Consider the following 72,089-nt stretch of genomic DNA (forward strand, 5'->3'; position numbering starts at 1 on the left):
CAGGACATCCCTCCAGCCTTGGCCTGTTTCTTGAACCTCTCTTCTTTGCCTCCTACACTCAGATAACAGTGGGGCTTCCTTCTGCTCCTCCAGGGTACAAGGGCACATGCTGGGAGAGGGCAAGAAGTGTCACCTCCTTGTTCTCACTTCTGCTGTGCCAGTGTGCTGCAGAACTTTTAAGGGCAGATGGGAGGAGGTGTCAGTTTTTCTCTGTAGTTTTAGGCTGGGGCTGTGTCAGGGTCTGCAGACTGGACCTGTTCAGTGCTAGGGCTGAGGCTAGAATTGTAAAGGTCCATAAAGGGTGAGCTTCTCTTCTGCTTTTGGGGTGCTTACATTTTGGTCAATTCCTGTGAAGTTCCATCACTCTCTGGGAGCAGGTTTTCTGTACTTTTTTCCCCCAGGGTCATCCTTAACACACCTCTTTTTTTTTTTTTCCTATCAGCAGAAGTCTGAGCAGCTGAAATGTAATCACAGTTTGAGCCTGCTTGGTCTGTAACTCACACCTGATTCCATTTCTTTTACCTTGGGCAGCACATCAGGCCGTCTTCTTTTCTGTAGCTTGCCTTGCCAGTCCCTCTTCTCTGCCTTCACTTGTTTCTTTTGGTTGTTTGTTTCTCTTTTTTCCCTTTTAATGCTATGTGCTTTCCAGAAGAGCTGCATCCATGTGTGTCACCAGCACGGGGAGAGGAGTATAACTGTGATAAGGCAGAAAGAAACAGAAAAGCAGAGTGGTTCTATAGGAGATCTTGGTGTTTATTGCACAGCAATGATAGTTGTCAAGATAAAGGGTAAATGAGAGCCAGGCAAAGAGAGGGAGTGATCTGGGCAGCCAGGGCTCTGCAGTGCCATTGGTGCCACAGAAGGCTGCAATACCCAGTGCACAGCCTGAGGCAGGACTGATCCTTCTGATGAGGAAGTGGAGACCTCTGTGAGATGTGCAGAACAGATCTCAGGTTTTCTACCATGTGTAAGGAGTTGCTGTGGCTTCCTGCACCCTCCTGGTTAGCCAGGGCTCAGGAGAGTGCTCCATTCTGGATGAAAGGCTGTGAAAGAGCTTTGAAAACCTTGCCACAAGTTGGTACAGGAATTGACACCACAACAAATGACACCAAATGACTTTTTCAGAGCTGATAATGGGCTGCCTGTTCAGCCTGAGGTACAAGTCCTTGTCTTCCTGGAACCTTTGGGATGACAGTGAGCTTCACCAAAAATAGTTTGCCAGGAATCCAAGATATTTGGATTTTACAGGTTTGCTTTTTTTATTGTGCCAGATTTCAGGCTAAAGTAGGGATAAATGTTATGTAAACAGGAAAGCTTGACTGCATACTTTGTACTTGTTTTAGGTTCCTACCTCACCCTCTTTAAGCCAATCTATTTTACCTGAAATTCAGTCTATCAGATATGAGAAAAAGTAGAAGTGTGGTATTTGGACTTCAGCATTTTTGATTCCTTCTCAACTGACTGGTACACATCAGCCAGCTTGGTCAGCATGTTTGCCCAGGAGCAGCCTTTAATTTGCAAATTCATGGCTGTCAACATGTCCTTCCCTTATTGCAGGACTGAATGTAGATGCAGCAGGCTGCCTGGGTTATGATGATGCTCACACCCACCCGAGTTGTACTCAAGTGCAGGATCACCAGCAGCTGGAATCTGCTGCAGCTGGGGGACCGTGGGCTCTTTCAGGCTTTGTCTATGAACTGGGCACCAAGGGGTGGAGGTGGAACAAAGCTCAGAGGCTCCCAGCCTGTTTCCCTGCTGCTGCAGGACAGAGCTTGGTGTGCCACAGGAGCACCGGGTGTATTTCCCCCGCTCACCAGGCACTGTGCGCGGCTCTGGGCAGGTTACAGAGTTTGTGGCACAGCGGTTTGATACAAATTCTGCTTGTACCTTCTGCTGCCTGCTCTATTCCAGCGGTCTGTGAGCACTGGCAAAACCTCCTTGCAGGAAAGGGAGGGGACTTAGAGAGTTCTAGATCTGGAGTTTTTCAAAGCGTTGCCACGCGAAGGCGAGCGATGGTTTCGTCGGCGCTTTGCACATAACCTGGTTTATGGCTCTCAAATTGCTTTCTGCAGGGCTTAGGATAAAAGGCCGGAAGAGCTTTTCAGCAAGGGTTCCTGAGCTTGATGTGCAGGGCTGACTAGAAAAAAGAACAGAATTTTGTGTTTGAAATGGTTGACAGAAAAAAAAATAAAGCCCTTGCAAACCTCTCTGCTGCAAAGAGAAATACGGCATGTGGCGATTGACAGATTTACGTATCCAGATAAAATCTTCCACTTTTCCAAAAGCAGAACTTTCTCTTTATGCAATGTTAGTTTCAAAGCTCCCAGCTCCTGCTGTGCCTAATGGCAGGTATGTTTCCAGCGACTTCCTTTTCATGCCTGAAAATGGGATCATTCTCAGGTCTCCTCATTGTCATCTGGTAGCTATTCCCTTTCACTAATTTCCCCAAATGAGTTGTGGCCCACTCCGAAGGCTACAGGATTCATTAGAGTGAAGAATAATAAGAATGTCCTTGGTGTTTGAACAGGAAGAAAAGATCCCAAAGGCTGCCAGAGATAAAGATCACCCACTGAAAGGATAAAAATGAACAATGCTTCTTGCAGGGAACCTAAAAATACAATACTCAAGTCTCACACAGGGTTTAGTTACTGAAATAACAACTGGATTGTACAGTCTCAGGATTATTTTGGTCTCAAGGAAGTATTAAGTCTTACCAGTTAAAACACAATGCATATCAGAGAAAACACAGGTTCGAGTCTAAACCTTACCCAGCGTTCTGGGGTTAGCCCAGGTTTATGCATGTCAAGGTACGAGGCTGGAATTTAGAAAATCCTTTTTCAGTGCTTAACTCTTCAGCAAACTTCTTGAGTAGCTTTGGGTTGGTTGGTTGATGTTTTTTTGTTGTTTGCTGTTGGCAGGTTTTTTGGAAGCCAAATGGAAGTGACCATGAGTTTCTGCCTGAGGAAGTGGGCTATGGGTGGGCTTGGCTGCTGTGCTGGTTTGAGTTCTCTGTTGTCAGTGAGACACAGCAAACCAAGTTGAGTACATTGGGAGGTTTGTGACATTTGGCAGGCCGATTACTGTTGCCTTTAAGCAGAGTATTTATTATGTGAATCTCTGCTCCAGTCCCTTGCTGAGTGGTAGTTCTGCATTAATAATTAAATTTTCCTTTCTCTACTGTAACATGGGTATGTATGCAGAGTCTATGTACACATATGTAGACATGACATTTAGCAAGTGGATCCTGCCTAACATAGTCCAGTTTTGAAGACCCTATAAAGAGGCACAGCTCTGCATTTATTTTTCTGTGTATAGAAACACACAATTTCCTGTTGGCCAATGTTTCTGAGTCCTGCTTCAGATCATAGAGCTGGAGGAGAAAGAAGAAAAGAGGCAGCTTTTACAACTGCAGTCACTGCAACTAATTGTTCCTACTAGGTAAGGATGCATTCCTTTTGCTGGCTCTCTGATGATGGCTTTTTGTTTCTAGCTACAAGCAAATCTAATTTGCAAATGAAAAATTTCATTATAGCAGAAGTTGCCTGCAAGGGAATTAAAGGAGGCACATTCAAAAGAATTCAGCAGATTGTAAAAATGCTTCTTAAAGAATGGATTTACGACCCCAATTCACAATTAAAGTGGCAATTGCTTTTAAGTGGTGCCTATTACTTTTAAAAGGTTAAATATACTGACAATAGAGTTTTAAGGGAATAAGGCAGCTTAAGTGAGCAAAACCTGGTGTAGGTAATTGGCAAAGCTCTCTTAATATTTTTTGTTTGCTATCCAAGAGCTATTCACGATGCCACTGTAACAGTATGTTGTTGCTACAACAGAGCTGACAGTTTTCTGAGATGAAAAGGAAGAGAATGGAATTAATCACACAAAACTTCATCATCCAGTCTGGCATAACTGAAAGTGAGTTCTGCTACACTTGGACTATTTTAAATAACTTCATGTTTTATTAATACAGGTTTTTTTTTCCTGTTAACCTCTTCAGCGCTTTCTGTCCAGAGTTCCTCTGTCATTTCTTGTCCTTTGCAAGGCTGGGCCCTGATCTCTGGCCAGCCTTTGGCTTTGTGCACATAAAGAGCAGTGCTGGCAGAAATGGATTGGGGAGTGTCAGAGCTGGGTGCTCCTGGCTGGGCTAGAGGTGCTGCTGCTGCCCCTCTGGGAGCTCCCCTCCCTGCTGTGCAGCCTGCAGAATGAGCGGTGTTCTAGTGTTGCCCACCAGGAGCTGGAATGTTTGCACACTTCAGAATGGTTGCACACTTCTTGTCTTTTGCCCACAGAATGGCTAAGAGAAACAGCAAATTGTAACTGCTTTGTGTTGTGGTGTCTGTTTTAACCTTCATTCCAGAAAATCTAAGACACATGCAGAAGAGCCAGATGATTGAGAAACATGTAACATCTTAAAAATACCATATGTTTTAGCCATTTCTTACATTTGAGGTAAATGTGACTAGGTAGAAATAAGCTTGTGGTTGTGTTTGAAGACACTGGCAGCATTCTTGTTCAGAAGAGACAAAATAATTTTCAAAATATTTTTCTCTTGCTTAGTATCCAAGTGTTCTGATGCTGTCTGCTTTGTTTGACGTTGTGCAGAAAGTGCCTAGCAGATCTCATGAGTCCTGTGTCCCTTGAGAGGGAAGAAAAGAGAGAGAGTACAAGGGATAAAAACTTTCTTGGATTTTAACTTGGACATTCATTATGGTTTTTCACTATTTTTTACCTCTTCTGTTACATACTTAGAGGCTTTTTTTGTGTCCATTGTTGGCATAAGGTTTTCTGAGGTAAGGAAGGGTGTCCTCTTTTTCTTTTTTAATTCAGTGAGTTATCATTTGACCTGTAAATGCTACAGTTTGGCAATATTTTGATGTGTTGGCCTCTTTGAGAGTGAAGGCAAAGTGTTTGCAGAGAGATAGCATTGGTAGCTTCCAAGGAAATTGCCCAAGCTCTAATCTTGTACATTTTTAATGTCAAGCCATGGATGTCTTTGTGCAGAGACACAAAATGCTGGTTTTGCATTAGCTTGTACATCACACTTTCCTCAAAGGATCACTTTGATTCCTTTCACTGTCTCGCCATTGGAGTTGCAAATTGCATCCACTGTGATGTAACCTTGGCATGCTGGATATTTGCCCTGAACCTATTATGAATTTATATTTCCATCTGGAGTTTGGGTTTGCATTAGGAGACAGTGAAGGCTGGATCGGTTCACTCAGGGAGAAGTGGGGGCACCCCAAAACCCTGAGCTCTTGGCTTGGGGTGTGTGAGGTGCACCTTGAACCAAGGAACCTCTCACAGCTGTGCATTGCTGGCTCAGGAACACAAAATACATGCAGAAAGAGGAGGAAATGGGTGTTTGAAATATTTGATTGAGAAAGTCAAATGTTCAGCTGCTGCACTTCTTGCAAACAGATGCACATCTGTTCCTCTACCTGCGAGATCAAGTCTGTAATGAAATGATGATTTTTGTCTGATTACAATGTGTGAAGTTGTATAGTTGTATCGTTGTTCTGAGAAGCTTTTACCTTTAGTTCATCTTTTACAGGTTAAGAAAAGACTCATTTTAGAAAGGATTCAGATTTACACTAAGTTTAGTTTGGTTTAAGATCCTATCCCATGTTTTAGATAGTATATTCCTTTAAAGAAGAGAATGTGGAGCTGTGATTAATTGCTTTAAGCTAGAAACTACTTTTATACACACTGCATTTCTATAGCCTGATACAGAGCTTTCTGTAAAGACTGAGAGCAAAGTGCTGGTGCTTGGCACTGTCCTAGAACAGTCAGGAGGAACAGATCTGGTTGCTCCTCTTGAAAAATCCCAGTTTTACAAGAGCTGTGTTCCAGGCTAACGTTGTACCTTATTTCATGTGAAATTGCAGTAGCAAAGGCTTAAGAGCCTACAAGGAGAGTGCAGTGGAATTGCTTGCTCTTACAGTTACTGTGCTGGCACTGCCTTCTAGGACCTGTTTTAATGAAAACAAGTCTTCTTTATTCACAGATTATATTTCAAGAACTGTGGTTTGGGTTTTGGCAATGAGATTTCATGGTGTGTATGTGGTCTGAGGGAGCTCACTTATGAGAAACCAGGGAAGATATTTAACCTGACCTTATGTAAACTGCTGTCACGTGCCATAGGTGTGACCATCCGAGGTGGGACAGCAAGCACTTTACATGAATATGTAGAAAAACCCAGCTGATTTCCAGACAGTGAAATCTGCTGGATTTCAGCACTGGCATGTTCATTTGCTGCAAAGCTGAACCTGACCTTCTCTCTCCTCTTGCCTTTGAGCTGCACTTCTCCAGCCAGTGTTTGTTCCTAGTGCCACTGTCGCTTTGGTTTTTCTTGACTGTCTTTTTGCTCATTTATCTTATTATAGTGCTTTAAGTATGACTAGTCAATTTGCTTCTTTATGTGATGTGGAAATGTTTCATCTCTGCTTTACAAACACTGACAGTGCTTTTTGGCACAGGGATTGCCAGCCAGGCTATTTTTTTTCAGACTCTTAGAGGCAGTGAAGTTTTGAAACAAAAGTTTTCTTTTTTTCATAGGCTCTGAACTTTCATATTACAAATCACTTTCTCCATGCTAATAAGCTTAGATAAGCAGAGTGCATGTTAACACTGTTGTACAGATGGGGGAACTGAGATACAGGAACATTAAGAAACTTGCTTGAGGAAGTCTGTGGGAGCTGACCTTATTCTGCGAGAGACCCACGCACCATCCTTTTCCTTGTCAGATTGTTTCTTTTTACTCAAGCCCCTCCCTCCAAGAAGTGGTTGGTCCCTAGAAAGCTCTTTTGGATTCTATGTGTCTATATTTACCTACAGCTATGATAATTTATTACACCACGGCTCGCATTCCGTGTGGGGCTGCAGTGCTCCGTCAGTCACAGAGTGTTTGCCAGTTTTAGCAGGCAGGGGCTGCTTTGCTGGTGATCTGGCAGGCTGCAGTTGGAGGCAACTGCACCAGGAAGAGAGTTCTGCAAAAAAGTACAGTGGCTGTGTGCTGGGGAGCTGACTTGCATAAAGAAAGTGTTCCTTCACCTCAAGTACCCTGCAGGTCGTGAGCCTGCCTGTGCTGAGCTGCACACTCTGTCCTCTTCTTTAAATAAGAATCTCCAGTGTTTGGTTCGGAGGAGAAATGGGTGTTATTCCTCTCCTGCAGGAGTGCATGTATGGAGTTAAGCAGTATAGGGAACTAGACATTTACTATTACCATGGCAACTTCAGATGATGATTTATTAAGCCATATTTTTTTCCACAGTGGAGACTATGCATTTTTGTTGGTTTGAGCTCTCCAGAGACTGTGCCTTGCCACTCCCTAACATGTCCTTTTCTCCCATCCGATTCTTTGCCTCCCCTTGCTGAAAATAAAGAATAATGGAAATGTGTTTGCAGCAACCTTTTTGTCAGTCAGCAAAAGCTTGGTACAGTTTATGGCTTTATTAATAAATACACTACTGGTTACCACCTTGGACTGGGACACAATTCCAGTGCTGGCAGAGCAGAGGCAGCAGAAGGGAGAGGGCTTCTCAAGTGGTAATGGAGCACAGGATCCTGCAGGAGTGGGGGAGGGCTTTTGGCCTGGCTAGGCTCTGTGTTGCCCTTTAACTCTCCCTGTTGCTTTCATTCCTCTGTGAGTGTCTCTTCCTGCTCTTCACCCTCCCTGGTTGTTTCCATAGCCACCCCCAGTGGTGCCAGTTCTGTGCCATGTCTGCTACCAGCGTGCCAGGGCTCTTGGAGCTGCGCTGCCTCTTTGGCACCCGTGACCTGCTCTGCTGACGCAGCTCAGTGGGACTCAGCAAGTTTGGCTAAATCTGCCACTTTTGTACTTTTTAAGGTGTTTGCAGAGCGAGGGCCTCAGTGACTTCTGTGGCCCTGGTGGCATTTGCCAGCCCTGAGGTGTGTCTGTAGTGGAGCAGGGACACGGGGGGCTCTCTGTGCCCAGGGCACTGCAGGACTCCAGGACTGCTCTGCTTTGTTCAGCCTTTGGAGTGCCAGCTCCACATAGCCCTGAGTAAGGCTCCAGATGCAAATCCAGGGAACTTGATAAATTATTCATTTCTGAGCTGCATAAACATAGTTTGAAAATCTTGAGGATGGTGGTAACCAGTCCAAGCAAACAAAATGAATGGAGCTGTTTCTGAGTATAGAATCACAAAATGAATCTTTGGAGCAGAAAAGCTCTCTCAAAAAATCTGTCATCTTATCATGCATCTGTCTTTATGAGCAACTAGTGATTTTTATGGCTCTAGCCTCTAACAACATTAATCCACACGTATTCACTTCTTATTTGAAGTCCCTGTGTCAATGGGCTGGGTTTTTATTTGTTTTCATTCTTTGAAGTACAGAAATGTCCTCAGGATTCTTAAATATTATAGTTTTGATACATCTTGATGTGTAAGTAGTTGTCCCCTACCAGTTTCCGCTGGGTACTTGCCTCTTCCCAGTCAGATTTATTCATGTGGTGCAGTTTCATTATCATTTGGCCATATTTATGATATTCTTTTTTAACTTGATTAAATCATTCATTATGGACTTCCTAATGTGATAATTATGTAATTATATGTTCATGTATTTCAGTATTGATTGCATAAGTGTATAAATAGCTAATGCATAGCTTTGTTCTTCAATTAATACACCCCTGAGTTAACTCCACCAGAAAGAGAATACATCCCTCCACACCTGTGTAGCATGCAACTTGTATTCTTTCTGTAACTACTTTCAAGTTCTTTAAGCTGGTTTTATGATAGCAGGGCCCCCAGCCCTTCTCTGGGGCAATATTTTTGCCTAGTTTTGTCTTTTTCTCCAGGGAAATCTGGACTGCACTCTTCAAGGCAGGGTTATTTTCCTGAATTTTTCTAAAGCATATTATAAAGTACTGGAACATAAATCATCAGAGCATTGATGGTCAACGTGCTCTAAGCATGTGGATCAAAGTCTTGCAAATATTTCTTATTTTAGCAACATAAGGATGTCTGTATATAGGGGGTTTCTTGAAGTTTACACATCTGATTACAGCTCCACGAGTGATTTTAGGTGTGAAGGAGTGTCTGAGGTACAATGCTGCTTCAGCTGTGATAACATCCCCTTGTATCCTGCAAGTGTTATTCCATACTGGTGTTTGAAATTGAAGACTTAGGTGTGGAGGAGGAAAATTCCATCTTTTCCAAGTCTTAACTGTGTCATAGAAAAAGGGTTTCTAAACAACATATAAATTTCACCCTCACATCTCCCCCCAAAAAATCATTTTATCATGCTGGACAGTTTTTAGGAAACATTTTTCAGTTTCAGCTAAACTGTGCTCCTTGCTATTGTGTGTGCTTGCAGCTGTCATGCAGTTCTATTGTTTGACCTGTGCTGCTAAAATAATTCATCACTTGGTGTTCATTGCCAAAAGACAGTCATATATCTCCCAGCAGCACTCATAAATTTGCCTGTCTTTTGGATTTTCACATAAAACACAAGTAGAAAGTGTGTTTGTTAGCTCTTGCTGTTACCCCATAGAAATGAGGTGCAGTAGAGGAGCTCAAATCTGATCACAGACCAAAGGTGAAAACTCCTGTTGTTGTTGTTTTTAGAAAAGTCAGCACAGTATATTGCAGTGATGATACAAAACCCACTCTGCCCAACTCACCAGCTGCTGCAGGGACACTTTCTGTAATTCAGTGCCTGTTGGGCACATCAGAGATTTGATTCTGGCTCCTATTATACTTCAGTATATATGCCTGATGAAAAAAAAAAATCTGTGCTAAAAGCATCTAGGAAGAGAGAGAAGCAGGAAAAGGGACAATTCATTGGCTGCCTTTGCATTTTAAAATCCTTTTCTGCTTTGCAACCTGAATGAACTCCCTGGGTAAAAAAGTATCTTTAACAATAACAAAGAGAAATTATAAAAAAAATTTAAAATCTTTATTAATAAAAATAAAAGATTAAGGAAAACCCAAATACCCCAGCCCACAGAGGAGCCCCAGAGAATCACTGGCTGGACTTCACAGCAGGGTAGCTGCAGTCTGGATGTTATTATCATGTCAGAGCAGTCTCCTGGGAATTGCTGCTGCAAACTCAGAGGTGCCTGGGGATACTTCAGGTAGCCAGGAAGGGAGAGGGGAGGAGGAAAAAGGAAAAAACTGAAACAAACCCCAGTCCCATAAACAGCTTGTTAGAACTCGTGGCAGAAAATAAACCCGCAAAGCAAACACAAAAGGCTGTATTTGACCATCCTGCATCTCTGATAGATTTCAGAAGGGAACTTTTATATTTATCCTATCTGACTTTGGTTAACACCAGCCAGAAACTTTTGTTCTGTTGGTCTATAGATTTTTCTCTCCAGCTCTGGGACTTCCATGGGATTTGGTGGTGCTGAAACTCTCACTGTAAGCAGCACCTCTGCCCCTGTGCTGCAGGTGCTGAACACAAAGTTGAATTCTTGGAAAGATGGGTTGCTTTAGCAATATTTCCATGAAACTGGAAAACCACTGGAAGGATTGAGTCTAATAAAGCAAATTCACTGCAAAACTGGGAAGCCTGTGCCCTAGTGCAGAACTTGCAGGCAGCTGGCTTGGGGAGCATCCTCAGTTCTCTGCAACAAGTCCAGTTCTCCATGTGGAACATCATGTTTGCAGCAGGTAATGAACAGGTTAACTCTTGCAATACCTTTTGTGTTCCATGAGTGCCCCAGCAGCCTCATGGCACAAAGCCTCATGGCACAAAGGAAGTGAGGGTGAAAAGAATCATTCAGGGGTGGAAGAAATTTTGCTTTGCATTGGTGACATAATGTGAGATTAATGAACAAACCCTGGGGACAGCTCAGTGCTGTTCTCCATGAAGGCATTCAGAGTATGCTTATATATTAGTATATATTATGTTTAATATAATTAATATTTATTAATTAAATATTAATTATAATTATTTATGTTAATTTTATCTATTATTCCTGGTTTGGAATGTGGCTTATCTGGCCATCATGAGGAACTGCCCCCTTGGGGACACTGGGGAATGTCAGCACCTGAAGAGGGAGGAATGTTCTGGAGCACAGCAGGTCTTCAGTCACTTCCAGGAATGCAGGAATAGAAAGTGGCTTGGCAAGTACCTGTTAGTAATGGGCACTTTCTCCAGTGTCAGGAGCCCAGCTGAATTAGTTGCAGGGATGCTTTGGAATCCTGCAGATGAAATTATGAAATGCACCACAAAGATATTTTCCAGTGTTTGAAGGGGGACAAGAATTTTTCCCCTAATATTTTTACTTTTTGTTCCAATGAGAACTTTTTTAAGAAGTTAGATCAAACTCAGTCATATTAGCATGAGAGCAATTCATGTGAGGTAGGAAAGGTTGATTATAACAAAAGAGAATTATTAATAGGAGAATAATTTACATCAAGGAGATAGTGGGAGTGAAGTGAATTTTGATGTTTTGAAGGTTGATTGGGTAGGTGGGTGTGTTGACAAAAACAAGACAATCATGTCTTCTTCAGGAACTTAACAGCCTTCAAGGATTTAAAATAAAATCTGTGAGCTCTGTGGAAAGCACAGGATCCTCTTTTGTAAAAGTCCACAATATAAATTCAGTTACATGCTGACCTTTCTGATCATGCTGTCACCAAAGCATTTGCTTTTAAATAATTTTTTTCTTTTAACATTTCTAGAGTTAAGCACCACAGTTCAATTTTATTCATCTTTATAACTTTTCTATAGCTTCTAGAAACCTTCAGGATGATATTCCAAATTTCCAGGGAACATTTTCCCTCTTGCAGAGGCAGGTGTTATGGGACAATCTTTGGTGTGAGTGATGGTGTGTTTCAGTAATAGAAAAATGCAGACAGACTCCTTCACTTTGGTTTTGTTTGGGTTTTAGCAAGTAAATCTTAAAATGTATTTTTAATTTAGCTTAACTGAAAGTCTTGGTATGAAAGCAACTTGTAAAATGATATCTGGGGAAAAACAGATAAATCAGTGTGGTTGTTTTCTTGTGCAATTAAATGTAAGTTCAGATCTTGAGGTGTTTTTCACCTATTGTATAATATGGACAAGTCCTCAAGTGGATTCTGGGTTCTTCCTCTTTTCTCAGCCCATACACTAGAAAAGCTGTGTCTGTACTGGGCATAGTTCATACTGAAATGTAACAGGAGAAGTTGGCCTGCTTGGAAGGCTCAGCAAACCATCAGATCCTTCTCCACTCAAACAGATGGTTTGGTATTTTGCACTTCAACCTTGGTTCATAAAATTAGTGACTTGAAGAGATAAAGGAATAAGAGCAAAGGCACTTTGAGCCTGTCTGTGAGAAAACAGCAAAAGATGATTTAATAATGAGCCAGGAGGGTTGGAAGGTGGCACCTGGGGAGGCATTGAGGGTCTGAAGGTCCTTCCTCCCAAACTTTCCCCCCTGGTTCTGCCATTCTGCCTTGTGCTGAGGCTGAGGGAGCTTTGGGCTCCCTTTTAACCTGCTCACCCATGAGCTGGGCCATGGAGCTCAGAGCACATCCTGCTCTCTGCTCTCACTGCACCCAGGTCTGGATCAGCAGCTGTTTGTGCCATGTCCATGGGTGATGGTGGAGGCTGCATAAGATGCAGGCAGGGCAGTCATAACTCTGTGCACAGAAAAGAGAATAAAGTTTTCATAGTGTTAAATCCAAACTGATTGAATCCTGCATGGCTTCTACATCTGAGTGTTGTATTAAATTGCTAGATACTTCTTAAAGGTTTAGAGGGGGAAAAAAAAGGGCAGCTGAAGGTCTTGATGACTTTTTTTGGCACCTTTCTCTGTTAGCAAATTTCTAGTCTCTAGACCCTTTTGTAGAGTACTAAAAAAAATTAGTTTGCTATTTGCACAGCATTTTGGGTTTTGGTGATTTCAGTGCCAAATTTAGCAGCGATCAAACAGAAATTTGAAGAGAGGGAAGCTTAATTGACACGTGTGTCTTTTGCTCTGACCCAGTCCATGGTGTCCCAGGGCAGAGGCTAAAGAGGCATAAAATCAGGTCACTTCAGGGTACCTGCACTCCCTTATTTCTTATCCAATATGCCTCTGTGGGGTTTGGGGGATTTTTTTTTTTCTCAATATGTAGTTAAAGGAAGCAGAAGATGATTTTCTAGAACAAGAAAGGAAGGGTGTTTATTCAGATTGACTCTTTCATTGTATCTTGTACTTTCACTGCATCAAAAATGATCTTTTGAATATATCTCAGTACTCTAACCTGCTGTATTTCTTGCTGGGGGATTAGGCCATCTGAAGAACTGATATGTCAGCCAGTTGTTTTGGTTTTTAGTATTATTACTTCTATATTACCCTGGTTTTGGGTACATAGGTATGGTTTTAGGTGTTTCTGGGCACTCTCCTGAAAGATATTGAAGATCAAGCCTGCAGACATATTTTTAAAGGTATGTATTATGGACATAGAGGTGTTATCCATATTTCTTTTTACAAAAATATGCAAACACAAGGCAGCCCAGTGACTGTTGTGCCTGGGGAAACCTGCTGGGGTCTCTGAGGTCAGAGAATTGTCACCATTCCCCAGCTGGGGACAGCTGATCTGCAGGGGAAGGTCCCTGTCAGCATTGGAGGCAAATAGTGCAAAATGCCCTTTGGTAATGGCCCCTGCAAGGATAAATGGAACAGTCAGGCTTTCAAAAGCTCAAATAAATAACTGCTGGCACTTGCAGAACACCAGTCCTCCATTTGGGAAATACCACTTGATGACAGAGTTGGTGAAAGGTCCTCAGACATCAAACACAGCTAAAAAAAGCCATGCTATATATGGTCATTCCTCTCTTTAGGAAGACATTCCTTCTGTTGTTCTCCTTTGCTTATTTTAGTCACCCATTTCATACCTCCTCTTCAACACTTGACCCTTTAAGATAACCAATCTGGGGTGATGATCCATATTTTCTTCAGAAAACTGGGAACCAAGAAGACTCTTAGTGGCTGTGCTAGGAATTCCTGATTGTTTTAATTGCTGCTTTGCATCAGAGCATCTTCACCTTCAGGTGATTCCTGGGTTTAAGAACTTCTGTAAAGTCATTTGTAGCATTTGTTTCTGACAGAGAAGTCCATGCAGAGGCAGGGTGTGCTCAGTGCTCTCTGGAGGTTGATCTGAAGCCCTTCTTGCTTCTTCCTGCAAGTTCTTTCTTTGTTGCAGCAGTCTGTGCACTAAATGCAGCTCTGGCTGAACTGCCTCCTCTCAGACACACATTCATGGAGAGTCACTGTGAGGTGCTACAGCAATTTGACAGGGATCAGAACTAGTTTCAACACTGTTCAATATTTTTGTCAATTACTTGGAATAATCTTTATTAATTACTGCTGCTTCATTTCCAGGTAGCACAGAGAGGCAGAATGTGAGATAAGAGGCTAGTAGGCACTTGACACAAAGCTCTGACTTGTTTTGCCTCTTTAAGTAGAGGACCTAAAGTAAAGAAATGAACTTGCCTTTGAAAAAGAAATATCCCAGTGGGAGAAGAGTCTGTCAGGCAGAGCAGAGATGGTCCTGTTGGCTAACAGCTGGCAGCAGGCTGCTGGTGAGAGCTGTGAGGCAATACTTGTTTGTGAAAATGGGAATGGGAGCTGGGAGAGAAGCTTTGTCTGCTGGTATGCCTGTGTACCTTGGCAAGACAATCCTAAAATAGTTTCTGTCACTCTGATATCCGTGTCTTAGGAGGGATGTTGAGGGTCAAGTTCAGGAAGTCAGCCCAGAATACTTGGGGTAGGAACAAATGGTTGGTCTTCCATCACTTAGAGCATCATCTCTTCCATTTGTCAGTGAGAAAAGTGGGTGTCTGTGGGGTAGCAGTGTTTAAGAGTCTTCAGAGAAAGCAAATACTGGGTGCTAAAGGAAATGGGAACCAGTGGCTGAAATAGATGAGTTCAAATCAAGAGTAGGTAAAAATATTCATTTCTAAATCTGGTTAAATATGGGAAGGGATTACTGGGAGGAAGAGCTGCTGCACCATTTCCTGACATCTGCAGCTTCAGCTTGGATGCTTTTCTGTAAGAAAAGTTTTGATCAAAGCCTGTGGGCCCAGTGCTGGGGTTAATGATGGGAAATGCAATGACCTGGGATATGCACAATGTCTTAGGATATGCAAGAATAGATCATCCCACTTGTCTTTTTATAACTTTAGATTCTGTGAATTGATGGATGTCTGCTAGTGATACAGCTTGAATCTCTTTGTACTTTGCCCTAATTCTACAAGTCTTTGTACAAATTTTTCTCATTATAACCTTAAGAATACCTTACACATTATTCTCTCAGTCTGTTAGCTACTATTAGCAGCCCATGTGAATCCAGTCATTGGTGTTGTAAGAATTACTTGGGAAATTCACTTTCTCATGCTGGATTTTGATAAGATGGAGGTAATGTTGACTTTTAATTCTACATTCTTGAAGAGAAATGTCGAGACATTCAACTTTTTACATGAGAAAATTATAATAAGTCTCAGTGTTCAGAAAATATAACTCAATGCTTGCATGTTCAGCAGCACAGAGTGCTAGAATGCTGTACCTGGCAACTCTTGAATTTTCTGTTCTTTGAAGATCAGGTATTGGCCCCTCTAAAAAGCCTGGCTACTGCAGGGGAACCATCTGTCTGAATTTGGGGTTGCTGTGGTCTCACAATTTTCTGGCTCGTATTTAATGCCATTGTCTGTTCATGTTGCAGAATATGAAATATTAGATCCAGTGGCTATTTTTTTTATATCCAACATTTATGGGAAGTAAGGACAGCTTGTCAATGTCTTCACAGAATTTCTAATGTGTGAAATAGTATTTTCCTTTTGTTATTTTTTGTTTGATGCAGCGTAACTTATTACTGGCGTGCTTAACACTGTGTTTTTGTAAAGAGTTAAAAGGTAATTTGCTCTCTCAAATTTGGCAATTTATTTGCCTTCCTGAATATACATTCTTTCAACACTGTCTCCACACAAATAACCATTCCAGCATAACTTATTTTCTGAGTAATGAGTTGATAAAATTGATTGTGTTTATCTTCTGTGTTTGATTTTGAAACGGTAATGAAATACCGGAGTTTGAACAGTGTGGGTTTTTGATCTGTGACAAGTCCTTAGAAATATAAAAAAAAGAGGACTGAGTGAAGGAAGGGATAAGCCAAAAGATACTCTGATAAAATTATTGTCCTCTCAAACAGCTTCTCTAAAGAGGGGAAGTATTTCTCTATAGCCCAGGATAAAGGAGTGTGTTAATCCAGTGATGTTGGCTTTATTAATTTCAAGGCTGGTACAGGCTGTGCAGTCATGCTGGAGACTCCTTGTGTGTCAGTGTTTGAATGCATGATCTCTTGCAAAAGCTGCACTATGAATGAGTTCCATGTACCCAACGCTCACTGGAAGTGGAATTGGCACTTCACCAATGGCTTGAAATCATACAAGAGCAAAATGATTTGTGTGCTTTTGTTTCTGTGCACCTTTGCACTGGTGTTTACCTTTTTGGTCTGACTAGTCCTTGCTGTCAAGTTGAGAAATGAAAATGTAAGTGCAGGATGGAATTTCTCTTGATGTGGCACAGTGACAGCAGTTTTTGCTGATAGAATTGCAGGAAGAATATTGCAGGTCCAAATGCAAGGTCTCTTGATCTTTGATTCTAGCTGGTGGAGCATTCCTGTTTCTCTAAACTTTATTTTAGAATAGCTGATAAAATAATTATATATATCTGGAGAAAAACCCACTAAAAAATAACTTATTTTAGAAAAGTATTCTATTAACATGTAATCAAGAAAAAGCTTCTTTTGACCCACAGCTTTCAACTGGAAGTTGTAGAAATTGAAAATCTTTCCATGCCCTCGTTGTTTCTTTTGATTTTATTTATGCAGGCTTCTATTCCCATCTTGCATAGATTTTGGTTAGCTTGGAAGTGTTCTGTAGACGGAGAATAAATTTGTCTGATCCTCTCCTGGGGGTGGGGACACAAATGGTGCCTGTGTGGCCAGTCAGGAGCTGGGAGGGGCAGCACAGGTGGGTGCTGCTCACAGGGACAGAGGGGGAATTTGGCCAGGAGCTGGTGGTGCTTGGCCCGTGGAGATGGCAGCAGTGCAGCTCCTCAGCCCATAGAGATCCTCCCAGAGCAGGCACCTCCTCAGAGGAGGGTGAGCAGGGGAGCTCTGCAAGAGTGAGAGGGGTGGGAGGTGACCCAAGGCTGGGTGAGTGGAGCAGCTGAGCCTCATCCATGCTCAGGCAGCCTGGCAAGGTCAGGGGATGCCTTCTGCAGAGCTGCTCTGCCTGCAAGGATCATTGCAGGGCATTTGGAGTGGGGACAGAACCCTTCCATCCCTCAGGAGCTAAACTGGGATTCCCCAGGGGCTGCAAAGGAGAGGAGGAGGCATCTTCAGGAGTGAGTTATTTGTAAGGCAGGTGCTTTGTCTGGGGGGGTCAGGAGGGCTGTGCTGCCAGCCTGTTCTCTCAGCAGCCACGGCAGTGCAGGGAGAGCAGGGGGCAGACGTGTTTGCTGGGAGTGGTAGGAGCAGGTATGTGATCTGTAAATCACAAAGATGGTATTAAAGAGCGTGCATGGTAGTTTTTTGGTGGTTTGGTGGGTTTTTTTGGTTGTTTTTTTTTTCAATCAAATGCTATTTCTGAGCTCCAAGGGCTGACAGCTGTTCTAGTTTTGCTTGGGGATGTTTTCGCAATGTGGATTAATCAATGTTATGAACTGGGTCCATGGGGTTTTGGGAATGTAATTGGTTTCAGATGACACTTTGCTAGTCAATCTGTGAAACAGCCCAATGTTGACACAGCTGAACAATTCCAGCTGTTTCCACTCACCCCTTCTTCTCTCCCTGGATGCACCAGCCTTTTCCCTCTCTCATGTCTCCCTTTTTTTTATTGTGACTTTGTAAAACAAATTTGGGATTGCAGTTTCTGTCATTTGTCTCTGCTTTGGTTTTGTTTCTTCCTGGAGTACTTTCAAAATGCATTATTTTAGGTATGTTTGTTGAGGTCCATTTTTATCACTTTGAGCCTCATTTGTAATGCAGACATTAACTCTAAGGAAGCAAATTTAGATGTTGCTTGAAGGTACCCTTTTGTCAGATAATTTGTACAGATAATTTAAGGAGTTTGAAAATACATTTACACTTGTTGTGCCAATCCCACCTGTTCTTTTAAAAAGAATAACAAAGAATTCAGGTAACCAAAGGCAAAGTGGGAGGACTCTGCATGGAGGTGTGCTGCAGACCCTGCTGTTCTGCCCTACCTGACAGCCTGGCTTTGGTCAGGCTGATGACACTTCTGTGCTCTGCATCCAGACCTCAAGGACAGGAGAAATAACTCCCCAGAAGGGAGTGGCTCATAAATTTCCCATGCCATTTATACTTCTGGAATTAATTCTTTTTCTCTTCTCTGCTTTTTTTGCCCTATTGTGTGATGAGTATAGGTAAGCCCTGAATATGTCATGCCACCTGCATCTGGAGTTTTTAATATGCTATCAGTGCCCATTCTTGATTTATGGCAATACAGAAGAAAGGAGATGCAATGCAAGACCTGGCACATTCCTTTTCCATGGTATTTTTGGTGCTGACTGACTTTCAGGACACTTTGCAGCAGGGACTACAGAATGTCCCAGGCAGTTGGACATCTGTGTGCTCAGACACCTCCACACACTGCACAAAGATGGCCCAAGCCACTGCTCTGGCTTTGTTCTGGAAGCCTTTGGCCTCTGTCCCTCTGGAGAGAGGCTGGTGGATGGGTGTTTAGTAGTAACTCCAATGGGGACAATTTGCTGTTCAGTATTATTTTCCCATTAAGCAGTTGGAGGCTTTTGAAGGATGGATGCTCCCTCTTGTCTGTGTGGCTCCTCTGATGGCAGACTATTCTAAATTAAAACTGATGTGTGAAAAATTCTGTAACAAATCTGCTGTTTTCAGACAGCAGTCAGCTTTGCTAACTTTTTGAAACAGCAGAAAGCACCCACGTGTGTTGAGCCTTGTAAATCATCTCTCTTGTATGGAAGTAGCCTGGAATGGAATGGCTGATCCTGTGCTAATGCTTTTCCTACAGAGGACTCTCTTTGCTTACTACATGTGGCCTATGTAGAAAATGAGAAATGTATGTTGAAAACATGGCAGGAAAATGGGCTCTCTGTGAGTGTCTGTCTTGGAGTTATGTTACACTGAGAAAATTTCAAATTCGTGCAGTGCAGTTTTCAGAGAAATCTCTGATGTCATTAATTCCTGTTTTGTATTTTTTACTCTCAGGGTATTCAATAAGAACATCCCATTCTATAGACTTCATGCTGACAGTGGATGCTGGGAGGGTTTTTTTTGTACTTTTTCTGAGGAGGGAGACTTAGAAGGCATAAATTCAGTACCTAGATCCAAGCAAGCCTCAGAGACCCCATTTATATGGCAGGATAAAGTTTTTAGATTTTTTTCCATCTTTGTCCCATAGATTTAGGATTCTGACTAGCAGTTCAAACCAGCACTAAAATCCTCTTGTTGACTGAGAGCTAGTTCAAAACTGTCATGATTTTTGATTCCATAACATTTAGAATCTGTGAGAAACCCTGGACTCTCTCAAAGGACTGCAGCATTCTTTCTTCTGCTTTATTACTGAAGACCAGTTTTCTCCAAAGATAAAGGCAGACAGCAGTTGGACTTAAAGCAAACATTTAAATGCACTTGCTACTTGTGTGTGTGACTCGAGGTATATCCCAGTGGTAAACTGGATCTTGCATTTAATCAAAATCATATTTCAGGTAAACTGGGACTTTCTTTCTCTGCTGCACCAGCCCACAGCTAGCTCTTAGTTAAGGATTGTCTACACAGAATTGAGGAGAGAAAAGGGAAGTCTAATGCTTATATCAATTCAGAAACAAAATGACACTTTTTCTTTAAACTGAGCAGACATTAAACACATTGAGGACATGTATGCTATTCACTCTAATGTTCTTTTCATCATTCTTCAAACAACCCGTGGAGGTTTTCTGTTGTACAATTTTTGACAAATCTTTCTTTGTACCCCTAGTTCTCTTTTGTTCTGTTGAGCCACCAAAGGGACCGGGTTCATGGAAAGACACAGGGAATGTGCACAAGCAGGATGGTGTGGAAAGCCTGTCTGTGATGTTGTGTGGCTGCATTATACAAACTTAGAGCTGCCACAAGCCCAGGTTTTCTCAGTGTGTCTCTTGTCTCCCAGTGGAAATTTTGCAAGTGGAAAGGAAGGAATTGGGCTGTGGATTAGCAGATGAGCAGAGGCAGCATCAGGCAGTGCTGCTGCTCCAGCACATGCACAAGTCTGTGCCCATGGATGTAGTGTGGGGGTGCAGGGCATGAGCAGGAAGGAACAGAGTGCAGGAGTGTTCTGCTCAGAAATTTGAACATTTGATAACTTCCCTTTTGTGGGATGGTTTATTTACCATATCAGAACCTAAACAATCTACTAGGTATTGTGTATCTTCAGACACACTTCCAGAAAGAAATGTATCTTAGGCCCCAGTATGTTATGAGCTGCTGTGCTTTGTCAGGTTAGTCTCCCTGGCTGTAAAAACCAGCAAGTTAAATTAACTATTCCAGTATTGTGTGTTGCAATCTCTGGCCTCCAATAGAAGAAGCAGGTTCACCAGTAGAACTTACTCTGAGTGTATCTGCTACAAACATGTGAAAATTTCTTCCTTTTCTATAGTGGAATATCCCTGCACTATCCATTTTTATTGCTTTGTCCCTCTCTTCCCACTAAATCATTTGGTCATTGAAGCCCATATGCCCTCGAGAAGCTTCTCCAATAACACCATTTTCAGAAATGGGGTAGATTTCTGGGAAGGTTTCTGTTAACCAGTTACTTCAGAAGTGTAGGCAGAGCCATACCCTCAGCACAGCACCAGAGGCAGGGTTTTAATCTGGAGGCAGCAGTGAAGGGTCATTCCCCTGGCTGCTGTGCCTCTCTTGGGTTGCTGCAAGAGCTGAGGCTCTGGCACCCTCCACCAGTGCCTGCCCACAATTCCTGTTCCAGGGCTGGTGAAATGCTTTGCTGGGCCTGTGCTTTCCTGTGTGTTGTTGTGTCAGTCTGGCTGTGAGCAGTGACCCTGGGGACTGTCCCTGAAGTAATGGCATGGAAAGCATCAATAAAATATTTTGTTAGTGTGCATTTGTTTGTGTGTCTTCAGACATCAGGCTTTTAGGAGTGCAGGAGTGATGCTTGCCAGTGCAGCACTATCTAATCACACATGCACATTCCTGATACCCAAATGCATCAGAGAAACCTTCATTTCTGTCTTTCCCCCACAAACCATAACACTTTGTTGTTTTTTTTCCAAAATGGGCTGATAAAATCCTCATATCTTTGTTGTTTCCTTTTTTCTTCAATTTTTTTCTTTGTTTCAAAATAAGTAAGAAAGGGACATGATATGTATCAAGGAAGCTGGTTTATGCTTTCACAAGCCTTATTTCAGCCTCTTTTTCTGCTTTCTGGAGCCAGTACAGTAGGAAGGGGCACACCTCCAGTGCCATGCTGCAGAAGTTTCTGTTGAAGCACTGCTCTGGAGCAGACCCCTGGTGTTTGTCTCCTCCCTTGATTGGATGCAGCTGATGCTTGCTAGGCTCTGATGGCCCTGACCAGCTTCACCTGGGGCTCTGATGGCCCTGACCAGCTTCACCTGGGGCCTCACGTGCCCTGGGGTGGGGAGAAGCCTTCAGAACCTCAGCTCTGGGCCACAGCCCAGCTTCTTTTTCTCCTTTCTCTGAGAATTTAGCCATGCAGCTACATAAAAACTTAACAGCTCCTCCTTAGAGAGCGATAAGAAGAGATAATGGGACACAGAGAAAAATTCCATCCTTGATCATATCATCCTGTGCTGGTAAGTTGTTGCCATTGTGGTGTGCTATGATGCTGAATTTTTGACTCATTGGAAATGAGTCATAAAGTCCTGTATTTGCTGTTTTGGGCAGTTTGTTTTGGGGTTTTTTGTTTTTATTTTGTGGTAATTCTTCCTCCAAAGAGGAAAGCTGAAAAGGCAGTTTAGAGGAGCAGATAAGAGTAAGTTTAAATTGTTGTTTGTACAAAAAGAAGAGCTAATGCAGATGGTAGGAACCTTGGCTGGTGAATCAGGAGGTCTGGTGAAAGTAGGAGTCTGTGCTCTGCTGCTGGGAGTTTGCTGATTTTGCTTCAATCCACCTAGTCAACACCTAGCTCATGCTATTAAGATGACTTTGAGAGCTTCACTGGTGTATCAATGAGCATTTCAAATGAAGCTTTTCTTGAAAATGTCACAATTCTGTGTTCAAGTAGGATAAAAACTGACAGTTTTGATCTTAAACTTAACTGTTCAGCTTTTTCATGCACGAAACCATATCCTACCTCTACTGTGGCATCACAGACTCTGAGAAAGAAAATGATCATCAGAAAAATCTTTGCTGCATTGAAGTTATCATTGATAGAGATGAAATGAAGGTCAAGATACCACAATGTGTAGGAGGAAGCTGGGTGAGAATTAGCAACTTCATCTTGAGCTTTGTATCTTAGCTCGCTTCCAAGTTGTCTTTCTTCCACTGTCTCTTAGTGACAGTGAAAGAGCCATGAGAAATTGTATTTTATATATAATTTTCCCCATTATGTGAGATCTCAGGATCTTTTTGAAGATAAGTTCAAATAGATTGAAGCTGATTCAGAAAAGAGGCCATTTAAGAATTCTTGACTTTTTCAAGTGGTTCACTTCATTTCACATTGCTCTGGAAGGAGGTGAGAGATTTCCTCCTGGTCGAGGCTCTTCACAAGCTGTGTAGGACATTGGTTTGTGAACAAGTTCAGGCACAGCTGAGCTGGGATTATTCTTTATGAAGAAGTTGTTATTAATTTGAAGGCAGTAGCAAGTTTTCCTTTCTTTACTCTCTTTTCTCTCTCTACTTTCTGGCCTGTTCTCTAATAGCCTTAGCTATCAAAATGTCATTAGTATGTGTCAGACACAAGTTCCACTGTCTCTGGGAGGCTGGGTTTGGATATTGGTGGAGGTAATTTGTGTGTTACATCCTCATCTTGTTCTCTCTGAAGACCTCTCTGTTGTCAGGCAATCTGTCCTGGTTAGAGTGTGAGCAATGTGGACTCTTGTTTTCTTGTGCAGACCTCTGCTGTTCAGCAAGGCAGAGTCTGTCACTCAAACCCAAGCAAAATTTGGGGCTGCTCCTGGTTTTGCTGTTTACTGCTCTGCCAGAAATTCCTTGGGGAGTGTGCTGCTTCTCAGACAGTGTATGGTTTAATAAACTTGATACAACAATTCCAACTTTAGAAGCAGGGTGTCACATTTCCTTCTTTCCTACTTGCGTGTACAGTCTCCTCTGGATATTCAGAGCTTCTGTTTTGGCTCTGATTTTGGTTTTTCCTTTTTCTTATTTTCTTTTCTTTCACCTAGTCTAGCCTTTTGCCATAGCACATTTCTTACATAAAGCACTTGACTTGTTAGCAGAAAAAGGTGCTGACTTCCCAGCCAGGTGCCATACCTGGCAAATTTAACCTCTTTCTCTGTCAAAGTACTTTTCCTGATGGCTTTGTTGCTGCAAGGTGATGCAGGTGGCCTGATGGCTCTGCTGTAGCTATCAGGCAGAGCCAGGAGGCCCAGCCCAGGGTCCCTCTGAGCTGCCTGACCTGGTTTCTGCTGCAGGTGGAGCAGAAAAGCCTTACTCTAAAGCAAGGAGCCAAACCCAGCTCCAGCACCCAAAACATAATGGCTGATATAGGCTGGACTGGGCTGTGTGGTTAGATTCAGTAACAGCTCACATTTGGTGTTTTCACTCTGAAGGAGAACCCTATGAATAAAGGCTATTTTTCCAAATAAAGGCTATTTTTCTATCACTCACTGTGCTCTGTAACCTTGTAGGATCCAGCAGTGCACCATTTGGATAACAACAATTTGAATTTTTCCTTTGTTGCCTGGTTACAGCTCTCTGGGTCAGGGGCTTGGCATGGCTGGGTGTGCCAGAGGTGCCCCTTTGGCATAGGGGGAGCTGCAAGGCAGAAACTGGGCTGGCATTTCCTGTAATGCCAGAGCACTGGAGGGTCAGGAGGGATCTTACTTGGAGGACTTTCAAGAGGTACTTGACTCCAGCAAGCCCCCAGTCCCAACAGCAGCAGGGCATTTAATGTGTGTACTTGGGAAAAAGGGCAGGAGTAGTCAGTGTCCATTAATTCAGTTGTTTGAGTTATTAGACAGGTACTTACCTTTTCTGTAGCCCTTTGAAAGGCTGATACTGCTCTTTTCTTTTTCCTTTTTTTTTTTTTGGTTTGTTTATTGCATAACTCCAATAGAAAGAAATTCCTAAGGCAAGAATGCTAAAGAGGAAGGAAAGAATAAGCGATGCCAGTTAAATTTTCATGTATTTATGCCTTATTATGGCCTGACAGTCAGAAATAATATTCTTTTCCTTTTATCCTGATCTTCTCTTTTGACTGTGTATTAAAAAACCACCAGCAGTAACAAAGTGTAAAAGATTGAATTAAATCCTAGTTAAAATGACTTCACCTTAAATAGTGGAATATCTTAGATCTCTTTCTCTTCCTTTTTTCTTTCTCTCTGTCTAGTCTACAGAGACTTGGCAGTCTCAGATACCCTTGGGTGTTCAAAGGTAGATCAGTCTGTGGCAGGGCTGCCTTTGATGTTTTCACCTACAAAAATGTCACATCACAACTTGCTCTGTTATTTCACATTGAATGTGAAAGATTCACTAAAAGGTTAATTTCAAGTCTTGTTGAATTTTATACCATTAAAGTCAATGCCTTTTCAAGGATGCACCTAGAATGGTTTCAGAAGGATGAGAGGAGAGCTGGTTCAGAGCTCTGCTGCAGCTCCGAGCCCTCGTGTGCTTTGGGTGCCTGTGGCAGCAGAGCCCCTCCTGCAGGAAGGTTTGCCCTCCACTCCTTGGGGAGAAAGGAGCACAAGGATTGCTATGGATACTTTAAATAGCACCACATCCACAGCAGTGCCTTCACCTGCTTGTGCATGAGACCCTAATTTGATTTGTGTTCAGTCTTGGGAAAGATGAATGTGAAGGGAGAGAAACACTTCTATGCAAATCTTTTGGAGGTCTCGAGTAATCCTGAATATCTGTTCTGATTTCTGGAAGGAACTGTAATTACAAATACTGAGTGAAATGATTGGAAACACTTTTACTCTTGGTTCTCCTTCCCTTCAAGACCTGTGTCTTGAGGCAATGCTGTACCTTTGTATGGGGACTTGAATTTCTTCGTGGATGCAGTAAATGTGAGTGGAGAAAGCTAACTGTTGTAGAGGTTTTCAAATATTGAGTAAGAAATCTGTTGTTCTAAAAGGTTCCTCAGTCTGGAGAAAAATGCTTGTTTATCAATCATACCACAAATAGTGCATTTGACAGACTTCTGAATGGACACATGCTGAAGGAATAGGAGCTAGAAGTTATGTTTTAAATTGCTTGTTTTCTTTAAAAAACGATTTCCAAGTAAGTACTTTGTTTCCTTTTGGTACAGTGAAACCTTTAGACTTAGTGAGGACACTTAGAAAAGGAGCTGACCTTTCTCCACCTCTCCTTCTCTTTACAGAACTCAGATAAGTAATTTAATTGGTTCCTGAGCTGGATGCTCTCCACCTCCTTTTCCCCCCACAAATAATTCTTGCAAGTGAGCAGTGAGAAGTCAGGTAGCTCTCTCCAGTGTCCTCACATTTGTCATGTAGGAGAGGCTGGGATTACGTGCTCTGTCAAGCTGTGCTCTTAAGGATGTGTCACATTTCCTACCGTTTTAACACAGGAAATGTCTCTGTCACCAGGCAGCCCTGCTTCTCTGTGCATCCCCTAATTGTGTGTGAACTGAAGGTGCAGCTGGAGAGCATTTCATATCTAATTGGTGTGTGAAAGCTGAGGGCAGAAAAAACAATTAGGAAGTCACGGTCAACTTCAAGAAGGGCCATAATTGAGGCAGAACTGAAATTAAAAATTGGATTGCTACTGAGCTGGAGTGGAAAGGATGTAAAGGAACAAAGCTGTAAACAGCAGAGCAGCTTAGGCTCCGAAGTTCCACTTGCTGCAGTGGCTTCAGAGCCCCAGGTGCCTCAGGGATAGCTGATGTGGAGCTCAGCTTCCCCAGCCCCTGGCATTGCAAAGAAATGGCTGTGGGTTACTGTGGCTAAATTTAGTGTGTTACAGGATGTCTCTTCCCCCACTTTTAATCAATTGCAGTCTATTGATAGCCCTGAAATAAGGGCTAACTGCTCTATTCAGCTGCATGGTTTTGTCTTCATTTAGCACCAAATAGAGGTAGAGGTGCTAGGCATACACGGAGTGCTATTTTAAATCCACCTAGTCAAGAGGTTGAAGTAATTCAACAAAGAAGTTCATTTTACTGTTCAAACTGTAAGTTTCTGTGTACACTAAGTGATAATGAGGCCATTTAAAAATCCTCTTCTTGTCACTTCTAATAACAGCATGTAGGTTTTCTAAGAATGAATTAAAATGTGTACCACAACAGCTCGTTGCCATTTTACTGTTTGGACGCCGGGTTGTAAACCCCGGCAGGTTCTAATGCTAAAAGGTTGTGGTCCAGCCTGTCACTGTTATTGTAGCATATGTGCTTGTAATGGCTGATTCTTATCAGTGTCTTAACACTAATTGTACCAACATCAGCTCAGCTTATAACTGTGCTAACAGCAGGGTGCTGTGTGCCAGAGGCTCAGGGCAGCCCTTACCTGAGACACAGCGACCTGCTGGGACTGCTGCAGGCACGGGAGGGGACAGGGCGCTCCTGGGCATCTAGAAAGCGAGTGCCTGATGTGTACAACGAGATTTTGGTTTGCTTTGTCGGTTTTTCTTTTGCTGTCGCCTTTGTGTCAGAGGAAGATCATCATATCTGTCGTTTTGCCAGATGTTTATTGAGGTGGTGTGGCAGTGTTTCCATAGGGGAACCCCATGCTGTTGGGAGAAGCTGGGAACTGGTGATTTGAAGTTATCTGGGGAGCAGGTAGGCAGCCTGTGAGGATGGCCTAGCTACCACGTGTGATACCACTGGAATACTTTGCTTTTGGTCGATTAAATTTTAAGTGATCACTAGCTTCATTTCTTTGAATTTCTGTGACCTTAGTCTCCTTTCATCTCTTGCTTGAGCTAAGGAGCAGCAGGGCTGGGGCAGTACCCGGGTATCTGTAGTGTTTGCATTGTGTGCCATGTGTTACAGAGCTACCGTGTTCCTACCACAGCCAGTGGTCGTTTAGAGAGCACTTAGAGATTTTGTCAGATTTAGTGTGTCAGTTTTTTTCACGTGCATTCCTGATAGGGTCATTGCTCTACATTCACCTGTGAGCTCATTTAGGATCTCTTTGGACAAAAAGCACTGCTGAACACGCTGAGGTTTTCTTACCAAATATGCTGGGTTTGATTGGCGCTATCCTGCAACTTGGAGGCTTCCATAATTTTTTTAATTTAAACAAAGTTTTAGTTTAAACAAATTTTTCTTGTGTAAAAGACAAATTCTTCAGCGTGTAAGGAAAAGAAACCAAGTCATAAATAGCCGCTGGGATAACACCCCTGTTCTGAAGCAGCTGCCGACCCTGCCCTGGTGATGTTGGTGCGGTCACTCCTCGCTCGTGGTTGATCGAGGCTGTCCTGGCCGGGAAGCCCGAGGGCTGTGCCTGTGCCTCGGGAACTGCAGGGCAGGAGCTGCCGCTGCCCTTTTCCCGTGGCGCCGCTCAGAGTGCCCGAGGGCTGTGTCTGTGCCTCTGGAGCTGCCGCTGCTCCTTTTCCCGTGCCGCCGCTCAGAGTGCCGCGGCGGGGCCGCTCGGGCCCGGCCTGCCGGCGCTGCTCTCGGCTCCGACAGTACATGACAAGCAGCACTAGGTGGCACAGCCACCCTGGTGCACCGCAGCACCCGGGCTGCTCGGAGCAGCCCCGTGTCCCCGGCCCGCCGTGCCGCGCTCCCCGCCTGCATCGCCGCGCTCGGCCCGGCTCGGCCCGCTGCTCCTGCCAGGGCACACACACCGACGGCACACACACCCACGTTCTGCTTACTTGGCGGAAAAAATGTGCAATTATGTACTTCCAAAGCTTCTTGAAATCTTGTTTTACCAGGCGCTTACCTTAGTCTGCCTGTTGAGTTACCAGTCTATTTCAGCCTTGCGGAATTTACGCCAGTATATAATCCAAGTTTAAACAAAGCACTTTATAGGAGGTGCTTATGTTTTAAGCGTGAGTTTAAGTGTTTTCAATAGTGAAATGAAGGATAGAGCTATAAAGTTGGTGTTTAAAATTCAGTACCAGTTTAGCATATTATTGAGCTGGGGCTTCTCTTGGTTTTTATTTATGAAGCTAGTTGGGGAACCTTTAAAAAGTATATGATGGTTTCTGTATTTGTTTCTCCTTTGGTAGAAATTGAAGTGTAGTCTGGACTTTATGAGAGAGGTAGATGGATCTCCATTAAGTTTACTCTGAGGTGTTTTTTTTTGTTTTGTTTGTTTGATTGGGGTTTTTTGTTTGGTTTGTTTTGTTTGTTTGATTGGGGTTTTTGTTTGTTTGTTTGTTTTAAATTAGTCTGGAAGACTCAGAAAATCCTCTGCAACTGATGAGTGTCTATTTTTAAAGTAAACTCATTTCGCTGTGATGTGTCAATTCACTTCTCTAAACCAACATGAGTTTACAGACACACTGATTTCTCAGCACTGATTTTAAATGGTGTGGTAGGGATGTTTCTAAGAAGAAAATGTGGGTTTCAATTTACAAGAAGGAGTTATGATTTAGAAGTTAAGCAGGCAATAGTTTTTTAAATCATAGCTATGGGTTGTATCATTGTGTATGGGTTGTATTCATATCAAACTGCCTCAATTAAGTGTTTTCAAGTGCAGTGATAGTTATTTTTAAAATTTCTGCTGCTTAGAAAGAAAGCATGGCTTCAACTTCATTTGTAAGGGAAGATGCTGTGGGAGATTGTGGTGGCATTATTGTTACTGCTGTTAATATAGGCTGAAACCCATTCTGGCCACCTAGCAGAAACAAAAGTCTATTCCAGGATCTCTCATCAAAATACTTCTAGAAAAATCAGAGTAGTCTGGGTAAAATAGATGCCAGGGCTGTGCATTAAATATATAGAGGACTAGAAATAACTTGTCTATAACAAGAAATGAAGATTTTCTTTTTTTCCGAGGGCCCCCCATTGTCAGAATATTGCACAAATACCACACTTACTTTCACTGTGAAGACAAGATTTCTTTATATAGCAGAAAGATTTATATTGAGACGTGGAAAACAGTGGTGATCCTAGAGCAGAATGGGGGAGCTTGATGTGTACATCCCCTTGGCATGTGCCATTCTCCATGTGGAGGTGTTTGAGATGGACACACGTGCGTTTCCTCTGGGTTCAGTCCCAGCCCCGGCTCTCTGATAAATATTGCAAGAAAGCACCAGGGTAATCTTGGGTCCCTGCTTAAAATAATGCTGTAGGCTTCCCACACAGGAGAGTGTTGGTTGTTGAAGGGGATTTTTATGGCTCACACTGGGACTGACGTCAGACTCGCCCACAGCCTGGGACTGGAGAAATTCAGAAGCTGTGCAGCTGAGCAGTTCCTTCCTCTTGAGCAGAATAACCACAAGCAGCTTTGGCTCCCTGGATTTGATGCACTGGAGATTTTTTTAGGAAGAAAAGTAGCTCTTCTCACATCATTGTGTGAAAATGAAAGCATTCCTAGTGGAGAACAGCTCTTCCCTGTGCATGTCCTTTGTCCATGTTGGTCTTCGTTGTGTATAATGTATTAATGTAATAATGTATTTCTGTGTGTGCTGGTAAGTATGTACCCCAAACTGTGGTGGTCTGTACTGCTCTATGCCTTGTATTTCCTTCCTTTGTTTCCCCTTTTGCTTTGATCCACAAAGCAGCATAGCCAAAAAAAATGCCACAGGTCAGTGGGAAAACATAGATGAAATCTCCAGGTCTTTTTTTTTTCTTCCATGCCTGTTAAGAAATTGAAAGAGTTCCATCCCCTGACTCTTGTTCCAAAGTGTTCTTGAAATGAGAAGAAACAGACTTAGAAACAGGGAAGTTAAAAATGGAGAAGATATTTTCTGGATCTTACTAGACAGCCTAAAGTCAAACCCTCTTAGCATTAATCCTGCTGGGAAGAGAAGTGTTTGCTTTAGGAATGCTGGCTTCATCTTGGGAATGGATGTGATGTCAAGACGACAGGCACCACCAAGCCCAGGCAGACATCCTCTCCTTCTCTGGGGCAGCTCGGAGGAGGTGAGGACAGCGCTGAGGGCAGGCTTGCTTCTTTTCCTTCCTGTACTGCAGAGGTCATGTTTAGGTACACCATCTGCTCCTGCTTTTTGCATTAAAAATTTCTGTGTAGCACATAGCAGAAATGATCTATGAGGAGCTCTTAGAGTGAAACATTTGCACGAGTGGTGCCAGGAATTGTTCTCACTTGGGATGCGGAGTTGCTCGCACAAGCAGCTTGATAAATTCAGTGTTGGTACCTGTGTGGAATTGGGCTGCACTCACTTTGTTCTTGCTAAGGTTCAAGTTCAGCTAAATGAGATTCAGATGGGAAGGACACCAACTAACTGTCATAGCAATCACCTCTCCACACACCCTTCCAGATTCTACTTTTGTCAAAAGTTTTCAATGGCTGAGTGGCCGGGACTTCTCAAGTCCTCTAGTTCAGAGCTGTAAAGAAGGTTTTAGGTTTTACCTTTTTTGTTTGCTTTTCTGTGCTTAGCATTATTGTCTCAGTCTGCCAGAATCTCTCACTGGTGTAGTGCAGTCCCTACAAAAATAAATTTTGAACAAAACCGGTAGAATTTGAAACTGTTTCAGTTTGATCAGGGGACACTACAATTAACGTCATAGCATATGACAAATGGAATCTGAAGCTAAACTATTCTAAACTAGCTCTGTGAAAGCACATGTGAGGTAAACACTCTGCACATTGCCTCTTTTACTTAGGAAAGTACCATGAATGTCCCCTAATTTTCTGCCTCTCTTCCCAGGCACATTTAGTGCTGCAGATAACGAAGCTGATCAATACTGATGGTGGAAATGTCAACATAAATAAGGACAGAGTTCCTTAATGCTGATGCTTCCACAGCTACTCAGGTGAACTTGAGGCCCTCTGTGTGGTCTTTCCAAAGTGAAACTAGTTTGTGGGGTTTCTTTAAAACCAATCAGACAAAATTCCCTTTAATAGGAAACAAATGTAGGGCATTGAAGAGAGAAGCTTGTTGAGGGAAAATTTTCTGAGTTGGCCATAGAGGAATAATGTGCATCAGACCATGGATGGGAAGAAAAGCTGCAGCAAGAGTTGTATTATGTATTTCTAGCATTCTTTACAGAGCTATCTTGATGCCTTCCCAGCCCCCAAGATATACAAATAATTTCCTGTGTCTGACCAAGCCCCTGCACTCTCCTGTCACAAAAACAAGTACAGGGAAATGGATGCTTTGAAACTGCTTCCAACACCTTTTTTTCCCCTTTTACAAATGAGAGCTTTGAAAATTCTGTTGTCCATAGCATTCTTCATTTTTATTAGAAACAATCTGAAAATGGTCAGCAGTACCCAGATGCCTGAAAATAAAGGAACACTCAGAAACACAGTTTTTGTTACACTCTAGTTTGCTGTCATACTATAAAATTAGTTCAAAATGCCAGGAGTGCTCTTGATAGCAATGTGACAATGTAGAACTTGGATCATGATTTTACAACCTGTTTGCTGTATTCAACATGAAAAACATTTATTTGCTTTTATATGCACAGGAAGTCAATAGGGATTTCTGCATACAAGTCTTTAATCAGTTAGAAATCAGGGAGTTCAGGAGCAACTGTTTGTCAGTTGCTGGTTTTGCTCCATCTTGTTTGATGGTTATAAATCTGTGTTAGAGTTTTATTGCTTTTAGCATGAAGATAATAACACCCATATCTTTCATGTGTTTAAAGATGTGCTCTGAAAAAGTATACTCATAAATATATGATTTTTAAAGAACCCCAAACTAATAAAAATTATGAGCATGAGTGAAATGAAAAATGAAGGTGAAATTTGAGCTGAAACCTGGAGAGATGAATGTTGACTGTTTAAGGAAGTGAATTTTTAAGATAGTGTAAGGGAAAGTATAAAGTAACAGTTACCTGAGGAAAAAGTGGAAATGGCTGGTGAGATGCTCCAGTGTTGTAGTCAATCTGCTGAAAAGCTGCCAGGCAATCCTTCCTCTCTTTTGCCCCTCTCCCTGTTTTTACTGGTATTTAATCTGGGAGGAAGACCTCTGTGGCTGAAAGCCACCAGGAAGAGGACGTTACTGCAATTATGGAAGAAGCAAAAATCAGCAGCTTCTTTCTAGGAAGGTGAGTTTGTTTCTCCTAGATGAGACAGGCTATCCAATGCAGGTCAAAGTGTAGATAAGGTGTAGAATAAAAAATGAAATTCGTGGCCTATTGACAAAATGATTGTTGATTGGATGTGGCTGAAATTTCACTTACAAGGTACTATGGTTTGAGGCTCTCCTCAATGCTGGTGACTTAACTGCATTTTCAGGAATTTCTTTAGCCCTATTTGTTTTGAATTTTGTAGAGTTTTCCTCCTCCTGTAACTAATTCTGAGCATGTTCTGTACACCTGCAGGCAGCTGAGCTGCCAAGCTCTGCTTTCTGACTTGTGAAAAACCCTTGTTCACTATTAAGAGACAGCTTCTTGATGAAGCCATAAGTCAATACTCACAGAATTTAGATCCAGGGCCTTGCTAATATTTTAAACCCAGGGTAAGTGAAATAAGATGCTGTGTTACCATTGGCAGTGTGAGATAGGAGCCTGGTGTTTGTCTGTAGTGAACTATGTAAGAGGCAATGGAACAGCTTGGAAAGGGAGATGGTGAGAGATGAATTTGTGGCAATGCAGCCATAAGCAGAGAGAGTAGGATGGATGGAGATGGTGTTAAGGAATTGGTAGAGCTGGTGGCTAAATATACGTTGTGAATGAAATGAGCAGTGCTGTGTGAGCCCATGGAAAGATAGATTTCCAAGAGAATGCAAATGAGTGTTGAAGAAATAAGCTGCATGAGTAAAAACCAAACTTGGGAGCTGAAGGAAAGATGTTATTGAAAGATAAGTAGCACAGTTGGCTACACTGAAGATGGCTGACAGGTTGAGGAGAGGAGCTGTAAGGTATTGATTCCAAATTGTGCATCAGAGTCTGCACTGATTCCAGGCTTGGTCCATGAGACTGAGAATTAATTTTGCAGTTCCTGTATGCACGAGGGCAAGAGTTCTTGGCAGTAACAATCTGTGAGCATTAAGGTGATAACATTAAGTCAGTATTTCTAATATGGAAAAGATTAAGGCATGGATCAGAGTCAAAAGAGAAGATGAAGAGTAGACAGGAAGCAAAGATAGTGGGCACCAGAAAGATAAAGTGATCAAGTATTGCCATGGGGAAAACAGATGATTGGAGGAAGAAAAAAGTTGGATGTGTCCTTTATCTTTGGTAGAAAAAGAGAGTGACGTTAGGCATGTGTCAAATTGAAAGAAAGGGAAAGATTGTTACGCTTGCCAGTGTTCTTTGAAGAAATCATTAAAATCCTGTGCAGAAAAACAATGGAGATGGACAGATTAGAGACAAATGCAGTTAAAAGACAGACTTTTATGATGGTGATGCAAGATTCAGTGAAATCAGAGAAAAAAGTTGTTTTGCAGGGAAGCTGGCCAAACAGAAGGAGTGTTTGTACTGGAAGAGGTCAGCCTCTTTTTTTTTTTTTTTTTTTTTGATCATTCAGTTTGTGTTATGGTAGCAGAAGGACATGGTGTGAAAGAGAGCAGGAGCCAGGTCTGAGATTGAATCATCTCTGACTTTTCTGGTCTCACATTGCAGTGACTCAGTGATATCAGTAAAAGTTAAGGAAGAGTAGGAAAGGGAGCTTCACTACTTCATCTATTCATTTGACCTGTCACCTTGACAGAAGTATCACTGAGTGAGAGAGGAAGGTGCAAACAAACCCAAAGAATGTCTGTAGTGTCTTTAAAAACAAAGTGACAAACCCCCAAACAACACACACCTCCCCCTAAACAAACAAAAAAACCCCAAACAAACAAAGAAACCAAACCAGCAGCAAAACTCCCTGGCCTATAAGCTGGAACTCTGGGCTCCCTGTGGCTGGGAGGTTGCTGGAGCTGTGCTGGACACAAAGGAAATGAGGGCTGCGCCTTTCCCAGCTGCTCCAGCAGTCCTGGCTCCCCCAGACTGCCTGAACACATCAACCACTCCTGCAGTTGTAAGTAGCTGGTCAGAGAAGTATGTTTTCTGTCCATGGTTGGTGTGGATTTATCCCAAGTTCTGTGAATTCCAATATCTCACAGCCTGGCATCCCACACACTTGGTGTAGAAATTGTTTCTACAATTACAGTCTCTCTTGACCTGCCTGTTCCACAGAGATGTGGTGGAAGTGTGGCTGATGGAACCAGTGACCAACTGGCTTGTCATGAGTGACAGGGATTGACTGAGAGGGCCATTTCTGTCCTCACTCAAGCCCTTGCAGCAGACGCTTTCTGGAGCCACAGAAAGTTGTAGCTGCCAGCTGTGGTGGTCAGCATGTTTCCCAGATTGCTGTTGAGGTAACACCAACCATCCAATGGGAAAAATACAGGAATTCTCTCTATAGTAATTTTTTTTTGCTTTCCATGGGTAGGTGAGTTTAGCCAAACTTGGCTCTTTTAATTAAAAGCTGTCTTGTAATGAAGATGGAAAGGTGTAAAAGAAGTGCAAAAGGAAGTTGTGCGTATTCTTGTATATAATCTTGGCTGGCTGTGAAGTGTTCAGAGCAAAAGTTTTTTCATATATGTCTAAAATAGCTGTCAGTTGATTCAGAAAATGTGGGAAGTACCAAACTAAGCCATCTCCTTACAGTAAATAATTCTTTCCCTGCCAGAAGCGGAGTGGAAGGATTTACAGGCTGAACAGAGGTGGCTCTGAAATTCTGTGAGAAAAAGGCCTCTCTGCTTTTGATTCCCCAGATCAGCTCTTGGAACTGCAAGTAAAAGCAAGTTCATGGCTTAACCAATTTCCTCATGTGTTTGGGTCCTTAATGGCATGTTCCTTACAGAGGCCACTAGGTCACCTTGTCCCAAGTGGTTTCTTTTCCCTGACAGCATAGCAAGTCATCTGTCAGAGGCAGCAGCACAGAGGAGAATCCCTTTTTGCCATTTAGGATGTTGGACTTGTTGACTGCCTTGCAGCTGGCCTAAACTCAGAGCTCCAGAAGAACTAGGCCTTGGAAGGACACCTGAGTAAAGCAGCCCTCGAAAAGCTGAACAAAAAGTAAGATTTGTGAGACACCAATTCCTTGTAAAACTTGTAGCCCTGGTTTTCATCCCTCCTCAGAGCATTTGCTTTCCTGCTTCTCAATGAGTGTGTTAAGTGAGCTCTCCTCCTGCACTGCCAAGCAACTGCTACTGCTGGCTTCTCAATAGACTTCCTAGAGTTCAGCTCCTCCAGTAATATATTGAAGTTGGAGCTCTGCTTGATCCAGGCCTGATTTACAGTCCATAATGATTTGAGTTGGGGCTGGTTGTGTTTACCTTTAGAATACATGCGGGGCCCTACTTGGAATATTAGCGTTGACGTGAGACTTGAGGTCTAGCATCTGGATGTGAATTTACATTTTATGAATATTTGCTGTTGCAGTGAGTCAAATAAAAACCTCAACAGAGAGAACAACCAGCACTCCCAGGGTAAAAGCCTAGGGTTGGTACCAGCTTTTTTTTCCCTTTCTTTTATTTTTTTTCCCTTCCCCTCCTGAGCCTCCTGATAGCCTACATTACCATTTAGTTGTCATTTGCTGCTCCCTGGCTCTGTTGGTTTCTCAGCTTAGAAACAGCTGCCATGTGATGTGAATGATATTTTAAAGTCCTGTGTTTGAGTTCTTGTGATAGCAATGTGCAGGGAATTGGCAAGCTCTTGGAAACAAAATGGCATGCTTTATTTTGTCACTAGAAGTATGTTCAATCTGCTATTTGATTCTCTGTAGCATTTTGATTAAGAGCTCCAGTGAAGTTATGTGAAAAGTGAAAATCCTCTTTATTCTTTCTCTCCAAGAAAATGAGACACACAGCATTGTCAAAATATTTGCCTAATCTTGCAGATTTGGATACTTGTCATAGTTCTTCTGACAGACCAAAACAATGGTCATTAAATGAGAAGCAGATGCAATAAGTATGCAAGCAAGCTTACGGGGAGAGACTGAGGAGAAGCTGTCAGCAGAACTCACTGAGCTCTGGAGAATAAAGAAAAACAAAAAACTTTTCTTGCTATTGTACCCCATAAATAATAATTTTCCTCTAGTAATCTAGGCATTGTGCTTTTCTGCATTGGTGTTTTCATATGTTCTGGTGCAATATTGACTTCAAATCCAGATGCTCCTTTTGGCTTACTTGAATGCCTTTCTTGCCAGGAAGCGAAAATGCCAAAGAATTGCTTTAGCTTGGTTTTTTGTGCGTGTTTGTTTGTTTTGAGGTTGCTTTGTTGGGTTTTTTTGGGTATGTTTTTTATTTTTGTTGGTTGGTAGTTGTTGTTGGGTTTTTTTGTAGTTTTCGTTATTTCCCTTTTCTTGTTTTTCCCTTTTCACTGCAGCACTGTTATTTTAGGACTAAAGGACAGTGTCGAGGAAGAGAGTGGTTATGTTATATTCACAATTTTGTGTGATTGGGAAAACAGCAACTGCTGTGTGGTTGGGAAGACAAAAAATAATGATAAATTCTCTGTCAAGATGTAGAGCAAGTTTCTTGAGCAGGTAGCTTTTAAGGTCTGTTTTGTGGTTGCAGAGCTGTGACATAGACTGAGGACAGAATTAAAGCTTTTCAGCTTTACTATTGCTCCAGCTATTTACTCAAACCACAAGAATTAAAGATTTGCCTTTAGGAAAGGGAATTGAATTATTTTCAAGGATCTCCATTCCATGATCTGTTTATAGTCAAGCTCATCTATGTGATTGCTGTTAGTGTTCATGTATTCCAGTGTGTCCTTAAAGCTATCCATAAGTTACAGGTTTTAACTGGCATTTGATAATTCTTCATCCTTGAGTTAAAAATAGAACTAAACGTTGGCAATATGGTTGTGTAACACTGTGCAATTGAAACTCTGCCTGCTGCCCCACCCTCCAAATCCTTGCATCTCCTCTGGGATTGTGCATAAACACAAGCATGCACACACACGTACATGTATGCATGGGCAAAATGTTTCAGTGAGAACATAAAGAAAATGCTGGGTTTTGTGCAGAGGTGCACAATGAGGATGGGGATGTCAATGTTTAAACCATGTACTGCTGACAGATCAATGCAGTGGGCTGCCTCTTAGCCAGACCTAGAGCAGTGCAGTGTGTTGTGTTGCACCAGCTCCTTGTTTCCTGAGGAAGAACTGGGCTGTGCTGCCTTCACAGCAGCCCAGATTGACTTGGTTTGCATAAACCTGTCTTGTATCAATTTTGTCCCTTTGGTTACAAGGTCTGTCTGCAAACACTGAGCATCTTTGGCATCAGGGTTCAAAATTTTTTTAGTGCATGCAAAATGTGCTCAGGGCTTTGATCTAAAAGGACTAAATCAAGACTTGGACTTATTTGTGTACAAAGGCTGGTCACTAGAACTCACCTGTAAGGCTTTGGAAATATCCTTCCATGTGTCTTGTGGATTCTACTGTGTCTTGTCCCACAGTTAATTACAGCTGCTGGTAGAAAAGCTATCATGTGCTTATCACTGCCAGGCACTGCTGGAATTGTGTTTTCCCAGACTTTGAGGGCAGAATGAGGCACTGCATGGCTGGTCCTCCTTGCAGGTAGTGCCATAGGAGGCAGTGATTTTTCTTTGATGTCAGGGGCATTGAGCTCTTGAGATGCAGAGTGTTTTACATGCTTCTGGTGCCTATTCACAGATTCAGTGTTGCCATGCTCTAGTTAAAGAATAGCTAAAAGTGTCTGCTGTTGTATTTGACTCTTGGGTGTTGCTATAGTGTTTGCTTTAGGTTCTTCTTAGTTTCTTATTTTTGCTAGTTTATAAAGGGTTATGCACGATTGTTGAGATAGGAAGCATTGTAGATATCACAGTGTGGATTCTAGAATTAGAGATATGTATTTCCCTAATCACTTCTTTAATTAATATTTTGTCTTGGGTATGAGATATTTGGAGTCTGAGAACATGTGAGATACCTGAAACAATCTATTTTACCTATTTTTCTGGGGGAAAAGAAAAAAGATAGTGGTAAAAATAAAAATTTGGAAACAGTTAGTTAGATAATAATTCTCTTCCTGTAGTTCTGTGTCGGTGCAGAAGTGGTTCTTCTGGCCAAGGCTTTAAACCAGTCAAATCAACCCAATACCCAGGTTTAAACATCTGGAAAAAACATTATAATTTTTGAGAGAGAGACAAAAATGTCAATTGTTAACTGTGGTTAGAGAGGCTTTATTCACACATGTTCAGGTCCAGTGTGCATAGATGATACTTCAGTGGATGCAGCTGAGCGTAAATTTTGGATCTCTGTGAAGGGTTTGCTGGGTGTCTTGGTTTGAAGGACGGGTGTCTGCCAAGGAAGGTGTGAACCTCCCTTGGAATGGAAAAAATATGACCACCTTCCCTTATATCATAACTTTGAAATGAAGGGGCTGTCAGGCAGAGATGGGGACAAGATGAGCAGTTCTTTAGCAGTGTGTGTGTGTAACAAGGCACACAGAGCCCAGCTCTGGCACCGGCCCCAATCCCGGCCCCGCCTCTCCCGCCCGCGGCGCTTTCCCCTCGCTGCAGTTCCGGGCACGGCCGGCGGGGGCGCCGCTGGCTCCGGGCCGGGGTGCGGTGTTTCCCCCCGCCGGCAGGGGGCGCTGTGGCGCGGGCGCCGCTCCCTCACGCGGGGTGGCGGGATGCCTGGATGGCGAATGTAGGCTGAGCAGGAGCTTGGCAGGGATGAACGGATCCCAGAGGAGCAGATGTTGTGTGTCAGAAGCTCTGCAGCTGCAGTGGGGTATCCTGGCAGGCAGGTGGTGTGGGGTTACACTGTAGTGAAGAAGCAGTGGGGCTGGGCAGTGGCAGCCAGGCCCTGAACGCCGCTGAGAGAGGCTCCCTTAGCGGGGGTAGGAGGGTTTGGGGTCCCAGGTTTTCCCCTGAGGCACCAGAGTAGATGTTGAGGGCTCTTTTCTAGTGAGGCAGGATGTTAGTAAGGTCACAGTGCAATGGCTGCCCCACAGGCAGAGCTGCACTCACAGCAGGAGATGGAGCTCCGCAGCCCCGGCGAGTTCTCCCCACAGCGAGCGCGGCCTGTGTCCCCTCAGTGTCGAGGGCGGGAGAGGAGCTGAGCCCAGCCCCTCACCTGGGCCCCCGCCAAAATCTCCAGGTGTCTAAGGAGAAAACCCCTCCAAGTAAGACAGTAGCCAGCTGCACCCTTCCCTCACCTTGACCATTTGCTCTGTCTCTCCGAAGTACTGGTCATTATTGTCTCTAAGCAACAGGTGGGACAAAATTCCATGAGGGAAGCGAAAGGGAAAATCCTAACCCTAACCTAACAACACTGGGGCTGGAAGTACCATTCAGAAACCAACTTCTGCCCAGATGTCTCCTGTAGGTTGGTTTTATCCTCTCCCCTCCCAGAATATGTTTAATGTAATATAATGTGTCTCATCATTCTGCTGCCTGAACTGCATGACTTGGGTTTATTTTAGGCCACAGCCCTGAAGTCCCTGGCCCAGGCAGCTCTGAGTCTCAGGGACATGGACACAGTTGAAAGAGCTGTGGCCCAGAGCAGGGCACCCCTTATGAAGCCCTTCAAACACAGGTGGGATGAAACAAGGACCTTTGGAAAAGGTTGGGTACATTTGGTGGGAATGGAATGACACCATTTCTCATCTGTTGATGTTATAATTTTGCACTTATTTATTTCAACTTATGACTGCAATTTGTCTCAGCATAAGAATGTTTCTTGGATGTAGAGTGATGCACTTGGATACCTTTAGCATGAGGAGGAACAGCTGAAGCACCAAAAGTGATCTGAATTTTCCAGTTTCTGAGGATTTGGTGGTGTAGCCCGAGCTGACTGATGCTTCTGAAAATTAAACCACTGGTGTAAGTGTCTAAGCTTGAACTCCTGACTAACTCTCGCTGAAGGGTGACTAATGAGAGTTTGTCCTGTCACAGCTGGGAGGAGAAGCCTTAACTCTTCCAATGAGTGCTTCAGCCACCGAGAGCTTCCCATTCAATGTCTTCTGATTAGTTCCAAACTCGAGTTTAAAGCTAGTCATAAGTTAATAAAACAGGTAACAGGAATAAGTGCTTCTCAAATGTTCAGAATGTTGGGGTTTTTTTTCAGGTTGTAGTTTCTCTGTACCAGCTTCAGTTGGCTTGTAAGGGGACTGTAGCAAAACAAACTGACTTGAATTAATATTTTTTAATCAGTGAAATTAAGCTGAGGGCCAACTGGAAGACTTTGGTTCTACTGGAATAACATCTCTGAATAGCTTGGGGCTAAATTACTAATTCCAGTGAGGGATTTTGAAGTTTTCATTGGGCTTAATGTGCAAAGCCCTTAAATATTCTGTCATATTTAGCAATCTGAAATACAAGACCCTGTGAATCTGTGTCTAAAAGCTAAACCCCACAAAAATAATGCTAAAGTTTTTGCCTTAATATTCTAAACTAAGCAGATGTTGCCTTTAGTGACATTTTCAAAATCTTTATGGAGCAATAATATATTATTTGAATATTTTTAATGTGACAAATTAAGATTTCAATGCGATTCAGTACACACCAACTTAGAGCATTGACACCAATTAACTGTTAAACAAAAGCTTTAATGTTTTCTGGATATTGTACTCTAATGATGGCAGCTCGGTGAGATGCTATTTCCTGTTTGCTGTTTAGACCTGTATCTGCTGAAATGAATATAAATGGAGTTCTAGCTCTTGATTAGTAATCTATACAGCTGTTAGCCTGGACTCGAAAATCTGGAGCTTTACAATTCAGGAGGGGGGAAAATGGACAATTTCAGCAATGAGAAGAGGCGTTGGTGAGCTAAATTAAATGGCTGATGATAATTGTGATAGCTTACAGAGAATGATGCTATGTTATTTACAAAAGCTCCTTTTTGCATGGGATCTGATGTCTTCTCCCATGAGCTTGCTTATAATTCATATTCCACTTTAATATGCCTGCAAAATGTGCTTTCTTTCTGTATACGTATTATTTTTAGGATGTTATGTTTCCTTGGTGCATACACAATGAGCCTGAAATCCTGCAGGAATGTGTTTAATTTGAAAGTTTTATCCTCTGGGCCTGGTTAATTCAAATAGGAGGCTCAGAACAGTGCTGCAGTGCCGGCAAGAATGCGGGAATGGCAAATCATCTGTACAAAGGAGCAGAGAGCCCAGGTACCCGCGGTGCCCGTGCTGGAAGGTGCCACTGTCCTCGAGATCTGCTCTCTGAAGCTGCTCTGCTTCCTCCTTTGCCCTGTCAGTGCTGGGAAATGAGGGTTTGGCCAGCTTTGCTTTCCTTTATACCCTCAGCGTTTCATAATTGCAGCCTGCCCAGATCCGCTCCCATCCTGCGTGCGCTGTGTAGCACGGAGCTGCCTGCCTCCCTCCTCTGCTGCTGAAGCCATGCCTAGACAGGATTTGGAGAGGGATTGCTGCTATCTTTTAATGCTGGAAAAAAAATGGAACAGTGGCCAGTTCAGGCCTCCACCCTATATTTTTTTGGTGGATGGAAGGAGTATACACTTGCTGAGTCCGTCCTTCTGTGAGATCAGTGAGCTGTGTTTGTTCTGCAGGAATGTGAGAGCTCAGGAATTCCAGTGTGCAGCCTGCTGGAAAGCGCTGCTGGCTCATGGGCAGCAGAGGGGAACAGGCCTTGCAACCATGGCTGGGGGAGAGAAATGAAAGGCATTTTTTATAATACCCTGGGCAGCGTTTGCAGGATGTTATGTCTGGCTTGGACTGGGCTGACGTGGTGCATCGGATTTTTTTTTTTTCTTATAATGCTGGAAACATAGCTATAAAGGAAATTCAGAGATAGAAATGGAACAAAATTAAAATGAAAAGCAAGCTTTATATTTCACAGTGAATAATTTGTAGCATCTTTCCTCAAAGAAATTGGACTGCCACTGGGGATTCGAAGCAAGCAGCATAAAATTTTCTGCAGATTTATAATCCACTTGAATATCCAAATTATGGCAGCCCCATTCTGTGGCTTGAGAAAAGGCACAGTTGTGGGCAGCTGTGGGGTGGGGTTGGGAGATGCCTCCAAGCAGCTCAGCTAAAGGAGGATTCCAAATGTGTCTTAGAGAAGAGGACACATAGGGGTGGAGAAAACGGGTGAGAACTTCTGGCTTGTAGTTGGCCAAGGTCTGTACATGCTGGTGCAGAAATAGAGGGTGTTAGCTCCTTCCTTAAAAGGGGTTATGTACTTACTGGAGTCATATGTCCTTTTCTTCAAGTACCTCTGGAGGGTGGAGTGGGTCTTAGGACTTTTCCATTGCTGCTTATGAACAACTGAAGTTGGCACTTGCTTCCTTTCAGGAAGGGGACTGCAGTCAGATTTTTTCCTGGTGTCTGATGGTAGACTTGTCTTCAATTTGAGACAGCACTCACCTGTACCTTTTTTGAAATATGTCTGTCTTCACTGGCTTTAATTTTGATGTGATGCAGGATAGGTTGGCTTTCTGTTGGAAATCCACAGGCCCTGTGCAGTCCTTGCCCTCTGTGGAATTCACCAGTCACCACCCCAAAAAGTAGCCTCTCTTTTTAGGAACAGAAGTATTGAAAAGCCAAGAAGTGTGCACATGTGGGGGAAATCCCAGTCAGGGCGATACACCTGCTCAGTGGCTGTCAAGTGCCTCATTTATTTCAGTACATTAATAATGCAAGTCCCTGAAGTTGATTATTGTCTCTGGAATTTGCTCTGTACAAATGCTTTTCTATTCTGATGGATTCAGTAATCAAAGTCCCATTGGCAGGGCCAGTGCTGAGCAGCCCCTGGCTTAGAAAAAATAAGCTGTGGTTTTCTGGGCTTTTTTTTCCTTTATTTAGAATGAGACATTGCCCAGGAATTTTTGTGTCCCTACTCCTGATTTTCATATACGGTCTAGATAAGAAATGAAGGCTTTCTTTAATAATTTTAAATACTAGGAAACAGAAGAGGATGAATAATCCATGCCATTATATCTGCATCTTGCTTAAAAAGAAAATGCTTTGTCTGAAGAAAAAACAGACAAATTGTTAGTTTGAGTTCATTGCCTTCTTTAGAAGTTGCAGGGAAAGAGTTACTCCCCTTGCTTCCCTAGGAGTGTACACTGGGATTTCTAGCTCACATTTATTTTGCTGAGACTTTGGAGTCATGTTTTTCTATGTAGTTTTTGATGTAGGACCTAATTAGGCCCTACACATCTTAATACTTTTTGCTACATCTGCATTAAAGATGGCATTGCATATATTTGCATACAATTTACATTTAAAAGTTGGCCATGCTGTGTGCAATAATCATTTTAACAAAGTACCATTGACAGTCAATATACATATCCATGCAAAATATGTGGGGGTTGTGGGAATAAGCACACAAAAACATATGGGTGCACACTGCTGTCTGTGTCAAGCAGTTTGGAGAAATCAGGTATTCTTTCTTAACATCATCATTTTGTTGGAGTATTTCCCACAAGAAACCAAGAGGAGCTTAAAGATTAGAGCTCCTACTTTACCTACACACTACATGTGCAAGACTGTGAAACTGTTCTAGTACCCCAAAACCTACCCCAAAGTCTGAGCCCATGCAATGTGGTATGGCCAGTCAGCATGCCCAGATGTGACATTTGCTTCTGGCACTTCAGCTGTGCCCAAGCTGAATTTAAATGGTAGTTAAAAATCAGATGCCGGGGGAAGTTTGAGGTTACTGTATTTTCATTCTGGCGTATAAAAGATAGTTTGTTTACTAATTTGTTTTCAGAAGTACTGCCAATGGTCAATTGTGGAAAATCCTGAGGGCTTTTTGGTGTTTTCCTGTGGAAGCACACTGGCTTGTTAAATTTTTCACTTATCTCAAATCAGAAAAGGCATTTACTAGTGGCAGGAAATTAGCCAAAAAAAAAAAAAAGTTACCTTGCAGGGCAAGGAATTTGTGTGTGTTGACACTTAGGCCAAACATTTAGTCCATGAGATGCAGATTTACATCTTGAATAGTCAATTTTAAAAATATGCCAACAGAAGTGTCTCTGTTTTACTTGGCAAAACTCAGCTTGTTTTTTTGTTTGGGGGATCAACATTTCTCACTTCATGATTGTGATGATGTCAAAACCTTTTCAGACTTATTTTTAAAAAGCATGAAAAGAGCTTGAAGTCAGCTGGTGCTTAGGCAAGTAAAGATCAGACAGAGCCATATTCCTTTTCAGACAGACTTCAGAGCTGATCTCTGGGGTGCAAACTGGGAGTTGAACTTTCATGCTATGGATGAATTGCACAAAGCAGCAGAGTCAAATGTTAATTTATGTCTTGGTGGTTAAGTAATAGAAAAATCAAGAAGGATTAATAAAATCTTCTCATCTACAGGCAAATAGTTTGACTTCTTTGCATTTACTTATCTGTCTGTGTTCATCTGTGTAGACCTCACAGGCAGCTGAGGTTTGGTAAGTTGGCAAGCTGATGAATTAAGGATTTGATTTTGCAGTATTGAAATTAACTGGCCTTTATCCATTGTCTTGGTAAGATGCTGTAGAAACCTGTGTTGCTCTGTTAGGTGGGGAACAGAATGAATCCTCACTTTTGCAGTATTCCCAGATTAATGGAAAGGGTTTCTAAATCATACACTCTTTGAAACTTGGTGTCACGAGTTTCTCCAGTCTGTTTCTTCTGCAAATTGAGCACAATTGAACTCCTGTGAGAAGCTCTGAGCTGACCTACTGTTCCTACAGCAGTGTGAAATTGGCTGAGCCACTTCAGTGCTGTATCTGCCCCTGTCAAGCTGGGTTGTTAACACTGAGTTAACCACTGTGGTACTGCTGTAACTAACTGGGGATGACAATTGCCATGTGCAGTTTAATCAGCTGTCATTCTGGCTATACAGTGCCTTTAGAAAATCCAATAACATTTTGTGTTAACAGTCATTATGCTGACAATTAGTACTTTGGATTGTCAGTGATGTGAATGTTTACATCTTAAAAAGTATGGGGGAGAGAAGATTTGCAGCAAGGTTAATATCATAAATACTCAAATCAAGGATTTTGGCCTCTTTAGATCTTAGTTGTTTCCTGCTCCCTTCTCTGTGCTGGGCTTCAGTTTCCCTGCAGATGATACAGAATCTGCTTGTATACATTATTATATTATTAAAATATATTTGCAGTGTGGTACCTGCTTTGCCTTTGTACATTTAGGACAGCACCAAGTTGTGAGTCTTGATTCAGCTCCTGGATCTCTAATGGCTCTCATCTGTTATGGCTGTGGGAAAACTTACCTGAAAATAGCTTGGTTTACTGCCCCCAAAAAATCCTACATTAAGTGATTTAATTGTATAACAACTTCGTGCTTCCTGACATTCCCCTTTTTTTTTTGGTTGTTTTTTTGTTTTGTTTTTTTTTAATAACATCACCTCATCCAAAGGAATCAAAGAGCTTTTTCTGAAGGAACCCTTTTCAGACAAAAGGCCTTCATATCAGCTTTTCTGTTAGTGCATTCTACAGCATATGAATGCTATAAAAATAAGTTCTGAAAGTTATTTTCATATCTGCTTAGTAAAATATGAGCTTAGTTTCAAATCCCATGAACTCTGAAGTTTCCCCTCCTTAGAGAGTGCTCTTCTGAGGTAACATTTCTGCTTTTATATTTACAGACAGACATTCTAATTATCTGGATGATGATTGTGGATGTGTGGCTTATAACCTATTCTGTGAGGTTTGAAAAAGCTGGAGAGTGATTGTAGATACTGCTCTTATCTTAAATGATGAGAAACTAACACATGAGAGAAGAATGCAGAAAATGGAATATAAAAAATTCATGTTTTACTAATGAAAATCTTCCAGATTAAGCACAGAAAGGAAAGGGGAAAGGAAAAGAAACTCCCACAGTAAACAAGTGAGAGGTTTGAATCCAATGCAGAATGTTCTATGTATAATTGATGATTAGAATTTATTTTGATTGTGCTGCTCTTTTTACTTTGTAGTACCAAAGCTTAACTGCACTGCAAAATTTGTCAGGAAGGAAATGAGTGGCTTTTAGGTTTCTGTTTCTCAGTACATATAAATACCAAATCTTTGTGGGTTTTGTCACCTGGAGAGTTTTTTTGGAGGATTAGTTAACATGACTTTGCTGTTGATGCCAGCTATAAATAATTAGTTACACTGGTATTTAAAATGCCATCCTTACAGATCGATGTGAGATCATTGAAATCAGCCAGACCCTTCATGGTATGCAGATACTGTTTCAGACTGCCAGCAGACTTAGGCAGGTGCCATGTATGTGTTGATACTTCCTGCACATTTTTCTGTCCTGCACATTTCTCAGTGCTGCCATGTGCCTGGGAGGATTGGAATTATAAATTCAGACTTCGGGGTAGGATTTAAGAATTAGTAGTGAATTCCCCCAAAGAGAGGAAGGGGTGATTCCCAGATGCTGCCTCAAGATTTCTAAATTTTCACCGTTGTATATATGCCAAAATGAAGACGTTTGAAGTCGTTCTATGGAAAGAATATATGGGAGAGAAGGAGAGATCCCTTCCAAGCCTCAATTACCAAGGGATTCTGTGGCCATTAAGGTGGCTGGGGGCTGCAACTCTGGTGCATGAGGGGAGGCCCAGTGAGCTGGGTGTGCTCAGCCTGCTCAAGGAAAAAGAGGGATTATAGTACTGGGTGGGACCTGAGGGCATTCTTCAGCTTTCCAGTGGAGAGCTGTAGAGGAAGGAGGTGACCTTTCCCAGGTACGTGCACACCTGCAGCAAGGACAGTCCCTGCTCAGGGACCTCATGGGTTTTCCAGGGAGGGTGTTGTGTCTTCAACCCTAAAGACTTTCAAATCCAACTGGCTGTGGCCCTGAGCAAGCTGAACTAGCTTTGAATTTAGGCCAGTCATTACTGGCCTATGATGAAATAAAATACATTCTTACAGTGTTTATAAATGACATGTAATGGTTTTCAGTGTCACATGGCTCTGAATGAAAACCAGTGCAAATTACTGGGTTTTATTTGAATTTATCACTAAACAGCCTTTGGCATTTAATAGCAAAGGAATGTTGTTGTTGTTGTAGCACATGCACTCCCAAATGTTGAAAATATGGTGGCATATGTTCTTTTAGTGAATGTTTTAAGAATTGCTATTAACTTTTAAAAGGCAATATTTTGAAATTGTGAGAAATTAAGCACAAAACCTCATGAATCTTTTGTGCTCGTTTCATGCACTGTATAGAGATCCTTTGGGAACGCTGCCATTATTTCATAATTGCATTGCTTGGCTGTTACTCATTTCAACAGAGAGCCACATTTTTCCAAAATAGTTACTCTGACCTTTGGGCAATTAATGTATGGCTTGTCAAAGAGGTGTTCAGCATTCCTTACACTGCCTCTGATGCAGTCTGATGTGCTCTTAATACTGGGGGGAAAATGAAGTTTGTAGTGTATTCAGTCAGTGTGTGCAGCATGCAGATCTCCAGGAGCTGTGGATAAATGTGTCTGAGGAGGGGGACTGCAAGGCTGCATCTAGTAGAGCTGGAATGGAAAGTAAGAGAAATCTCTGCAGTGATTTGTGCTTAAATTTATGCTCTGAAATGACAGAAGCACAGGCTAAGCTGGGAATCTGTAAAATACTTGACAGCCTGTGCATTACCAATCAGGAAGTATTTCAGAAGTCAGTTGAAATAGGGAGGTTTTGCATAGCTGTTTTCTACTATTAGTTGTTTAATGCTCAAAATAGTTCCATGTTTAATTGGGTAGATTTGGGTTCAAAAGCAAATAATTTAAAAATTTAACATGAAGAGGAAATTATTTAGGAAATTGTGCCCAGGAAATGATAGTGCTGTCAGTTTATTTCATCTGTTGGTCACTCAGGTAAAGCTTCTGAATGTTTTGTTGCAAATGGAAACATTGTTCTTAAAAAGTTCTCAGGGACAGGAGCTACCAATGTTTGCAGTTCAGGTGTTGATTAATCTGTCTGCTTTATTTATTTTCCATCCAGTTGTGCAAATTAATAAGCTGTTGAACTTTCATCATGGTCTGACGTGCTATAGCTGTGCTTTTCAATTCATTTCAGCAAATGCATCAAAATGCAAACCAACACTGGCAGAAGAGGCCTTGTGACCAGATTCTGCCTTTGCAGAACACTTCTGTGCTCAGGACAGATGGATGCTTTGGAGCTTTTAAATGTACTTCTGTTCACCATGTCTTGTAGTCTGCATGTAGTTTTATTTTGGACATAAATTTTATCCTTTTACCTAAAAAAAGACAGAGGGACTGTGGTGAGGGGAATGCATGTAGTGTTGTTCAGAATTCAACAGCACAAGAATAACCAGAGTTAATTTACTTGTGCTTTTTACCTACGTTTCTGTTGTGTGCATCAGTTTTATAAAGATCACTCTGCAGCTGGCTTGGAAGAATTTTATTTGATCCTTGCACCTTGCATTGGCTTGGGGCCTTTTCCTAGCAAATGTCCTGACTTGATGCTTGTTGAGGCATTTGCAGGTATACAGGATTATTCAGAAACATAAGCAGCCTTGAGGAAGAGAAAAGGTCACAAGCTCATTCTACAAAAGAAGAAGAAAAAGATGTATTTTTGGGTGTTAAAATACATCAGTGGGAATTCTTCTTTGCCTTCATATTTTCTTTGTTAATGGATGCTATATCCTCTATGTTCAACAGCAGATTAATCTTTCCTCTGTCAAGAAATACTGTCAAGACAAGTATGAATATAATAGGTCATTTACATAATGGAAGATAATAGTGGAAATAGGGAAGAAAAAAAAAGTGGTTTTGTTGTGTGTTATGAGGTGAGTAGCTGTGAGATATTTAGAAGTGCTGAAAAATTACCATGTTTTGTCCTGTGACATCCTGCAGGTGCAGGGTTGTGGAGGCCTTGGGATATGGCCATGCAGGAAGGGCCTGTGACCAGCTGCACTGACAGGAGGCAGCACTCAGAGTTCCCTGTCAGTGGAGGTGGGACACTGTGAGTGCCCCAAGGCATGGCAGGGTAAAACAGCAGCAGCAGGAAACCATCCTGTGATGGGGGAAACAGCAGAGGGAGATTCTGCTCAAAGGGAGGAAAACACAGTTTGTCTTCCCTTGCTGATCATGTGATGTTCCCTGCTTTTGGTCACTGGGGTGTGATGGAAATGCATCAGGTCAGCTCTCTGGGTTGTGTGTTTGTGTGGGACAGCAGCAGTTCAGAAAAAGATACAGACTGTGCATAGCAGTTCATCTCAGTGTCAGAGCTGCATCCATTGTCTGTGCAGTGTCCCAGGGTTTCTCCTGCTTTCTTGGCCTTTGGGATGGCCTGTGGCACTGGTTTCTGCCAGTTTTTCTGCGAGTTTGGCTTGGTTCCCTCCTGGTCTTTCCCGTATAAAAGCATAAGCTGTTATATATTCTGTACCTTCCACAGACTGCCAGTATTTCAGAAATATTTCTATTCCATTGGTCTGTTTATTTTCACATTTCAGATGCCCAAATTTCTCAGGCATATGTGGTTTCCTACAGTGAAATTTCATATTGCAACTGTCATGAATTTTGGGGTTTGCTCCTGCTGCAGGTAGAAACGACCCTTGGTAAACTGTTTCTTCTGTGTGAAAAGCCTTAGAATGAGGGAATATGTTCCTTATAAGTGGTGTTATGATACTTTGAGGTTTTTAGAGTTAAAACCAAAATACAGAAGGAGAACAGTCAGTACAAAGCTTGTTCCACTGGAGACTGGGGGTGTGCCTCTGGTTTCACTTCTATCCTACAGTAAGTGCTCTTCCTCCCCGCTCTCCTCTTCCGAGCTTTTTTCTCTGCCCTCCCTCAACCCCTCTGTACTACACAGTGTGCCAGAGTCACTTCATTCTGGTCAGCCTTTCTTAAGCTTTCTCTGCATCTGGACTTAAAGAACAAGTTTGGCTGTACCTGGAGGCCACAGTAGGTGAGGCCCATCTCTTTACTTCAGAGAAAAATCCTGCTTCCCAATATATCTTTTTTTTTTTTGTACTTAACAGCACTTTCTCAAAAACGTCTTCCACACAAAATTAGAAGCTAAGAGGAATGGTGTTCTGTGCCAAGGGAGCAGGGGATAAAAGGACTCAGAAATCCAGGCATCTGTTAATAGCTCTGTGACCAGATTGTTACATGACTTTGTGAAAGGCTTATAACCTGTCTCTATCTCCCTTTCTGCTGCTAGAAAATGTGTAAATAATACTTTTCTCACCAGCTTAATTAGTAGATGCCCACAATGCATGAGAAAAAAAATTGCTGTGTTTTTCGGAGTTAATTGCAGTGATGTGCCAGAAGCCCATAAGCTCACCCTTCTGAGAACTGTCTGTACTGACTGCTGCCAAGTGTTTTCTTCAGGTCGCAAATTTATGAAAACTCACAGCTGAATTCCTTATGTTGAATATTGCAGAAGATTTAAACAAACTACTTACCATGTCTGTGTATCTCAGGAGATGAATAGTTAATCCAGGATCTCGCAAAGGTAGTCTCTTCTCTTCCATCTGCTATTATCCATTATCAAAGTTAGCTTGCATTTCATTCCAAAAGGACAACTGGTCAGATCACCAACTTACATGGAACCCCTTATACTGCTGTTTGTTGCAGATAATATAACTGAAATTTCTTATGCAGTTAAGCGTATTTGTTCATTGGATTTTCATTTTAGGAGTATCATTTGGGGTGGATCTGTCAATTGTCAGGAATCTGCCAGAATTGTGATCCTCATTGCTCTATAAATGTGTCTGTAGTTCATCTACATTGCACCCCTAGCCAAAAGCTCCAGAGGTGTACATTGTATCCTGGCAGGGGGACAGAAGGCAGGTGGGTGGCACAAGTTTCCTTGGTGGCACTGATTTGAGCTCCTGTGTTAGGGCAAGAAATGTTCCTTTTTCTAACCTTTCCCTTTGCTGTTGTGGAATGGTACTTTTCATCACAAACCATCATTTCACCTCAGCACACTGTCCCTTTCACACCACTCTATTTCAACCTGGGGAGTGCAAGTGTTTGGATCCCCACAGGTATTCAGGGTTCAGCAGTTACCACCTATGTGAAGCAGAGGAAGTACCTGTGTGAGTAATAATTATGGCTGTTTACTCTCTGTTTGCCAGTGTCCCCTCTTCGATCTGCTTTTTGAGAGCTTTGCTAATGCAAGGTATGACTGTTGCCCTTGCTGCTGCTCCTGCTGCCTTCAGCGAGGGGCAGGTGTTCTGAATAAAGTAGGAGGTGGAGGAGGGATTGTCAGATGCTCAGGGTGCTCTACCAATACAGAAAGTCAAGAAAGGCACAAATTAATACAGCAGAGAAACCAGTGAAGATTCTTGTAATCCTTGTTGAAGTAATTTGAGAATAATGTTTTGAGTTTCAAGCCAGAGACATTGTCACTGGTAATGCAGGAGGAGGCTGGAGTGATGATCTAATAGCTCCTGTCTGAGCTGGAGACGGTTCTTGCTTTGCACATTCAGAGGAGGAGGAAGAATGGCATTGCTGATATTTGCCAGGTGCTAACCAGGGGTAGAAGTGGTGTGTTTTTATGGCAACCACTATACAGGATTTCTCAACGCTAAAAAAACTGTAGCAAGGGCTGTACTAGGTCAAATCAAGCCCAGCATCCTGTCTCAAACAGTAACCATATGTCTAAGCCTCTTAATATCAAATCAGACATGGCAGTTTTGAATTCAGTATGAGCCTTCAGAGGAAATGGAAGATTCCTTCTTTTTATGAAACCATCCCTCTATTTCCTTCTCTGTGTATTTTTTTAGCACCCTCAGAAGCTCTCTGATGTTCAAGATGAAATTAACAGGATTCCCCCTGCTGTTCCTCCTGAATTCAGTTAATATAATGTGTTTGTTGTTAAACAAAATAAAGCATGCCGTCACAGAAATACCACTGAGATCCCATAATTTCCACCTAACAACCAGTGTCTTGTACTATGGGGTTATAACTTAAACAGTGAAGAGTATGTCTGTCAGACAATGTTAAGTATTTTTCATAAGAGCTTTGGACACACAATCAGTCAGAAAAACAACGTGCCTGTGACATAAAAATCAATGATTTTATCTTTAGTGCAGTAAATTAATTTCCTTGGGGCTTTCCTACTTTGCCTTTGCATGCTTAAAAATTCAGAAGGTGTTTTCATGACTCAGACAATGTGCATTGTCTCACTGCTTGCTGAATGCAAATCCCTTTGAAGAGCTGTGCCTCAGACTGCTGGCTCAGTGGAACATTGCCTGTGATGTTTATGGTAACACAAAAGAATTCTGGAAGGGGTTGGGCCACACCTTCTGGCAGCACCATCCACTGCCCTTCCTGCTCGTTTGCCATCTCTGCTTTTGTGTTCTTTTCTACACCCCTGCAGCTCTATCCTAGCATAAGGAAGTTTTGTCTTGAAAATGAGATTTTGTTCCACCATCTGTTATTCCTCTGCCCACAATATTCATTATCCAGAAGTTCTCTTATGGTTTTTATTTTGCCTGTGCATGTTTCCTTTTGTGGCCAAATGCAAAAGCCAGCTACAAACAAAATGTCTGTGTGTTCTCATGTAGATTCAAGTATCCAGAGCTCTGGGGTCATAGGACACTGATATCCATCAGTGACTGCTGGATTTGTACCAACAGACTGTCACTGCTCAAGATTTTAATTGGTTGTTTCTTAATTTAACTTTACACACTCGTGTTCTTTTTTTTTTTCCCTCCTTTGCTGTTTTCTGTGATATGCCTGCAAGAACTGCAAAGATTTTTGGCCCTGGGACTTGTTCAGACCTGGAAAAAATGCAAGATTGACTTTTGCTGTTTGTTGTACTTGGTTCTGATCTCAAAATGAGACAGGCCAAGCTCTGGGTTTGTAGGCTTGTTTACATTTTGAGAGGATTGCAGGGCTTGGATTTTGGTCCATCACTAATTGAAATCCCATTAAATGTAATGCCTGCTTTTGATGAATTTAAACTGTTGTTTGGTTGGTAACTTAACTCTGAGACATGGGGCTTTGGCACCAGAACCTGAGGTGACAGCATAAGCCCCTCTGAAATGAAACTGCTGAGTTACTGCTCATGCTTGCTCTTACATGGGAGTTTATTTAATGTTTGGAGACTAATGTGGAGCTAATGTCATTACCTTCTTTCAGGCTTTATTTTTATAAAATACTAAAAAACTGACCCACTCAAGCACTACTTATGGAAACTTATTTTTCTTTCCTGTAAAAGACCTCTGCAGGTTTCATGTGTTTTACAATTTTCCACCAGTTGAGTGGCACAAACATACTAGCTCTTAACACTAAAGCATTGCTATTCCAACTGAAAAATGGTTTGAAACTTTAGCTATGATACAGGAAGCTGCTTTTCTAATCTTTTAAGTATTTCTAAATCTTTGATAGATTTTTATTTTTAAAAAATCCTTACCTTTCTTGCCTTCCCCAGACATCCATCTGCAACTCAGCTGCTTGTAAAGGTCTTTGCAATCAAGGCCTGTTTAGGTTTTGCTCATGAAACCAAGTGTGAAATCAATGGCCACAAGCCAATCCCTGTCCCATAAGGCTGAGCCTGCTCAAGTCTCCACAGAAGCTCAAAGAAAATGAAAGAGGAGAACAAGCCTGTATATTCATAGAAGATCATCTCTGAATGGATTACTTTGGTTTAAGAATGGCTTATTCACAGGTCATCTCCAAATGATTTAAATCTTCCCCCCTTGAGAGGCTCAGGGCTGCTGAGAGTAGAGAGTGCAGAGTTGGGAACCTGGGGCTTCTCTTGCTGTCTTGATCTGCTGGGTGGCCATGGGAGAATCCTCTGAGCTGGGTTTATCTCAGTCCCCATGTGTAGCTGGTGTAGTATTCTGTAATATAAAAAGGCTGTAAAATTCTATAATATTCTGTAAAATAACAAGTCAAGTTCGCTTGTTAGGAGTGGAAGTTGGCTTGCACCATGGTGATTTGGAGTGTAAGGTTAGAAGCACAAGTGCATGACAAATTGCAGTAACTCATAGAAATTTATGTGGCATCCCCAAAGGAGCTTTGACTCCGTTTGGAATACCAAATGTTTTGTCTTATAAGTAGTATTGTAAATTCTTTGGGACAGACATTCACTTACACTGGTACAGTGATTAGCTCCAGTGCAGCCTTGGCATGTTACCATTAGTAAGTCACTTCTTGAGGAGCAGATCTCCAAAGAAGAGGGTCCTGAGCATTCAGGTGAACAGAAAAGGTAATATGGAGAATTTTACAGTATCTTAGTGGTTAGAGATTCAGTTATGTCTTATTTGTCTCAAAAACTTTCTCACCAGACAAAGTCTATCAAACAGCCTTGCCAAATTCCTTGCTATTGCCATGGAAATCGTACTGTTTTATTGCTTGAAAATAGCATACTTCATTATGTGTGATGATATGAGTGTTTACAAAGGAAACCACAGCACAGTCTGAAAACAGAAGGAAGTTTTGAGTAGGGAATGTTTTACAAGAAGCCTTGGAGCCTCCATGCTGGCCCGCTGACCTACCTAGGCCTGTCGTTCTGTACGTGCAGCTGCTTTTCTCTTAGTGAAGTTTGGCCCTTGAAAGAGACTTCCTTGGCCCTGTGTGGTTGTTCAGAAGTGGTCAGCAGGCCCCAGGCTCTGTTTCTTCTTTGAGATGAAACGTCTGGATCTTTCTCTCAGGATTTAAGGAGTTTTATGTTGGTTTTTTTTTTTTTTTTGTCCTTTGCCCTCTATATTCTTTCTGTTTTTTTTTTCTTTAAACCTTTCTTCCTCAATGCTTGACAAGGATTGCCCTGTGTGGCTCCTTTTACTGTGGAATTATGAAATAAGCAAAAGATGATGTTCTTTTTTGTGAGACTTTGTAGGGAAGGGTAGGTGAACAGTACTAATATGGTGGTGGTTGTTATTTACACCTCCTTTGTGGGTGTCATGTGTTTGTTTTTCTTCCTTGGGAGATAAAAAGTAGGTGAAGGAGGTGAAATAATTGAGGGAGAAAACTGCCTCAGTGAATGTGCTGCCTGGAAAGGGAGCACAGGGACAGGCATGGACTGTTCCCCACATGCTGTTCCCTCACAGGCGGCCCTTAGCTCAACTGAGGAGAGACAGACGAGAGCTCTGGAGCCAAACTGGGACTCCTGGCAAACATCAGAGCAGGCTGAAAATACCACTTTGAGTTAGACACAGTGATACAGTTGGAGGTGTGACAACCCACACAGATCAGTTTGAGCAACTGTGCTGGGGAAAAGCGTTGGGTTTATCTACTGTTAAATAAGACAACATGTCTAGCTCTGAGAGGAGAAGGATGGAATTGGCGTGGGGAGCAGAGAGCATGAGGAAGAAGAGAATCCTCTCCAAGGTCACCTTTTACCACAAGGATGGGAGGTTGAAGAGAACTTTCTTGCTGCTTTTGATGGATAAAAGCTGCTGCAATCCTGGCAAATCTCTCAGGAATGGTTCAGGAAGTTCTGCTGCCATACCTGGAGCAGACAGTCATTTATCTGGGATGCAGTGCTCTCACTGCTAACAACCAGCTCAAATTGGCTTATTTTTCCTCTGAACAGGGAAGTACAAACCTAGAAAAAGTTCTGGAGTCATTATTCTTGCATGTTTTTTCTCATCTCATCTTGTAATTTTTCCTTTTTTTTTTCCCTTTTCTTTCCTTCAGCTGTGTTTATAACCCTCCTTTCCTTTGCTACTTTGAAAACTTTTTCCAGTCTCTTCTCCTACAGGGAGCTGTGCTGTCCTGACAGTATCTCCTTATAATATCCACTGATAAAGACCTGAAATTACCTAATTTATATTCTCTAAATCCCAGTGGAGCCCTTGCTAAAGTCTAGTATCTTTATGGCACCAAAGAGGGTTTTCCGCTGGAGTTGGAGGGGAGGATGAGTTAAAGTGGCTGATGAAGCACTCCCTGCTGGGGTGGTGATGACTGAGTTGTAAGTCTCACAAGCTGCTTAGTCTCCTTCTTCCCACAAAAGCATTTCTGTCAGGGTCTACTCGAGAAAAAATTCCACCAAGATTATCAACCAACTTCTGCTTGCGCTGTGTGGGATGTTTTCAATCAGGACCAACAGTTCAGCTGTGCTCTGACACCCTCACCTGCCAAGCGCCCTGTTGTCTCCTAGGTCTGGGGTTGATAGCAACTGCCTCCTGATTTGTTCCCAGAGTGAGTCTGTCACTGAAAGGCCATGAATCACATATCCACCACATGGCACTACCCTGGGGCAGTTTCAGGTGTTTGCACATCACTTTGTGATGGGCACAGGTGTTTTCAAAGTCAGTTGACTTGTCCCAGGTCGGCCAGCAGGTTAGAGATAAAGCCAGGAATGCTATAGAAACCTTCTTGCACCCCAGTCCAAATGCTTCTGGGCATCATCTAAAGATTAGAAGGCACCAGATCTCCTTTACAGCTCATTTTCCAGGGATCAGCAGAGATGCCCCTTCCCTTCCCTCTCCCCAAGTTTGCATCAATTGCTCAGCAATGGGAAACTGTTTGGGGTTGATGGTAAAGTTCCCACTCCCCTCTGTGACTGCAGTCAGAAATTTCTGACAGAGCTCTTGGAAAGAAATCTTATCCTTTGTTAAGGGAGTAACATTTTCTGTGCTATAATGGCTGGTGAGTGAGGTAGTGGTGAACTGGCAGGGTGATGGTACTGGTGGTGTCTGGAGACAGCAGCTGTACAGCTGGCAGAGTCACTAAAACAACAGCTAAACTAAATCACTGGGAGAAGCAAATGCAGGCACATGCTTGGGAACATTTACCATGGAGGACTTGAGCTGTTGGACTCAGTTCCAGGTGCTGTGACTCAGGTGTCGCTCAGTCATGCGTCAAGCCCCAGTTTTGACATCACTTTGAGTGGTCTTTAGAAAGCTGTGTTATAATGGCAGTGGAGAACAGAAGTTGCTCCGTGTGGAAAGCACTGTAAATGTAGGTACTTGAAGCTTAACTATAGAGGCACTGTAATAAAAGATGGTATTGTGTTTCTTCTCAAATTATTTCCTCTACAGCTGTCCCTCACCAGCATTGATGTGCCACTCTGCTGTCCTTGCAAGCACCTAGCACTTTTTCTTTACATTTCCTAGTGCCTATTTTGGTTTCTTGCTCTCACACGCTTCTAAGTAAGCCTTTTATAATTTGTACAGATAAACTTAGATCAAGCACAAAGGGAATGTGGCGTTGTTAAAAATAAAAAATACCAATTAGGTAACTTTAGGACGTACATGCACACACTGTGTCTGTTAGGCAAAAAGCATTTATTGTCACATTTTATTCTAGTTCACTAGATAGGTAAAGGGATGGCTCTCAGGTAATGTTTCTAGTGACAAAAGTCCTGCAATTATAGTATTTCAATCCCAATGACTTAAGAGTTGTGAAATTCAGCTCAGTATTGTTGGATGCACTCAATAGCCAACAGCTTTCTTGTATAGTTCTTTGTTAAGTAGCAGGATTTTTTATGATTTTGGTTTTGTGTGGGAAGGAGTTAATGAGATGATCCTTCTAGGACTTTTCATATTTACAGCTAAAAATGAGCTATTCTACTCAAAGTCAGTAATACATGCTTACATTTAAAGAGAAAAAAAAATTGATTTCCTCAGTAAGGTGAAATTCTTATTTGAGAGCTTGTATTTTAATCCATCTTCCTTTCTAATTAAGGTGATTCTGAAAGCTGTTCAATTTCTGAATGGGCATGTATTAGTCAGTAAGGATCTCATTATGGAGTACTCCCACTCCTAAATGTATGCTTGGCAGTCTGCTTTGCATTTCAGCTTCTTAGGTATTTTTATAACTTAGTGCTAGAGTGTGGCAGTGGTGGAAAATTACTCATTTACTGGCTACTCCTGATTAAATTATTAGCCAGCCAGAGGACACAATGAATATAATGTGGCCTGAGAGCAATTGTTACCAGAAATGTTGAAGCACGGGCTGTTAACTGAAGGACTGGTTTGAGCACACCCAGGGACAGGTTTCTCTTTCCCTGCTCATGGCAGGGGGGTTAAACTAGATGTTCTTTAAGGTCCCTTCCAACTCAAACCTGTCAATGATTCTATAATACCAAGGTCATAAAGGAACTTCTTGTCTCCCATAAGCAGATGAAAGTTGCCTCAAAATGTACCTGAAGAATGGTTTGGGATGTGTGGGAGAGCAAGTGCTTCTTTGTCCAAGGCAAGATCTCGGTAGTGGAGTTGCAGTGATCTGTGGTGGGATCTGGTGGAAACCCTCCAGTTCCTTAGGGGATCCTGCTGGGCAGGGGAGTGGCACAGGAAAAAAATACCATTGTCAGGTCCTGGGACAGAGCAAAGGGATGTGCACAGCCAGGTTTGGCTCAGGCCTCCTGAAGACAAGTGTTTTCCTCTTTTTGATAGCACCTTGAAGAGAGCAGGTTGCTCTTATTTAACAGCTCTAATTATTGGCAAGGATTTATAGTAGATGCTACCAGAATTGCTTGCCTAAATCCCTTGGAAAATCAATTTAAACCTGATCATAGTGAAATCTGATTTTGTTGCTGTCCTTGTTATGATTTGTGGCAAAGGAAATCAGTGGGATTCAGGATTCAATGCAAAGGAATGACAGAGAGGAAAAAGATGTAAAACAGTGATGTGGAAATGTGGAATAAGTCTGTGCAGTGAACAGTGCAGGTAAAGCCTGCATGGGAGGGATACATACATGGTAAGGAGCAGAACTCTGTGGTAAGGGAATTTTGGAACTGCTTACCCATTGACTCATTTCCAGACTCCTAATAAGGTTTTAATAGGTTCTGTTCAAGCTGACTTCTTAAGGGATTGATAGAGAAAAAATATAATTACCACAAATCTGTAATGGTTCTGCATGCTGTAGGCTTCTGAATCTGGGTGACAGAAGGGTGACCCTTGTCCTAACTGCTGCTCAGCAGGACATGGCACCTTTCTCAGAGATCACTTCTGGCTGTGCACATACCCTGGGAGCAGATGGGGTCAGCTGAGTGTTGAAGAACATAACCAAAACCCAGGGGTGGACACTGGGGTGGAGAGCTTCCTGCTCACCATGAGAACTGACTCTAAGGGGCAAATAAAATGGACTTTTTCATATTACTGTGATCACTTCAGATGTGGTGACATCCAATAGCATCTTAGGATGTTAATGATGGAATCCACTTTCTTTTTCCACTTACTTCTTCTGTGTCCTGACACACAGGGTTTCCATTACTGATAAATTACTTTTTTTTGTAGGAAATGGGTGCAGTGGAAGTTACAATACAGTAACACTTCTTATGCTACAAATACCTTTAAAAATAACTCTTGTGCAGACTCAGGCCAAACAAATAAAAGGAATTATTTGTAATGTATACGTTTTAAGTGGCAGCTAGTGTTTTATGTACTGAGAGACTATAAAGCTTGCTTCTATTTATAGTGGCATTTAAATTGCCTGGGTGTAATGAGGGTGTTTGATTACAGGCTAGAAGAGTGTGCTAGGTGGAACAGTCTTTCCTATTTTTTTAAACATCTAAAATCTGGAGGAAAAAGTTGAAGCACTTCAGTTGAGTCATCTGACACAGAAATAGGGTAAATACTTCTGTAAGTCTGGCTGTAAATAGGATTATTTACCCTTTCCTCCCTCAGAGGATAGCGTTCTTTTCAAAGCCTTTGAGTATGCCATATCTTAAAATGATACTGAGTTATTATATTAAATAATATGAAACTATGTGACAGTAAATAGAATATAATGAAGGTGACCTTGAACTGCCCTTGAGGATGCAGGGTTCTCTGAGAAAAGCTTTTTCTTTCTCTTGTGATATTAAAAATAATTTGTGTAGTGGAGCTATGCTGTAGAATTGTTTGTGTTGATATTCCATGTGTAGATTCTTTAAGCACGTGCTTTCACCAAACACATGGGAAATGAGCATTTACAGAAGAAGGTGAGTGTAGTGAATATTTTTTCCTCCCCCTTCTCTTTCAGTAAGTAGATTCTGCCCAGGAGCATACATACAGCTCTGTACAATCCTGCTGGTCTGGGCTCAGGTTCTTACCTGAGCCAGTGGCAGAAGGGGAACTTTGCATCTTCTTTACTGTATTTGCTAGAAAGTCTTTTTGGAAGATTATTTGGATGTTATTTTGCTCATGCTTTGGTTTGAGTGGCAAGGTTTTGGTAGTGGGAGGAGGTGCCAGCAGCTTCCCCTGTGTCTGAGAGAGCCAATGCCAGCTTGGCTCCAGGATGGAGCTGCTGCTGGCCAGGGCTGGGCCCATCAGCCACAGTGTCTGTGCCTCTGGGATAACAGATCCACCAAGAGGGAAACCCTGCACAGCAGCAATTGCCAACAGGGAGGGGAGTGAAATATCTGAGAGAAACAGCTCTGCAGACACAAAGATCTGAGGGTGAGTCTGTTTGGCCCATCTGGTAAATGGTGAGGGATTTCTCCCTGGCCGTATCTCCGCCCTTGAGGCTTCCACTGTTGCACACTTGGACCAGTGTGATGTGTACTGTCCACTGAAATCTGCATGTTGTTCTTTGCACATTTTGAATCTTCATTTATTAAATATACAGACGGTAACCCAATTATTTTGCTTTTAAGAATACCAGTGAAATAATCATTTAAATACACAGAATCTTTAGATAAGTATAATAAAGCTTTCTATCTTCACATGCAGGTCAAGATTGTAACTGGGCTTCCAGAAACTTATCCTGTATCTTTTCTGATCTTGGAAAGCAGTGACATTTTACTGTCCAGTAAATTCAAATGAGATGCTTCCAAATGACCAGTGTTAGCAGTATGACCAAAAAAAAGAGTATTCTGTGTGACTTCTCTTAAAGCTAGTTAGTGTTTTATAATTCAGTACACTTAATATAGCAAGGAAGCAAAGTAATCACTGAATTCCAGATGCAAAAGTATTTCCTGAATCTCTCATAATTTAGATTTATGCTGCTATACAGTCTGTGATTTGCAAGTGTTTGAGAGAGGCTTTGAGAGGAACACATAATATCTAGCAAGATAGTTGCAAAATTTGCTTCAGATACTTCCTACCTAATGGATTTTTATCTCTGATTATCTTGATGTATTTAAGCTATGGAGGAACTGGTTTACCATAGTTGAATTCTGATTGCCAGGACTGGGGAATTATTTCATGTGAAAACCACTGAATTTCATTCCATCCCAAAATATTTAGCTATTTGGAATCAGCTGGGCAGTTAAAAGACCTTTAGCTTGTTCAGATCCACAACCCAGTGCTATGTAAATACACAGCTCTTTCTAAGCTGGCATCAGGATATTTTAAGAACAATTTCTGTTAGTTGTGCTCTTCAACCCTGATCTGCCATTGCAGATACTGTGGGGGAACAGGCAAACTCTTGACCCTTTCTGCAGTTCAAAATTGTTTTCTGATGTACCTGCTTCAAAATGTATTTGAATTGAACCTTGATTTAGGTGTTTGCTCAGGACACCTTTAAAAATCAGCTTTGGTCTTGGTAAGGAAGGGTGAAGGAAATGGGAGGAATCTTTTATTCTCTTTCTAAAAGTCAGAATGTTTTAGCAATTCCAAGCCTGGTCTGTGTTGATGGTGGGCACTTGGCAGATCACCATGAAGTTTCTATAATAGAAAAAAACCTAAAATGGTATAGATTTTATCTAGAATCAAGAAAGGTGCATATAACCCCTGCCTTGATGACAATCTGCGTCCATTAAAACAAGTTCCATTATTTTCCTCCTATGCAAAATCAGAGCAGGCTAAAGGGGCTTCATAGCTGGAAGAGATGGGCTGTAAGCAATCAGGGGAATCAGGATCACAGCAGGAGGAGCAGGAAAAGGGAAGATGCAGAACATCATAGTGTCCATGTGTGCTGATGGCCTACAGCCCCTGAATATCATGGGCTTCTTTTGTTTTGTTTGTTCAGGTAATCCATGGGCTTCAGAACTGAAGATACTCTCATTGTGAATGACAAAGCTAGTTTAGATCAAATGTAGAGATTTCTGAAGGGGATTTTTCTCTCTTTATGCAGAACTGTTGGTAATTAAAATGTGTATTTTACAGCTGAGAGGAAATGTGGTTACTACTGAGGCTTAATTATTATACCATATTTATTAAGTAAAATATTTGTTTTATTTTATTCATTACTTATTTGAGTGTCAAATAACCAAAGTACAGCTTAACATTGGCTGTTCATTGCAATGGCAATTTATCCTTGCATGGCTGTTTAAGCAGCTACTTGTTTTTCCCCTGTTGATGATGAGGATGGTTTGAAGACATTTAATGCTGCTACGTTGAATCTGTATTGTGATATTTCTCTTATTTGTGATAGCAGGGTGATCATCTGAGACTGAATTCAGTTGTAATCTGAATGTTTATTAGGAATATGAAGTCATTAGCAAGCTGATTCTTTTTGAATTACCAACCAGGGATGAAAGACTTTGTTTACATCTTGGTTTACGTTTATTTGATGTTGCAATATTTGAAATGTGTAAAATTATCATGCTGATTTTCTTTTTTCATTGTCCCCCTTTTGGTTACTCCTGGTAAAAGGCCTGTTTATCTTTGGGAAGGCAGCACTTGGATTTCTGTGACTGTGTTGGCTCATGTGAGCTCGTTGAGGAGGGTGTGAGTGAGTATGCAGCCCTGAACAGCTGGGAGCAGATCAAGCCTGGCTCCCTCCCTCCTCCTACCAGCCCAGCCTGGTGCTGTGCCTGTGGTGCCCTCCCTCCATCCCTCCATCCCTGCTGCAGCAGGAAGGGTGCTGTGCCTCCATCCATCCCTCCTGCAGCTGCAGCAGGAAGGGTGCTGTGCTTGCAGCCATCCCTCCATCCATCCCTGCTGCAGCAGGAAGGGTGCTGTGCCTCCATCCCTCCCTCCATCCCTCCTGCAGCTGCAGCAGGAGGGGTGACCGTCAGCCCCCAGCCACCCCCCCATGTTCCCTCCCCAGTTAATCCCACCATGTGCCTGCATGCTCAGCAAGGGGGATTACTTTAAGTCTGCATATTTTCATCTTTGCTGGGTCCAGGTCAATTTACTGGCTGGGCACAGTGAGCCAGGAGCAGATTGGTGTGGTGCAGAAGCAGCCAGCTGAACTTTGATGAAAGGCTATGCATCAATTTGAGATGTTACAATGTTTACAGGTTCTGCTGGATAAATCACACACAATCCAGGCAAAATAAATAGCCAATTTTTCTTCTTTTCCTGCTTTGTGGCAAGGTGATTATATTATATTTAAGAGAAGTGTAGGAATTTCCATCTTACCAGTGACACTATATGAGAACCCGCTTAGCACTGAATAGTGACAGCAAATGCTGAAGTGGAAAAAATATTTTCATCCATCTGCGCTAATCTTCTTTTACTCCAAGATTTAATGGGGCAGGGGGTGGGGGAGAATGAGAGAGAGAGGAATCAGAAAAATCTTAAAAGCTTGGCTTAAGCTTTTAGCTTTGCCAGCTCGTTCTCTAGTCAATGAAAAAAGTGCTAGACTCTTCTGCATTTGTGGTGGGGATATTGTGATTTTATTTGGACAGTGATGCCTGCAGACTTTTTTACCAAAAATAAATAACTAAATAATGGTCTCATGGTCTCTAAATGGGAAGGAAGGAAAAAGCCACAGCTGAGCAGAGCTGATTGTTTTTTTATAAACAGACTGGAGGACGCAGTTTACAACTGGAAAAAGCCTTGTTGAAAAGCTGTGGAAGTCTCCTGGTTATTTCTGAAGCTACATCATTTAGCTCCTCCTGTGCCATTAAATCTGTGATCACCCATGTTATTGTGAACTGCACAGATCTGTGCTCTGCTGATCAGATAAAGACAGAAGGATTTAAATCTTGAAACTTGTGCTGTCTTTGCTTTTACCTTGTTAGATACCACGTTCTCATTCTCAAGGAGTTTTTCAGCTAGGAAAACCTAGAGTATTTTACTCCTTTTTAGGTGTTGGATCAGATCTGAGTCTCATCTTACTTACTCGGTAACAGTCCTTCCTACCCAAGGACAAGGCTGTCCTTGCAGCCTTAGGGGGAAGTGTTACATTTAATAATGGCATGGGCCAATCTTTGCGGAATTCTCTTAGAAAATCAGCTAAGAAAGGTTTTGTTGCTGTGATATACAATGAATTATCAACAAAATTTCTGAGAAAGAAAAAAATTGAGGTTGGCCAACTCCTCAGAAGTCAATCTCTTTTCCCTCAGGGTGGGTCAGCTAAAAATATTTCCAAATTTTCTACTTAAAGGAAGGCTCAGGCAAAGAACCAGAGGTAGGACGACAGGAACAGAAACATCCATCTGAATTAATCTTGGCAAAAGAAGTCACCACTCCATATAATACATTTTAAATGTTGTTTTTGTTTGGATGTTTTCATCTCTCCACATCTCTGCTCTTTTCCTAATGTTAGCTGGGGGGGGATTTCTCTTCATTTTGTTTGACTGTGCATATTTCACTGGATATTTCTGCTTCTTCTTTCCTTCTGGCAAGGAACACAAGAAGACTTACCTAGAAATTCAGGTTTAAGGTCCTGGGACACTTTTCTTGTTTCTTTGGGGCTTCTTTGGAGTTTGATGTTTTTTGGGTTTTTTCATCCCTACTAATGAGAAATTGTAATATGGCTCAGGTTTAATGAAAAGAAATAGCATAATAGACACATCAGGGTTTAGACAGAGGTAATAAAGCAGCAAGGAAATGTAATGGTTGTATTTCAGATAGGCTTGAAACTTGAAATCATGCATGAGCAATTAGTCCTGATGAGTTTTGTGTTGGTTTGTTTTTTTGAAGTCATTGTCAAGTAGTTGTGAAACGAGACTCCTGGATTTTTCCATGTGCAGTAAATATTTGAACTTGAGGATTTTGGCATCTTAAGCTACTGCAGATTGTACATATAGACTGGGAGATTATTTTTGAAAAAATCTCTTCTTTCATGTTACTCATTTAAATTGCAATTTTCATCATCATTAATGCATGTTCTAACTTGGGTAGATTTGGTACAACCAAAATAATTTCAAATGGGTTATGCACTAACAAAGTGGGCTGATCTTTGCTCAGTGTGAATTCCCAGGTATGTGAGGCTTTGTGTCATGGCACCCCCATTAAAAGAGGGATGCTTCTCTGCTGCAGTTCCTGTTGGAAAAATAGAGTTCTGAGACCTGGTTGATTTTACTACACCGACTACTGCTTGGAGAATTTGGGCTGCACCACCACTGAGGCATTTCAGGGCACAAAGGGAAGTTCTTTGTTTCTTCTGTGCAATTGGAGATGCATAGAGAAACATTTCTCTTCTTGTTTTCATGCAATAATACCTGCTGTTTAATTTACCTTGGCTTTAGAAGTGTCAATATTTAAAGTGCTGTTACCATTGTGACCCACAGTTGGTGGGCCACATTTTCTGCTGTGTATTTTCATTTTGCTTGGTGAAGTAAAGATCATATCTTACACAGGATATAGAATTACCCAGTGCTGCCCTTCAAATCACTGCACAGTCATTCAGCTGGTCCCTCCTGACTGTTGTTTTCTAAGCAAGTTAGAAATAAAATGTTTTCTTCTGGATGTTTGAAGGTATAATTTTGTATTTATTGCTGTTCCTCTCTGAAGAGGAATGCCAAGAAAATTGCCTCAAAATCAAGTTGTGAGCTTCCTGTAGTTCACTACTAGGAGTAGGATCACTCTCATCACTGAACTGCAGGAAGAGAGTTGGTTTGCACCAGAAGGTGAAGACTTCTGCTTTTTTTGTGTTCTTCCCTCTCCCTGGGAGGCTTTTGGCTCCTTGGGACTGAGGTGTTGATTGTTTTCTGCTCATTTTTGTTGCCCAGAGAACTGAGGCTGCCATCCTGACAAGACTAAGAGACCCATACAATGCAAATACCTATGGGACAATTTCACTTGATCATTTAGAGGCATCTGACTGTCATTCACTTGTTACTTCAGACATCCCCCAGCCTACCATAGCTTCCTTCCCTTCCTTTGGATGAGAAGAAAAATATTGCCAGACATTTAGGACTTCAAGGTCCAACTTGGCAGTAAAAGGTGTAATTGCATTTGAAAAAAATTGTGTTCAGGACGTAAAGAGAGAGGGAAATGTATGTGTGTGTTTTGCTTTTATCCCAAACCTACAGCAGGTGTGAAGGATTTGTTTGTTCAATTGTTTTTTGGGGGTTTTTGTTTGTTTGTTTCTCAGTGGGGTGGGGTTTGTTTGTTTTGGGGTTTTGGAGGTGTGATATCAGCCCAGGAAAACAATCTAGCCTCTAATTGCCATGTTGTCTTTGATAAAACCACTGTTTGCAATATTTGTTTGCTTTTGCTAAGAGCTTTGTGAACCTCTATTCTTACTCTTTTGGTTCTAATCTGAGTCTTTGTGCTTTTGGGACAAATAGTCTGAAGGTTGATGTTTTGCCAAAATGAACACTTGCAAAACGAATTAAAATGAGAACTAATGAAAGCCACTTTGCTTCTGAATGAGGAGTCTTTCAAAGAGTTCAATGATCTTTAATACATAGTAATTTTCACTTTAGTTAATTTGATTTAACTTGAATTGAATGAGGCTGTGCAACAACACCAAGTCCCATTGATTTTCAGTGGGACTCAAGCTCTTAAAGTACTTGCAAAAATGATAAGGGTACATTTGAAAATGTTGACAGCTCTTGTCCTTGGCTTAAGAAGCACTTCAAAAATATTGTGTTTAGCTTTTACAGTACCTTCAACAGTTATCCACTTCTATTTTAAGATTTTTTTCATTCTCATCATTACGGGACCCATCACAGCCACTCAAAAGCTGCTGATGCCACCGGCTTGGAATTCAGCTCCAGAAGTGGCAGCCCCCACAAATCAAAAGAAGTTATCCTCATGTGCATAACATCATTAAGCTGCTGGAAGAAAGAGTCTAGGAGAGCCTTGGTACAACATTTTCATCCCTTGATCTCATAGAAATTAGCTGGGTTCTGATTTGTTTATTTACACCACTGATGGCGATTCTTTTCAGCTGAAAAAATGAGTTGCACATCGTCTAGATAGAAACGTCTCTGTCCTGTCTGCTCTCTGTTTGTATGTGTTTGGACACTTTATTCATTGTCCTGTTACTATTAACAATGATTTTAATTTTCATAATAGCTTTTGTGATGGATTGCACTGGAATAGAGATGCACAGAGCTACAATTGCACAGTGACATGAGGAGGAATGATGGAAGGAGTGTTACAGCAAATGGAATTTGTGGTACTGTGTGTAATAAAGCAGGAAATCCATATACTGTTAGTTAGCTCACAGTTGGCCATGGGTAATTGAATAATTGGTCTTGCACATGGCTGGAAGGCCATGCTGTTAATTACTAATTTCTTTGCAAGATACAGAGCATCTGCTTGCTTTGTTCAGTTTTAATAGTCAGTGGTTGACAGAACACCTTCTGGGTTGTTTGTTTAGATCCCTGAGATACTTATCAAAGCCATTTCTATTCTAATAAGCCATGTATCTAGATGCAGTGATTTTAGGATCATTTGTAGGCTATTGCTCTCTCCAGTGTTGTTTTCCATGGCAAACACAAAAGGTAATAGTGAGTACACTCAGGAGGCACCATGGGAGGTTACCATAGCCGTTCTTAGGCCAGAATGTATCGGCTTCATCTGGAAATCATTCCAGGTCTGACTAGCAGATGTGTGCTTGCCTGAACTCCAGAGATGGACAGTCTGTAGTTGTTCAGGTGATCCATGCCAGATATTTCTGACAGCTGATGAAAATTTGCTCTGTTGAAGTTCAGGCTCAGTACTTGCAGCGCTGTCTTCAGGTGTCAAGGAGGAAAAGGTGATGACCCTTTGGCAAGCTCTCAGTTATTCAGAGGCTCATGTAATATTTATCTAGTCTTGTGCTATCTAGACCATGAATCAAATAGTTTTTTGGATGTTTCCTGATGTCCGTATTTCCTTCTCCTCTGAGATCTTTCCAGCCAAGCAGCACCTTTCTTTCAGATGCTTTTAGAAGCAGATCCTCCCCAGAGTCTCTCTGCAGGTGCTTACACCACCTAAGCTGAGCATTTTGCTTTTATCCTTGCTCAACTATTATTCATTTCATATCACTCTCCAATTTGTGATCATTTGAATTCTCCTCTTTATTCATGCTGCTTGTGACCCATCCCACCTTTAGACTGTTGACACAGTAAAATTATTGTGAAATATTGCTACTGACTGTTTCCTAAACAATACCAACAGAAGATTAGTCCAGCTACTAAAAACATGTCTTCCTAGCATGCCAACATTTCTGTCTTCCCTAGACAGTTGTTATCCTCCTAAAAAGTTCATGCTTAGGTAGTTTGAATCTGACCCTTCCAACCTTTCCATAGTTTCAGTTGTCTAATTGGAACCAATGTAGGACTGGTACATAATTCATGTGCAAGGGCCTGTGTGTCTGGGTTTGGTGTATATTCACTGTTTCTGCTGATAATGCTAGGATTGATCAGTTGGATGGATCTGTCCAATGCTAAGCCTGGAGGCCCCAGGATAACATACCTGTGTCTTGTTTCTCAAGACTTTTAGATATATTTCTCTCCTCCCTTTTTTTGCTCCTGCTTTGTACCTCAGGTGTCATTTAGAAAAAAATCCTCTTTTTTCTGCATTGACAGTGTAGGGCAAAAAAAACCTGTCCTTAGGAAATCCTGTTCAATACATTGTTTGAGGAGGGAAACTTTTTACAGATGATTACTTATTAAGGGAATTTAGCATTCAGTCTTAATGTTGGCATCAACATTCATAACTCAGAAAAACCGAAAAATATGTGATGTAAATTAGCTTGAAGTATCTTGTCCTTGAGGAGAATTGAGATGGGCTTTGTAACTGTAAACCACAGAGAAGAGAAAGATCATAAGAGCTTTAATACCACACTTCTACATGTGCTTGCATATCACTTGTAAGCTTTTATTGTGTAACATTTGTAAATGCCACATTAGTAAATGAATACGAGTCTCCATAGTTTCAATTTCTAAGTAATTGTCTTTTCTAGATAATGACAGGGAAGAAATGTGGAGAGCACTCCTCTGTGGCCATCAGCATTGTTCCCTGCCAGCAGAGCTCTCCCTGCCTCAGATTGCAATGAGCTCAGACAGGCAGAGAGTGCCAGGGACCAGGTACTCCCCCAGCTCTTGACAAGGCACCGCTGGGGGTGGGAGAAGAGAAGACTTGGGTGCTCTAATTAACCATGGGCTGATGAGGTGGCTGGAAGAAAGCAAGAGACCATGACCTGGTTCTGTGCTTCATGAAGGAGGTGGATTTGTAAATAAAATAGCTGAGGCTGGTCTTTGATTATTATCAGTGAAGAGAGAGAAGGGAAAAAAAAATGCAACCCCAAAAACCAACCTTGAGCTGAAGCATTCATTTAAACACTCTTAAAAGCAAAATAAAATTAAAATCACTCCTTGGCATGATTGTGAGATAAGACTAAGTTGGTGTTTGGGAAAAGCATGTTTAATAGATGTTATATGAGACAAAAAAATAATTGAAACCACTCCTCATAAATTTCATTTCTTAATTGAAAATTAAATTGTTTGTATAAAGAGTAGAGTATAAGAATATCTATTGAAATCTTAGTAATTAAAAATGTAAATGCAGTCAAAAAAGTAGAAATGCCGAGGCTTTATCTGAGGCTTCAGATGAATTACTTCTGCAATATTTAGTGTTTTTAGAGCCTTCAGAGCAGTAGTCCTGTGCCTGAGCACTTCAGTTATAGCAAAAGTCTGTAGATTGCAGACATTCTTGTGCTGGATTTTTTTTTCTAAATTACAGTAAATGAGGAGTCATGATTAGCAAGTGGCTTGTTGGAATTACTGCACAGCTTTCTAGGGAAGGTGTAATTTGTGAATATGGGAATGGACCCAGTCTCAACTGTTCTGCTGTAATTAGTCTGCAGAAGTGAATGTTGTGATGCAGCACAGCCCAAATCAATGTGGTTTGCTTGTCTTGCTTTCTTTTGTCTTGCTGGTGATTGGAAGAGGCCCAGGTAAAACCTACATTGATGGTAGGGCATAGAGTATTTGGCTTTATTACTGGCAGCTTATAATTGTGCAGAAGTATACTTTGTTTTTCCCCTGAAGGAGGGTGATGTATTTGGGAAAAAAATGCTGCATTAGAAACTCGCAGCTGACAGTGCCTACATTCAAGAAGTAATTAGTGCAGCAGCTGATAGGCCTTGCCCCAGCTTGTGTACAGGTTACTGACCACAGGTGCCTGGCTCTTGATGGTATGATTAATGGATTGTCTGTCATCAAACCCTGGATGGGGTTAATAGTATTAAAAAAATAAAAAAATTACACATTCCAATATGGTAGTTGTGTTAGAAATTAGATAGGAATTTAGTTGTTAAACAATTATTAAAAATTTGTAGAAATATCTACCAGGTCTGCTGGCATCATGGATGGGGAGTCAGGCCTCTAGTATTGTAAGGAAAAATTTGTGATCCCCTGCATATAAATGATCCCAGTCTCAATTGAGAAACTTCCTTACTCAATTGAGTAAGCTCCCTTACAGCACTCCAAAGGAGTTTAGTGTTCTCTGGAGCCATCCAGAATGCAGGCCCTGACAGCAGAGAGGGTTTCCTTCTGCTCAGAGGAAGGGCTGCCTTCCTCCCACTGCACCAAGTTGAACTAGGAGTGGGAATGCAAGAGAGGAAATCTATAGGGAAGTTTAGTGGTAAATGCTGACTTGAAGCAGCATCAACATCAGCACTTAGAACTCAAGGATGGTCTCCAGAAAATGTTGCATCCTGCTGTTTTAAAGTCACCTTACTGAGCAGCAAACAAAAGGTTGCCAAGGATGGTTGTGACTGATTGCTGACAGAGCTGTGGTTGCTGCAGCTGCCCAAGCTCCTGCTGGCACAAGCCATAATATGTATTGCTACAGGCCATATAATGGTAAATGAACACTTACTGCCTCTGTGGCAAGTGGATTGATTGTTGTGTCCACCTCCAGACAGGTCTGCCTTTGTTTTACAAGTAAATGTATTTGCTCCTGCTGTGCTGAAGTCAGAAGATGAGTTCAGATACACAGAGCTCAAAGCAATCATGATGTGTACAGGAGCTTGTTTCAGCTTTTACAAAATGGCCTGTCAAGTACATGTATATAAGCAAATAACTGTGTAAATGTACAGTATTTTTTCTTGCAACTGTGATTTTATTTTTCATGGGTCAATGTACCTAGAATGTTGATATAACAGGCAATACTTAATTGCTAGGCACTGGCTTCACATCATAACCTGTGGTCTCATAAAAAGATACATTAATATTGATAAATCTACTGATATTCTATTGATAAATATTAGTCTTAATACATTTTGGCTTTTTTAGTATACTTGGAAAAAAGAGAAGTGCAAGAAAGCCTACTCTAAAAAAATCTGCAGTTTAGAGCCCAAGTTATGCAGATCTTGTTTTAACTGAAAGGCAGCATCCCTCACTGAAAATGGGAGTTTGAGTATTTCCACAAGGACTAGTCAGTGCTGTGCAACCAGGAAGGCAGGAAGGAAGCTGTCAGCTGAGAGCATGGCCAGGGAGATTTCTGGGGCGGGGTGGGGGGGACAGTGCTTAAATCAGCACGAGCTCTGCTCCAACTCAGTCTGATTTGGGGAATGAACCACTTGAAGGAATGATGAATCCTTCAGTGGGTTAAATCTACTTGGTAACTGACTCTCTCTAGCCATGGGGAGTAAACTGTGGGCTCCTGAGGTTCAAGGCCCAGTTCTGCTTCTTGTGGCACCTTTGTCTCAGGTACCTGCTTAGGCTACCAGACTGTCAGCCGTTCTACGAAAGCACTTCTGCAACATTTTCAGGGCTTTCATCTTTCTTCCAATGCAGAATGGAAAGTATTTTCCAACCCTGAAATGAAATACAGTTCTTGTTTTGGTGCCAGCCACAACTGTAACTTCTGGCAAGAGTCAGTTTGGACTCCAGTCAGCAGCAGGATCAGGGAGGAGAGAGAGAAGTGGCCTAAAGCTTCATCTGCCACCCACCTCTGGAGCTGTGTCAGGCATGCTGGGACCTAAGCCCTGCATGTGTTGTGCATGTGCTTCCCTTAATTAAGTCTGACAGGGGGCTGAGAGATAACATGCTCTGATCAAAAGATTTTCTTAGAACGGTGGGGCTTTTTTTTT

The sequence above is a fragment of the Fringilla coelebs genome (assembly GCF_963513975.1).
Source record: "Fringilla coelebs genome assembly, chromosome: 12".
Taxonomy (NCBI): Eukaryota; Metazoa; Chordata; class Aves; order Passeriformes; family Fringillidae; genus Fringilla; species Fringilla coelebs.